Below are 60948 nucleotides of genomic sequence, written 5' to 3'. Positions count from 1 at the left end.
AGTCTAATTTCATATTTATGAGTCATTTTTTTGCCAAATTAGCTGCACTTACTCTGTTTGCCCTCACTTACTAATGGGAATTTTGACATCTGCCCTACACAAATACAACCCTAAAACTGTTTTATAAATCAGTTTTATTTTTGAATGAATTAAAAAAAATAAACAAACAATACATATTAAAATCATATCGGGCTGTGTTTTCACCGTCCTCTCAATAAATAGTATCTTCTGTACCGTAAGTGAGGCATCACTTCTCATGAAAGTGCACTTTGTCGGTAGATGACAAAAACCGGCGAATGCTGCTGCGCGATGCAGCGTATAGACTGCCGGAAATTTAAACAACGAAGAAGAAAAAGGCAGCTGCAAGTGGTTATGGGTAGTAGTGTCTTTTAACAGTGCTCCTCTCTGAAGCTAACCAGGAAAACAACTACACATCCATATGTGCATTTCCTGTAGTTGACCGTGGTTTGTTTTGAATCCGCAAAACGGGAAGGTAACGATGAAATGTGTTTGCTTTTTATTAATTTTAGTAGTTAAATCTCCCGATTGAGTGGGAATAATAGTTGTGTTGACATGACAAACGTCGCTCAAATGTTGTTTTCAGCCGTTAGCCAACATGTAACGTAATTTTCATACGTTCAACTGTTGTGTCAGTGTAACGATGGCCTGTTTACATTAGCCGCTTGCAACATACTGTAAATCTGAATTTGAACGCAATATGTGGCATCTAGCTGACGTTACAGCCAAAACTACCTACCTGACAGTTACCCTCATTGTTATAACGTTCAATTTTTGTTGACACGTTTTGGAGAAAGATTAATTCAACTGTATGGTCATTTTGGAAAGCTGCAGTTTGTGGTGCTGTTGAACTGTATTGCAATTAGACTGAGAGGTGTTTCTGTACAATACAATATTAGAATAAGCATGTGTTGTCATTCCACTGAACAACACGTTTTTGTTTATTTTATTTGTATAACAGAATATATAGTAAAATGTAGAAGAAAAAAACAGCAAGGCTGCAACTAACATTATGTTCGTAATTAGTTAATGTGCTTAAATTATTTTCTTAATTAATCATTTGGTTTGCAATACATCAGAAACTAGTGAAAATGTTTACAATCAGATAAAACAGAGTAAAGCAGGGAATCTTTACATATAAGAAGCAGGAAAGGGAAAATGTTGGCACTGACATTTTTGCTTAAAGGTCCCCTCCAGGCACGTATTAAGACATAAAAATACTCTGCTTGGAACAATAATAATGTGTCTCATATGCTTTTTCCACAATAGCACATCTAGGAAAGTATAATGACCATGTTAAAATCCTAAAAATGCCATCTAATCCTTAAAAATTCCAGAAACTAAACATATGCAAATATCTTTCATCAGAAGTAAAGTCAATTTTCAGTGTATGTGCACCATGCATGTATAAAGAGAACTGGATACAGTGTTGGTGGTGGGGCCCCATTCACCCATAGAGCATGCTCACTACAGATTTCTGCTAGCTGAGACAGCTAACTTCCAGTTTAACCCTCTGACTAACTTGAATGGGGATAAAACAATTCAATTGTGCGGCTCTTCTAGACTTTCAAAATGTGATCAGACTGAATGGATGCAATTCTGCTAGTGAAACGAGTCATTTCGCAGGGATTGTGACTCAAAAAATATCCATATAATGCTTTTTGGGCCCCTATCAGGCCCGGGAGTTGTCATTTCACAGTTTGGCCACTTTGTCGAATTGGCTTCGAAGACCAGCGCTGTTCCTGGGGGTTTGATGTGCACTGGAGGCTTCAAGTTTCCACATTACACTTGTATAAGTTGCATACTGGACCACGATTGGCTCCAAACTAGTGATGATGTCACAAATAATGCTCGTAGGCCCGTCCCTTACACTCAGATTTTCAGTGAGCACAAAGAAACTTTCTACTTTCAGCAGATAACTGTGAAAACATTCTTATCGTATCAAACTCTGCACATACATCATTCTGCACACTGAAGCTCAAACATCCAACTGTAGGAACAAGAAGAAAAATAGATTTTTGAGTGGACAGGGTCTTTTAAAAATAGTATTAAGGATAAATCAATTATCAAAGTAGTTGCAAATTCATTTTCAGCCGAACAATTAAGTGACGAATTGGTTCAACTGTCCAAAGTCTGAAAGGGGGTAAAATAACTGCAAAAAAAAGCTTTTAGGAAATGTTTGCTAAATTAGGATTGAATTTTAGATCAGAAGATCTCAGTGATTAACTCTACACTGGGCACTCAAAGTTCTTCACTTGAAAACTAACTTTTTGTTATTTGGAGGGAAGCTTGCTTAAATATTTTATTTTCATGTTTTTTTGGTGCAGCACAAGTTAATTGCAAGGACAATGTTTGAATAAGTTCCTGCATACTTAGACATACAGTCATGGCCAGATTGACCTGTTGAGAAGCCTCAGGTGGACAACTAGCTGTGTGATTGATAACACACATACATTTGAAAAATGCAACATAAAGAAGAGGTGAAATAATGAGGGTTTTAAAACTAGATTTTAAAAGACCACTGGTGTGTCCTCCACTCAGATGACAAGGTAACAGAGACATCCTGAGGCAGTTCAGCTTTTCAGGGACAGTATGATTATTAAAATGCCCTTGATGAGCTACTTTAAACAAGATGTTATTGAAAATATTAATTGGATGACCAGGGGGGAATTGTATAAAATTCAATATTGCGGCACCTCAGGCAAAACCTCCCCCTGTGACCTGAATAGTGTTAAATATTAATCTTTCTATAAATTGTTCAGTTTTCTATCACAACCTCTCCTCCATCTCTTCTTTTAGTTTCTTTTTAGTCAGTTAAGCCATCATGTTTGCCTGATTTCTCCATAGAGGCGTCATGGAGTTTCCAGAGGATTTCAACCAGCTCGAGCTTCTGAACACACATGGACACCTGATCCCCCGAGGAGCCAGCAGTCTGTGGACCGGAAGCAGGGATGAGGAGGAAGACATGGAGGAAGAGGAGGGGGACCACAGTGAGGAGTGGTATCTAGAAAAAGAAGAAACTCTCAAAGACAATCCAGCGGAGCTCATACTATGGGCAGCGGAAAACAATCGCGTGAGTATTTTTTTGTTCTGGCACCAACGTTTACCTGATTTGCCTCATTAGTGATCAGCATTGGTCTTGAAGAGCTTGAGATGGTTGCTACACAGACCATGCAGCTCATTATTTTTAAGTAGTAACTCTTTTCCAGTCTCTTTGGCCACATCGTTACGATCTTAGCTTTTGTCCTTGCTCGCTCTCTCTCCCGCTACAAAATATAATAAATAAACTATATGTTAAGTCCATATTTTGAAAATGTCTGGAGGGGATCTTTAATATTAATTAATGCATAAAAATAATAATCTACAAGCTAAAGCAGCAACTAACAACTGTTTTCATTGTTGTGATTATTTTCTTGATGAATGGCATAATTGCTTGAACTACACTATGACAGAAAATAGTGAAAAATGCCTCATAAAGCCGATGTTGTTGTGTTCAAATAGCTTGTTTATTCTGATCAACAATCATAAACAAAACATTTCTTATTTACTATCACATAAGACATAAAAAAACAAATTTGGTATTTTTTGCTTAAAAAATAGTTTAACAATGAATTATCAATATTATTGCCGCTAAATTCTCTGTTGATCAATTAATGATTAATTGATGAATTGCTTCAGCTCTCATGAGTCAAGTAATTCTCCATGCTAATATTTTCCTTTCAGCGATAATGACATGATGCTGCCCAGAAGTCCTCATGTTTGGAATATTATGAACTGAAAAAGCAGCACTGTAGATACTAAGCTGTGCCATATACTGTATGTTTCTAATGTAATTAGAAAGGAAGTCATATCAAGTATGCAATATGAAAGAATATCGTTATTAGTAACCGACCACCTCTCCCCAAAAATCCCAATTTACTCTGGTGGTAAAGAACCAGAGAAGCAAGATTGTCTCTTTATTTTTCATCAGTTCAACAGTTGTTTTTTTGCTGGTTTGCAATGAGCAGCCTCACTAGCAGCACTGTAGACTTCTAGTTTTTGTTTTTGTATATACACTGCTCATATAGCCAGTTATCATAAGAAATTATTTGATATCAGTGCAAAGCAATACTTTTTTCGATATCTTACTTTGAGTAATTAAGTTTATCTACACAGCCCTTTTTTTCATTTAACAAAAGAATCTAAACTTCTCAAATGTTAAATATTGTCTAAACACAAGCGGCCAAATTATTGCCTGAATAAAATACAGCTTTAATTTGGCAAAATTCTTAATTAAATTTAGGAATAATCTGATCAAGAATTCAATTATCAAAACTGCAAATCTTGACATTAGATGCCAGCTTTCAGTATGTGACAGTTTTTTTGGGGGTGTCTGTTTCCACAAACCCAAAAAACTTATTGAGGTAAAATGTCCAGTCCTGGTCATGCAGCGTCTCCAGGGCTACACTTTTCCAGTGGGTGCACTGGTGCTAAAATTGCGTTGGCTGGTGGCTTCATATGACATTTAAGACATATAATTATATATTATTTTTTTCTGCTGTCATTTTAATGACAGCACTAACAATTCTCTCCTGCTGCTGCTCCTCCTCAGCAGCAGCATATTGAAGGAACTGGCAGGATTATATTTCACTGTGATTGTGCCTTATATGATTACATGTGATTAATAAACTTGATAGATTGATTAACCACTACTTTTCAGTGGTTCTGTCTTTTCTCTCCATCCTTACCATTGCTTTTCTTGTTGAAGCTTTAAGCTGTCAGCTGCAGTGTCTGCCCCTGACTAGGCATTTATTAAAGTGAAAAATGCCTTTTTAACCCTTTTAGATCACATCGTTTTTCATATTGTGCACCTATTTAAGAATATATGCCAAAAAAACCCCAAAAAATCAGTTTCTTTGTATTCTTATATCAAAATCCAATCATGTTTTCTTCCTGCAAAACAATATATGACGTGTGCTTATATAGACTTGAACCACCCAGTTTCAACCAATAATATCATGACATCCACCCATCAATCAATCTTCAACTTTTAGCGGCACAGAGCTAAGATTCATGATGACACGCCCACTTTTCAACGTTCAAATCAAAATCCTCCCAACATTATGTTCCGCCTGTCTGTCCTGTTTCACTCAGAAAAATGTCTTAATACGGACATTAGATACTCTCAAAATGCTGTTTCATCTGGACTTTAAACTTTAAAGTTAAATTTGCACATCTACTCATTTCTGTGACAAATGTGATTATTTCATAATGAAGAGGTCAGTCATGAGCAGTGGTTTATTGATTTTTCATTTCCCCTGGGGGCAAATGCCTAACATTAGTTTCTTTTGGACTGGGAGGAAAGACACAAACATTGGGTAAACATGCAGAGGCATCACTTGTTCATTCATACAAATCCAGGACCTTATACCAATGCGAACAACTGAACCACTGTGCCAGGAAAACTTTTGATCTAATCATTTGTTTAAGTCTAATTATAGTGTCAGATTCTCCAGTGGAGGAGGCTGGTTTTTTTTTTTACTAAGAGGGAATATTTGTTAGGAGGTCCAGATTAGAGGAATGCAATTAGTCACCACTTGAGCAGCCGAAATGATTACAGCAATTAGGCCTTTCACCGTTAAGTGCCATGGCAGCTTTTAATTGTCAAAATGTCAAGAGAATTTAACAGGTCATTTAAAAACAATCGCAGTGACTATTTGGGCATGAGAGGTCAAACGTGAATATTTTAAGTATGCAGCACACGGAGTCCATAAGCTCTCCCTCCATGTGTAATTTGCATGATTTACACACTTTCTCATGCACAGTGCAACCAAAAGAGAAATTGAGATGCTACATTAAGAGCAACTAGATTATAGTTGTTTTTATGTTTTGTCCTTTATATAAAAAAAATAATAATATACGTGCCCTTGATTTAACAGTTTTGAAACCATAATATACAGGAAACAGCATTCTGCTGGTGTCATTGTGTTTGAAATTGCAGATCAGTCTGTTCCCCACATAGTGATGTCAGAGCACGTACTGTATTTGAAGAAAGGCTTCTACCTATTATGTCAGGTGTCATTGTAGGTCCTCTAAGCAATGTCATCCTCTGCAGCAGGATTTTCCTACTAAATCTGCTTTTCTCTGCCTGTGAAAACACTCATGGCTGCTACAAAATAAGCAAAGTTTTGACCAAAAAATGTAGAAACTTGGGGCATATACAGTATATTTACAGTTTTGTTGCCTATACATTTAAAAAATATGTATCTTTCTCAGTCAAAAAAAACAACTACACCGCCTTTTGGTTCTACCAGCAGTGGAACTGACACCTGTGTTATCGTAAGTTGTATCTTGACTGACGCAGCACGTTAAAGACGTGGTAGTATAGGAGGAGAAGGAGTTATCATCCCCAATCACAAGGATTTAACTCTCACCTCAGCCTTCATTCACTCGAGTAAACTGCATGCACTTATCAGTTATTATGATCAGAAACATGGATGCTACTGTGTGCCTGTTTTGGGTTTTTTTTTTTGTGTTATCAGTTTACCACATTTGATGAATAGCTGTTAGACCCTAATAAAGGTGTCTGTGAAAGACTGGCTGCTTTGAATGCTGATTAGCAATAAAGTACACAGTGTTGCTCCATTAAGTGGGCTTTATATTGAAGTATTTATGTCAGGACACTATTTATCAGATGTTGCTGAATGGAAAAATTGTAGATTTATGGCGGGGGAAAAAAGCAGTCAGTCACATGTCAAAAGCACACATTTTCTTTCTATCTTGCAATTAGTGCACATTCAACCTAGTGCAGGTTAACAAAGTGGTAACAATGATTATCTTTAGCAGATAGAAAATACGGTCAATACTAGAGAAAGTTATGAAAGATAGATTTCCTTTTAGTGGTCTTGACTACAGCTGTTTGTGGATTTTCATTTTTCAAAAGTGGTTAAAATGGAGCATGACTAAACCTGATTCAATCTTTAGTCTTCTTTCAGCAGATGTTTGGATATCCCTTTGAAAATTGGTTTCATGTTTTCAAATGTCAAAATGACAGCTCTCAAAGCTATTATTTAGAAAAGGCTTTAAGAGTTCAACGCATTCATCCATAAAAACAAGGAAATTACAGCACTGAGAAATATTTTTGAGGTGCTGTTTGGTCTATTTTATAAATGTTTCTTACTGCCCTTTGACATGGTCAAAAAACTTACTGGACCCTTCTGCAGTGCTTTTTGTTTTGTTTTTTTCACATTTATATCAAAAACCTTTGGCTTTAAATTGAAGTCACACAGCACAAACATCCTGTATTACATCTATTGTCTTTTCACAATAGGAGTGTTGATTTTATAAACAGCTAACAAAAAGCTCAAAAAGAAGGTCATGTAATGCAACTAAATCTAAATACAATTTGGACGTTTTTAAAGTAGATCAAGCCAGAAATAAAACAGCTGTCCCCGGCAGCAAAAGCCAACATTTACTTGTAAATACATGCGGAAATGATCTGAAGAATGGATTGAGGCAATACATTTCACTGAAGGAGAACAGCTGACAAAGAGCGAACTTATTTAATGCACCCTGAAACCTATCCAAGGCATTAATGCCATAAAAAACCATTCACCCTCTGGATAATTAAACAATGAAAGAAAACCTGCCTCAATCTAATTCGATCATGATGCATAATGTACATAATAACTGTGGTACTATGTCACAGTTTTCCACAGCACACAGAAAGTTAATTAAAAGAATTAATTGCATGGGAGCAAATTTTAAATGGTTCAAATGTAACTCAGTTATTTATCTCTATGCTATTAAGTGTTTAGTTTGTAATGTGACTACTACAGTTGTCTGTGTGTGTGCATGTGTTTATGTTCTCTGTCAATTAGTGCTTTGTGATTAATTCTGCGGCCTTTACTTTGCACTATCAAAACCCATGATTACAGGTATTTTCCCTCTTTGGTAAGATTCAAGCAGGATAACTTGAACTCATGGACATCATGTAATTGCAGTTTTTATATACTCTGTCTTCTAGTACAACTTTTGATACAGTAAGAATCTCTTTCACTGATGCTGACACACAACATAACTTAAAGGTACCTTGTGGGGATGAGTTTGTTTACATTCAACATCTGTAACCAAAATGCATTTTGTTTATCTTTAAAGACCCCTCCAGATATGCTTTAAGATATATAGTGTTAGTGTCTGGTTTGCGTTTCATTTTTCGCAAAAAAAAGTTTAATGACCCTGTTAAGATCCTTAACCCTTGTATTACGTTTACTTTTTTGACCCATGGTACTGTTCGGGTCAAATTGACCAGAGACAACAGCAACAGCAGCCTCTGCTGCCACAAGTGGTAATTACAAGACGCTGGTGCATCTAACTCTTGATATCCGAGGGTGAGGGTGCTGCACTATTCTAAAGGGAGGGAAACGCTATTTGAATAGTAACAGACTTTGACACAAAGCCGCGACAGAGAGGAAAGGAAACGTCCTCAAATGAGGTGAAATTACTTTACTTTTGGTTCTACTGTTGTTAGAAAACATCACAGAAAACATCTGATCCCGCAGCAGTTGTATGTTAAAATGTAATTGCTAACAGCTATTGTCGGTTGTTGATTATTAGAATAACTATAAAACATCTCTCTATGTATTTACACATGATAACAGTTAATGGACAACCACAGAGGTCCCCAAACAGAAGAGAGTTCAGTCTAATTTTCTCTCTAGAGAGGCAAAAAATAAACACTTAGAAGACTGTAACGGGATCAGAATCATCAGAATGACAGTCTTGGTCATAATTTTAATAGCAGCACTTTCCTGTGTAAAATGTTTTCCATGAGAATACAGTTTTATTTTCTGACTCCAGCATTTCTGTTGCTTTCTTTCAGCTGTCAACAATCCACAGGTTATTAACTGCTGATCCTCTGCTGGTGCACTGCTGTGATGAGGATGGTTACACTCCGCTGCACCGCGCAGCATACAGTGGCCACGTCGACGCAGTTTCTGTGTTGCTTGCCGCCGGCTCTAAGGTTAACCCCCGCACCATTGACGGCTGGACGCCGCTTCACAGCGCTTGCCGCTGGAGCCGCGTCACTGTGGTGAGTTTTCTCCTGCAGCATGGAGCTGAACTCAACGCTCAGACCAACGGAGGGCTCACACCACTACACCTGGCTGCTTCCCACACTAGCGCCTCAAAAATAGACTCTGCCCACACATTAGAGCTCCTCCTCTCTCAGCGGCATCTGAAGGCGGGGCTCCGCAGCAGCAGCGGGGAGACGGCCAGTGAGTTGGCCCGGCGTAGTGGCCCGCATTACTTCCTGTTTGAGATGGTAGAAGACTGTGTCAATGTGCTGCCCGTCTCATGAATGAAAACACACCTTTTTCTTGAAATCCTTGTAGGTACAGCTCCTCTTATACTACTGAAAGCACGTATATAAGAAAATTTAGTGAGAGTATGTCGTACGAAAAGAGGACATGACCTTGAACGTGATATAATTTTCCATTTATTACTGGAATTAGTATTAATATGTGAATCTGTTTCCACAGTCGCACATGATCAACTTCATGTCTGCATCTCCTCGACTGTCATTGTGTGATGTTCATGTTCGTGGCCTCCAGGAAAAGCATATTTTCTACTGAAGCATCGTACTAAATAAATACCATATCTTTGTAATAATGTTCTCTTTGCATCACTGAACCTTTTTGAAATTAAAATAGGGCTGCAACTCACAGTTATTTTCATTATCAATTAATCTGTCAATTGTTTTCTCGATTTGATCGATTAGTCGCTTGGACTAAAAAATGCCGATCACTGTTTCTCACAGCGCAAGATGACTTCCTCAAATGACTTGTTTTGTTTCAACAAACAGTTCACAACCCAAAGATATTCAGCTTTCTGTCATAGAGGACTGAAGAAAACTGAAAATATTAACATGCTGTAATGTTTTCAGGCAATTAGTGTCCACAACTCAGTTTTTAAAAGGCTCTCTCAATGCAGAACTCCAAAGAATTAAAAGGGGATAATTATTTGAGAGCTTTTGCTTTCATGGTTAAGTAGTTCAGTCTTTTGATTCGTATTCAGCCTAAACGTTCTGCTGTCATTGTGTGGGATCTTTCTTAAACTAAACCTGCCTGTGTTTTTTTTCACTGATTTTCCACTCAATCAATCAATCAATCAATCAATTTTTATTTATATAGCGCCAAATCACAACAAAAGTCATCTCAAGGCACTTTTCACATAGAGCAGGTCAAGACCGTACTCTTGTGAGATGAGAAAGCACAAAAAAAACTCCGGGGAAGAAGCAAAGTTAGTGACATGCATTGATGTTACATGAATGCATACAGATGGAGAGGAGGAGGGGGAGAGATGAGCTCAGTGCATCATGGGAAGTCCCCCAGTAGTCTAGGCCTATAGCAGCATAACTAAGGGCTGATCCAAGGCGAGCCTGGTCGGCCCTAACTATAAGCTTTATCAAAAAGGAAAGTTTTAAGCCTACTCTTAAACATAGAGAGGGTGTCTGCACCCCGGACCGAATCTGGAAGATGGTTCCACAGGAGAGGAGCCTGATAACTGAAGGCTCTGCCTCCCATTCTACTTTTAAAGACTGTAGGGACCACCAGTGAGCCTGCATTCTGGGAGCGCAGTGTTCTAGTGGGATAATACAGTACTATTAGCTCTTCAAGATATGATGTTGCCTGACCATTAAGGGCTTTGTAAGTTAGGAGAAGGACAGGAAGCCAATGTAGCGAAGCCAATGTAGCAAAGCCAATGTAGCGAAGCGAAAATGGGAGAAATGTGATCTCTTTTTCTAGTTTTAGTCAGTACATGTGCAGCTGCATTCTGGACCAGTTGGAGAGTCTTTAGAGACTTGTAAGGGCAGCCTGATAATAAGGAATTGCAATAATCCAGCCTAGAAGTAACAAATGCGTGGACTAGTATTTCTGCATCTTTTTGGGACAGGATGTGCCTGATTTTTGTAATATTACATAAGTGAAAAAAGGCAGTCCTTGAGATTTGATTTATGTCGGAGTTAAAAGACATATCCTGATCAAAGATAACTCCCAGATTCCTTACAGTGGTGCTGGAGGCCAGGGTAATGCCATCCAGAGTAGCTATATCATTAGATAATGTGTTTCTAAGGTGTTTAGGGCCAAGCACAATAACTTCAGTTTTATCTGAGTTTAGTAGTAGAAAATTGCAGGTTATCCAGGTCTTTATGTCGTTAAGGCATGCTTGGAGTTTGTTTAACTGATTGGTTTCATCAGCCTTCATTTATAAATATAATTGGGTATCATCTGCATAACAATGAAAATTTATGGAGTGTTTCCTAATAATATTACCTAAAGGAAGCATATACAAGGTGAATAGAATTGAACAGAACCTTGTGGAACTCCGTGTCTAACTTTTGCCTTCACGGAGGATTCATCATTAACATGTACAAAATGAAATCGGTCTGATAAATAGGACTTAAACCAGCTTAACGCAGTTCCTTTAATGCCCATTAAATGTTCCAGTCTCTGCAAAAGGATTTGATGGTCAATTGTGTCGAATGCGGCACTAAGATCTAACAGGTTAAGTATAGAGACAAATCCTTTGTCCGATGCAGTAAGGAGGTCATTTGTGACTTTCACCAGTGCTGTCTCTGTGCTGCACTCAACTGAGGTTTTCTTTGAATGTTCCTACACTGCAGCATGTGCCTACGCAAGTTTCACTATGATTTACTGTATATGGCATCTCATTTGTAACCTTTCACAATTGACTGTAAAATGATCCAATTTAGGTCATTGAGGCACTTATATATTGTATGCAGCAGCTAGAAACTTCAGGCAATCTTCTACAGAACCGAAGGGCTCATTGAGATAAAGTAAGGTGATTTTATTTTATTTTTTTCTTTTTGTCAGTTACTCCTTGACCCTGTGGCAGTTACAAAAAAAGATTTTCATAAAGTGAATGTCCTCAGATGAACAGCACAAGGTTTTTAATAGTTCAAAAATAACACACTTTCTTTCAAAACAAAAAACATTGTGTTTTCTTTCTTTCTGTGATTGAACCATTGAAGGTCATAATCCACAGTAAGTGGCTGCCTAAAATAGGATCTGACTGCTTTGAAATAGAAGCCCTGTATGTACCTTGACGTAGAGATGCCAAGAGGAAAATGTCACTTCAAAGTACAGCTTTGTTTTGCAAGTTGACCCCTCATTTTAAACATTAAAGGAACCCACAGTGCAGTCTACTGTCTATACTGACATGATGCCATATGCACACAGTTTCAAAAGTGTTTCATTGTATACAAGTAATTGTGAGCAAGCTTTGTGTGAAGGCAGCAGTGTTAAATAAAATAGCTGCTTTGCAAAAACAAAATCAGTCACGGATACTCGCTGAAAGTTGTCTCTGTTACATGAAGCTCACATTCAGGATGAGTTTAGAAAAGCATCACTTTGAGAATCTGTCTATGAAAGAAGCTAAATGAAGAATTTCTCAAATCATGTCACATCAGCTGTCAATTTCATACATGTTTTTCTTAATTATAGTGGTGTAGCTGAGGGCTTCAAATAGCTTTATAATAGACTGTCACTGTGATGTACTAATGCTGATTTAAATGTCAGCTTGTTTTTTTTTTCTTGATCAAACAAAAAGTAATCTCTTGGTTTTCCTGCTTCACAATGAAATTATTCTGACACAATTATTATTTTAAGACAATAACTTGATCATGTTTTGAATTAATTTTCTATTTATGGTAGAAAAACTTAATCTTGACTAATCATTTGGACAGAAAATAGTAAAAAATGCCCATCACAATTTCACATAGTGACGTCTTCCAATGTCTTGTTTGGTCCAACCAACAGTCCAAATCCAAAGGTATTAACTTTGCAGTGCTATCAAGCAGAGAAAATCATAACAAGTTTCAAGTTTGCAAATCTGAGAATACCAAATTTGGGTATGTTTGGTTAACAACTTTAAACCATTAGTTGATTATCAATCAAGAGTTGCAGATACATTTTTTTTCTTTTTTGTGATCAAGTTTTCATTTTATAATACTGGAGGTTAGATTGAATATAACAGCAAATCATCAGCCCCGTACACATCTGTAATACTGAACACAGATTATTCTAACATACAAACCTGATATTCTTGTCTCTCCATGTACATCATTCCATTCATCAACTGGGCAAGAATGGCTCTTCTTTGCTATCTATCTATCTATCTATCTATCTATCTATCTATCTATCTATCTATGCAGGCTATAGCAAGCATAGCCAATAACAATGTTTTTGTAGAGATGCAGTAGGGGCAGATAATATAGATATAACAAAAACAAAAAACAAGTTGTTCTCTGGTTTTGGTTTAATTTCTATGCCAATTGCCGATTTGAAGACGAAAACAAGAAAAGCACATTGATTTCCATTTTTTTTTATTGCATCGTATATTTTTTTATCCTGTTATCAAACGAGTTGAACACAGCTTTGGACAGAGGATACACTGACTGTACATAGATTGATGAAGATGAGTCTCTATAGTCACATTTGCCATCCGGGTGTTAACCAGTCAGAGCCAGCCCACTCCTCTAAGCCCACAACCCCAGAGCCTCAACCTGGTTATGACAATTTAATCTTTTCTTTTGCAGGCAAAATTGCTTTTTCCACTGTTTCCTGTATTGTAAAGTAAGACCTCTGCCACATTTCTTTGACTGACTTGTTTATGATTGAAGTGTATTCTGACAGTTCATATTGTAGGGCAATATCTACTCTATCCTCATGAGCAGCGTTCTGCCAAGTCATCTGCTTCCTCGTTTCCCTCCACACCCATGTGCGCTGTAACCCAAATAAAACCCACCTCACACCCTGGCTTGTGAATTCTATATAATGTATGATAAATCTCTGTCAATATATCAGGTCTGGACTTGGATTTGATTTTTCTTATTGCACTTAAAGCTGCTGCTGAATCACTGCTTATGACTGAATTGTCTGGTTTATTGTCCTCCACCCACCAAAGTGCCAATAATATTGCCAGAATCTCTGCTGTGAATACTGAAATCTGATCTGAAACTCTGTGTCCCCCTTTTACTTCTGAATTCAGGAATGGTTATTCCAAATGCCACTTTCCCACTCTCTGGATCCATCTGTATAAATCTGTAAATATGAACTCCTTTCTTGTTGCAGATGAGACTTAACTTCCTTGACTATATCTCCTGATTTCTTTCTTTTGTTATTATTCAGTATGTATACATCAACTCCAAGTTCTGAAATTAGCCGTGATGGTACAACTGAAAAACAGACTGGAGGGCACACATTAATATTAATATTAATAATACCAATCTCCTGCGCCTTAGATTTTAGCATATTTCCATGGTTTGTTTTGGCCTTTCCTGCTCTACTTCCATTTTAAGTGAGGGCGATTGAATTTCTGTCCAACCCTAATTAACCCTAGTTAACCTTAACCCTAACCGGGCTGGGTGGCATATGATGTCCAATAGGGCTGCTCCACGCTGTCGACTGGGTCGTGCGCGATGTCCGCTGGGTGGCAGCCCAGGACAACTGGATAGGTGGTTTCTGGAAACTGGATAGATGGTGTGCAATTTGATTGGGATTTTTAGGGCTCCTCATACTTCGCACCTTTGGTTCAAGTGTTACAAAGAGATGATGTCTAATAAAGAGAGAATCCATTGGGAAATCTGGAGTTTATGAGGGGGCTTCCACCTTAATACTAAAAATCTTTTTAGCGGCTGTTGGACCTAAAGTCTTCTTTAAGATTTGGTAACATAAATTAATGAGTCTTCATTTAAACATAGGTAAACTAGGAACACAAGTTCCGGTTACATCATATAGCACATGTGCAACTCCAGACCAGAAATACTTATGGGGCAGATTAGTTTTCTGTCGATCAACTAATCATTTCAGTTTTAATCTAGGGTCACTAAATGTAACATGACTGTCATGACATCATGACCCCCAGCGTTTGGGATCATCATGTCTTCCCTCTGTTGTTGGAAAGCACCTACAGCGTTCTGCTTAGTTTGGGCTTTTATTTTTCATACCAGCAGACAGAAACATCAGTTAATTGGTGTATTCATGGCAAGGCCACTTACTAAGTCTGTAAACCTATTAACTTGAATAACATTTTTATCACTCAGGGCAGCATTTACATTTAAATGACAACCCAACAGTTTGCTGTCCCTTCCTATTAGCAAGTACAGTCTGAACAGTTGAGTATTAGCCCTTCACTCACAGCAAGGCTATTGCTGTTCAAGGACATTCACTTGTACGAGGACAACACTTAAAGTAAACAATGCAAGCATTTTTTTGTACCAACACTTATACATATTATATTTATACATAGTCAAAAGGCATTGCAGCCTGTGCCCACATGAAAAAAATATTTATTGTGACTGCTGTAAAATCAAATAAATCCCAAATACTCATCGTGCAACTATACATGTATAACAACAACATCTGAAAACAAAAAGCTTTTTAATACAGGGGGGAAAACAAATGTCAGGCTGAAAAATCAATCCTTATTTACGCAATGATGTAGAAACACAATAGAGACAAATCTACCTGCAGGGAGTCTCTACGCTGTGGGGTAGTTTTACACACCCTCTCTCAAAGTTAATGCCAAACACAAATTTGGAGGAAATACCTGCTGTGTAGCACAAGCTACATTTATGAAATTTTATTTTATTGTACGTAAGAACATCAGAACATTAAACAACACTGAGTTAAAAGGCTGTGTGGGATAAATAATATAAATACAAGTTTAATTTTATGGTATGAAGGTTTTATGCAAACTCTCCATTTTAGGAAATGGAGAGTGTTAAATTGCTTCACTTTCAGTTAGCTCCTGATTGATATCACCCTAAACATGCACACATGTAAATAATAATCATTTCTGTATAGTTTTAATTACATGCAATACAACAAATACTGAGAGTAAAATTTTCACACTCATTAAAATTGTAGCCATTCTTTCAAGAAACTTCCTCTGGAAAACAACAACCACTTATAAACTTTAAACAAATATGTAACTTCTTTAAAATGTATGTGAAATAGGGAGTATTTACTGTGTGTACTGCATCAGAAAACTGCCTCTATTTCCCTATAATTAGTACTAAATTACACTGGCCATTCCAGGAAACCTCCTAGGACATCATTAAGAAATTACTGGACCTGCAAAATAAAGCTTCACAGTTTTTTAGCAATTTAGATTGTGTGTTATTTTGAAGGCTTGCAGTGTCTTTGCAATTTAAACAGAGCCTGTGGAGCCACCAAAGAGAACAAGCAACTGGTGAAGAAAGTTTTAGTAAGTCAAAGAGAGATATCATCTGGTTGGTTTGATTTGTGCCTTTGGCTTTCCAATTCCCTCAGAACTGGAAGGAGAGATCCAGCCTGCAGGCAGATGACCCTGAGTCATCCAGAGTAGATAATTGGTTTTTGGAAGGAAACTCATTTTAATTACAAAGTTTTGACTTAGCAGTTTATTCCCCCTTTCCATGTCATTTTTTTAACATCTAGAGAAATGGTTGCAGATAGTTTAAATTAGATGAGATATAGATTCAAAGATAGCAGCATCAGAAGAGTCAGAGGCTAAAGGCAATGAAGACAGAGGTAACTGCAAGTCTTAACCCCTTTTAGCCATCAGTACTTGGAGGAGATACACTCTTATTTGAATGTGATAACTGTAAAAAGTAGTTAAATTTATAGAGTTCACCTTGGTCTGCAATCCAGATGCACTGACAGAAGAACAAAGATAATCATTCTCTGATCAGCATATGCAACCTCCAAAGGATTTTTAAGCAATATTTCCTGTTTGTTGTAAATACTGGTAATTAACTGTAACCCTTGTTCTCAAGCCAATGAAAGGGCCCAAATGAAATGACAATATTGTTTCACGCTTGGTTCAAGGTGTGCCAGAGGCACACAGAGTAGAAGTCAGAGATTGATGAAAGTGCTTTAAATGCTTCTTCAAACTTGGGGAACTCTGTCTTTCTTCTTAAGCTCATGCAGAAAAAAAATGCTATTCAAATTAGCATGACTAATAGGTGTGACAACATGTCTGTAGGAGTCTTGGTACAAGCTGTATGTTTGAACTGTGTGTTTTGAAACAGTTTGATGTCTGCTCTGCTGGTGCTGGATTACAGTGGGTAACAGTCTGAGTTCTTCTTCCAGTCCATGATTTACTGAATGTGCATTGATGCTGTGAATGCAGCCATTAAGAGGCCTCAATGTTCTTCCCCAGATCATTAGGTGGTCGTTTACATGAGTCGATCTACCCCCCTCTTTCTGTAAAGAGAGAAAAAAGTAAGTGTCCTCAAATGACTGCTCTTGTTTTCTATCTTTTTAAGTATACACTTTGTGTCTTGGACCTCTAGAGGGATCTTCAAAGGGCTGTTTTAAGGTTAGGACTTGGTTTTAGGGTTATGCTTGGCATTGGGTTTAGGTTAAGCTCAAGGGTTGGGATCAGGCATGTAGTTGTGATGGCTGAGATTCGGGTCAGGGGCTAGAGAATGTATAATGAGGGTCCTTAAGTATTGAAGTACAAGTACAAACATGATAAGAGTAATAATAATCTTTGCTTAAACCTATATTAGGTGAATGTTTGACCACTTGGGGGCAGCACAGCAGATACAGGGCAACATTATTATTCATTAAGAATCATGTTTCTGGTGACCTGACACACACAAGTCCAATATTCACTCTTCTTTTAGCTCTGATTTTGGTCTCCACCAACTACTGAGGGATACATCTTACTCTTTAGCTGCTAAATTCTCCACTATGTTCACCAGCTATTCGCTAACTTTGTCTGCCATTTGCTGCCGGGTAGGTAGGGTACAGTGACTTTTTTGCAGAAAACGGCTGCCTGCAGCATTTGGAAACAACACTGATGAGAGCAGTGAGAGTGAACCAAAACAGCAAAGTTCTGACCATAAAACCAAAATGAGTTGACACATGCTAAAATGCTCCGTAGAGCTGGAGGGAACTGCAGAGTCGGGTGATAATTCTCTAAGCAACCCCCTTCCTATTACACATAGTAATAATTTCCATTGTTAATACAAAAATACTGATTAGTTCAGCTTAAACAAGGTTATGAAGAGCTACACAAATCGCAAACATGTAAAACATCGATCCAGTAAAAGCATAGTAAGCATGAAAGTACAGAAAACACAAATTAAATACCAAAATACATAAAAGTACATTAGAAAAAATAATCTACAGGTGATCTTAAAAAGTGAATTAGCCTAAAAGATGTTCAAAAGCTAAACTGCTAAAGCTAAACTGAGATCCTCATGCAAGCTTTTCCAATGCTTCAGGACTATGAATGACTCCAATGACCCCATGTAACCCTCCTCCATGTAGGGACAGCCAGCACAGCTGCTTCATGTGTATTTGATGAGGCAATGATGAGGTCTATTTATGTAATTATTTACTCTGTTGATGACATGCTTAACATTTAATCAGTGCAGCAGCTGGTGATTCTGTGCCAGAACACACCATCCAAATCCCCCAAACCATAACAAATTAAGTCTCAATTTAATATGAACTTTATCACATCCTTCATTTTGTCACCTGCAGGTCCAGGCACTTAAAGGACACCGCATCACACAGACTTGCAGGGAGATTTCAGATATTTGCATTAAAAGCAGAGAGAAGCAGCGACTTTATTTTATTCATTACCCCCACGCATACTCATATGAGCCTTAGTCACTCTTCAGCTTATTTTGTGTCACTCTATGCACATACAATTATCTGAGACAAGGATTTTTTTTTAAATTTAATTTTTAATCTCCGTGGGCTGCAATTCTGCTCAGGTCAATGAGTGCAGAAGAATGAAAGCATACATGTTCTCATTCTTAAGTGGTCTCTCTTGTTTTTCAGCTGATTAAAAAAAATCAAAACGATAATCATAATGTAACTCCATCATAGGGTACAGTACACACAACACAGACGTCATCACCCTGTTTACGTAAATGACATTGTGTCTACATTGTGTCTACATTACAATCCTCACTGAAGCCAGATAAGAATAAAATATATAATTCTGTCATCTTTTAGAATTAATATGTGAAAGGGTCCTACTTTCTCACACTGAAACAGAGTTGTTGTTTAATCCTGATGAATTTTCACATGTTTTGAGGGACAGGCTTAAAGTATGTCACATATAGTTTTCAGTCTCAATCTTTGAGGTAACTGTATAAACATTGGTAGGAAACACCTGACATTGATCACTTCAGCTTCCAGCTGGCAACGATGGAAGTCACTGAGGTTTTATTTTTCCTTTTTCATGTGGCTGGATTTGTTCACTGCTTTCCTTTCTTGATAAATGACTTTAGGTGACGTCAAATGCTGGTGTCCAACTGTATATGATTAAGCAAACAACAAACTTTTTGTTTACAAGATAAGGAAAATAGTCTTCATCTTTTTGTATCTCTTATATACAATTCACTGCCCTCCACAAAAACTGATATCCAAAATTACAATGTTCTCTCTGTTATAGGTAGTACAGATTTTAACCTGATAATCAGAGTTGTGAATGCTGCGAGACTCCAAGAAGAGCTTTAAAACTCAGAAACTCCCTGATAAGTAAGTAAGTATATGTATAGAGAATGTAAAGCAAAAATAGTTGCCAGTTTTGCATATTTATGTTAACAGGCAGTTGTTTCTAATGCATACTATCATGGCTTTTTTGCCTATTTTATAGTAATCTGTGGTCAACAAAATATTCCATCTCATAGTGTAACAGCATGTAAACTGGTAGATTCTATAAAACAAACTGGATTTTAGCCAAAACCTTTGTGAACTACAGTTGTCCAGTATAATTGTGAATCCCAGTTTCCCAAATAGTTTGGCTGAAACAGGGATTAAACATGAGCACTGGCTGATTTCACATCACGCTAACAATCAGAATCAGAGCCAGATTTTTTGCCAAGTAGGTTTTCACATATGAGGAATTTTCCTTGGTGTTGTGGTGCATCACAGTCAAAAATATACACACAATTAAGTAATCCTAAATAATGTGAGAAGAGCTGCTACAGGTTTAGATTTTAAAATGAAGAGAATGAGATGAAATATACAAAATATTGACCAGAAGTAAACAGTAGGCTATATGCAGGGTGCAATTAATAATAACATTAATGCAAGTTTATGTTAATGTAACACATCATGTTAGATCAAAGATCACAGATGTGCGAGAATGAGAATATGGGATTTTAAATTAATGTAATGTGTAATGTCCGTGGGTAGGATAGAGTCTGTGTCAGTGGGGTCCTGGGTCTTATTGATGAGGCCGGCTACAGACGGAAAGAAGCTCTCTCTTTAAGATGTTATAGGGCTAAAAACCTAAAATTTAATTAATAGGCCTGAAAAGTTTTTCTTTTTTTTCTTATTGTCAACAAATCACATGAAAAGAAAAAAAAACAGCAGAGTGGTTCCAACAACAAGTATTATTTGTGTAACAAAGCCTGGCAGAGCTCATTCCGCTGTGCTGTAGACCTCACTGTGGTCCAGAAACTAAAAAAAGACTTCAGTGAGCCACACTGTTGCACTGAGTGACATGTTCCTTCATTACCATGAATGTGGGCACTGCAATTTATTCTGAGTCAATCCTTCATACACCGTCCTGGTGCCATAAATACTCTATAGAGCACCAAATGTATATTAATCCGCAGTTGAAAATAGTCCCCAACAAAACCTCTATTTACCACTGAGGAAGTGATTTACTCAAAACTACAGAGCCCAGCTGTTACAAAAAATTACAAAGCCTTAATTAAATGTTAGATTAGTGAACTGTTTTTAAAGATTTGCATCTTCAGAAGGAACGAAAGGGAAAGTGGAAGGTTTTGAGAAACAGACGAACACTTTGTGTTTCAGTTTCTTCATGAGGTTTGTAGATAATTAGAAAACTTAAACTGAACTGGTTCAAACGGCAGTTCCTGATATGTAACAGTCAATAATTAGCAGAATAAAAGTCATTGTGTTCATTCAACTTCAAATATTTGAGATTGGATGGCTTTGGAAAATTTTAAATCCTATTTTCACAATAATAGTTTTTAATTTGTCCTGACAATAAAAACAAAAGTTGCTTTTATGTTATGTTTTCATTCATATTTAATTAAGTCCTGTCCTCTCTGTTTCAGCTACCTGGTTCTCTGTAGTTGCAGCAGAGCTAGTGGAGCAGCTTAGCCGTGCGGCTGTCGAAGTCATATCATGTTGGAAATTGTGCTTGTGTAAACTGCAGTGTGAGGTATGAAGAGAAGATTTTTATAAGGGGTCCAGAACTAAATAGTGTAAGTAAAACAGTAGCTACATGTTTGTGAGCTTTCTTTACTTAACATTAAATAATCAACAGTGCTGGCTAGCCCTGAGTTTAAAGTCTTTTTGCTAAGATTTTCTTGTTCAATATTGCTATTAAATGCAATATAGTATCATTCAAAGTGTAATTCAATTACATGTAGACAGATGTAGATAGAGGGCTAATTGTTATTGCTATTTTATGCGCAGTACTCGATTGTATATTCATTGTTTCATTACAGCATAAGAATGAGCAGCAAGCTTTGTAGTTGTCTTTACTTTGATTACGAGAAAACAGCAAATAGCTTCAGAGGTGATTTGATGAAGTTATTCTGGCACTAAGATGATGTTCGTAGAAGGAAAAGGCAGGTAGGAATACTGATTATCTCATTGGTAACTTCAGGGCATTTTCCTAATCAACATATGAACTGAATAGATATATTCCAGAGATTTAAGGTCAAACTGGTGCAGGGGTATTGAGAGCAGTGACGGCTGTGCCATATTCAGTCAGTTTCAGTAACCATCCCGATACAATTTACAGGGCAGGCTTCTAATGTGATTCATCACTATTTATTACATTTAGTATATTATGTCAAGATGGCACCTTAACATAGGCCTTATAGAGACTGCATAAACTAAAGTGTGTTGTGGAAAGTTCAGCCATGCACCTGCAGTGTCTTCCATGTGAGATGCCTGCTCTCTCTTGATTTTAGCACCATGTTTGTCATGGTGGATCATAGCATTATTATTAAAAGGTTGAGGACATGGGTTAGTATCTCCAGGACTGCCCACCAGTAGTTCCACTTATACTTTTGTAACAGAAAATTTGTCATGCCTGTTGATTGGGGCGGCTGTGGCTCAGGAGGTAGAGTGGGTTGTCCACTAATCGGGAGATGGGCAGGTCGATTCCCGGCTCCTCCAGTCCGCATGTTGAAGTATCCTTGGGCAAGATGCTGAACCCCAAATTACTCCTGAGGAGGATGTGAATGATTAGATGATTAGATTAGATTCCCCCTGATGGGCAGATTGGGACCTTGCATGGTAGCCCCTGCCATTAGTGTGCAAATGTGACTCATAGTGTAAAAAGCAGTTTGAGTGGTCAGAAGACTAGAAAGGTGCTACACAAGTACAGTCCATTTACCATGATGGCTTTACCTCCTCTCAAACATTGTCTATGTATGGGGTGCCACAGGGCTCTATTCTAGGACCAATTTTATTTTCTCTTTATTTACTCCCTTTGGGCCGCATTATCAAACAGCATAATATTTAATTTCATTGCTACACAGATGCAGCTGTACTTGTCCTGCAAATCATCTGAATCAGCTAAGTTATCTTACCTGCATACAGTAATTGCCTACTTGTGGTTAAGGATTGGATTGCAGTAAATTTTCTTCAGCTTAACTCTTCCACAATGGAAATCCTTATTATAGGTCCTGAGCACACTCATGGCCAAGTTCTGCCTGCTCTTGGCTCTCTAGCTCAGCATTTGGTACCCACTGTTAAAAACATTGTTATTTTAGACCAGAACCTCAGTCTTGAGTCCCATGTAAAAGGCTAGCTCACTAAAGTTTTTTCCACTTGAGAAATATATCTATAATTAGACCTTTTATTTCTTTTAATTATCTTCAAAGAGTGATTCATGTTTTTATCACTTCTCATCTGGATTATTGTATTGCAGTGTTTACATGCCTTGGCCAAAACATGATTGCATGGCTTCAGGGGGTCCAATATGCAGCCAGCAGACTTTTAACCAAAATCACGAAAGCATGATTATATCAGCATGATCATATCTTTTAGCTTCCCTTCACTGGCTGCCTGTCCGCTTTAGAATTGATTTTAAAATTTTACTCTTGACTTTTAAGGCCCTGCATGGTATGGCACTGAGCTACCTGGCTGAGTTTCTAAATCATTACTCACCAGCCCGTAGCTTGAGATCCTCTGATAAGACCCTGTTAACTATTCCCCTTCAAGGCTGAAGATCAAGCATGACAGGGTTTTTACTGTCAGGGCTCCAACCCTTTGGAATAGCTTATCTGAGGAACATAGATTAGAAAATTCATTGCCTTCTTTTAAATTGTCACTCAAAACTTACTTCTACTGTATGGCTGTTGCTTAATTATTTTATCTGTTACTTTTATGTGTTATTTTTATCCATTATTTTATCATCACTTTTAATTGTTTTAATTGTTAAAATTGTTGTTTTAATTGTTTTTTAAAGTTATTATTTTTACTTGAGCTGCAATGCTGCATGTCTTCTGACCTCACTGATATTTATTTACACTGCTAAAATCCTTCGTTTGTCTCTTTTTCACTTTACAGAAACTCAAACTATCAAATTGTGGGAAAGAATTAATTGAAGGTATATGAACAAAGCTGTGCGCCAGTCGCCAGACGTGATTGATCAAGGTAAAGTATATAAATGTTTGTCATCATATGTAAATGTGGACAAAAAAAAAATCACACCAAATCACCCAAATGTCTACTTATGAGACAAGTCAAAGGATCATGTATTAATATCAGTGAGTGTCTGCGCCGTGGCTTTAAACAGGAAACAGTAGAGTTCATAGACTACATGACAGCCAACAGAATTTTATATTTTCACAGACCTTATTAGTAACTTTAGGTGGGATAGTTTATACATCATCGACTCTCTCCAGTGATGATGAAAGGACACCTTCCCCCGTTAGCAGCGCTGCAGAGTGCAGATCCTGGAAGTGTCCTACCTGAATCACACCAATAGTTTGCCCTCGCTAGAAAAACTTTATCATTTACTACACTTGGTTTTAAATACAATGTGTGTTCCACTTCCTGATTTACAGCAAGGAACCTATAAAATGTAGGTTCCTTAATTTATGGTTGGTCGCTCGACACTTCAATTTATGCTTGGCGAAAGGTTTCAGTCGTCTCCATGGTAACCAGACACTATCCTCCAGTCGGCTTGTTTAGTTACATTATATCATCCCGACCGGGACTAATTAAACAAGGACGTTATACATCCATGGTTACAAGTTATCTAAAGTTACAGACCAAAATATCAATAAGGACGTTCAGGGAAACTACAATCTCCATGGCAACGTTAGTAACACTACCTAATCACATTGCGCGACAAAATACGACGGTGTCCGCGACATATCAAAATACTCCAGGTGCGTGTCAAGTGACACTTTTTTCTGTTGAAAATATGTCATGTCATTCTTATCAAAAGTGTCGAACGACCTGCCATAAATCAGCCTTAGTGGTCTTTCTCAAGCAACCACCTGTTTCTTCACTTGTCACAGTTGTAACGTGTCCCTTTTTATGGTTTGTGACACAGCGGGAATCTGACAGTCTGTTTACTTTCGAAGATGACATGAATTTCTATGCCGATCTACTTTCGAACCACAACAGAGACTGAAGCTGAACGCTAAACTCACCACAACAGGACAAACTTAAGACTGATTTTCATCCATAATTCATCTATTTTAGTGAGTAATGACTTAAAATAATCCATACAGTGATAATTAGCTGGACAGCTAACGTGAGTCTGTTTTCTTTTAGACTGCATGAAAATGGAAGGTAAAGGCGCAGGCTATTGCGGCAGATGCTTGACGTTCATTGCCCGGACCAGTAAGATGTTAACAATTTCGAGTCTGGTTGGTGTTGCTTTTGGTAAGTCACGACTCCATAACGCTACTGCTAGCTAAGGCTAGCTTCTTGCTCTGTAACGGTCTGAAACTTGGCAAAGTGAGCTAACTAATACAACTAATTTTTCTGTTTTGAAAACCATGTTTATGTTTGTGTATTTTACCAGGACAAAAATGAACTAGCTGATAGGTTTTATTAGTTTACCCCGCCAATTGATGTCTTAGTCCTAACTAAACTGCCCTAACTGCTTTTGCTACACTACAGATACTTCTTAAATAAACGGCTAACACCATCTGACATTTTACTACTGTACGGTAAAGGTAACGTCCACATATTCACAGCATAGAGAAATGCACTTTTGAGGCCATGTTACAGAAATTAAATGAAAATACCACATCTGTTGCTAGGACAACCGTGCAGTTACAAACTATCTGATATCACACCAGGCTAAACAGCACCATCCAGCGGACAGTTTAAATCATCGCACTTGCGCTCACGGGGAGACGTTAAATGACCCAAAACAAAATGGGTTTCATTATAAACTTTAATCAGTTATTTAGTTAATTAGTCAGTGTCAGAAGACTGGACTGTGTGTTTCCCTCAATCAACGCAATTCAACTGTTGCTCTCTCAGACATGAAACTTGCCATTTTGCCATTTTTCTAAATTTTAACTTTTTTGTTAGCACAGCATTTGTAAGTTGAACTTTTTGTGACTATTTATCAGTTACAGATTCAGCTGAAACCGTTGCTGTATATCCAGTAGAGCCGAAATGATTAGGTGATAAACGGAAAAGTTAGCACAACTATTTTTATAATTGATTAATCATTTAAGTCATTAAAATACCAATCATTACATTGTACCAACTCTTTAACTCTGTTGTCTTATATGATAGCAACACGTACTGTACTGTACACATAATGTATTGACAAATTATTTGCTCAGGGTAAAATGCATGTATGTATATTTCATATGTGCTCAGCTGATGTGAAAGTCTTGCTGTTAAAATCTTCTTTTATGTTTACTGCTAACCTGAGAGCAGTATACATTCGCTTATACTGTTACCATGAGGATGTTATTATGTGTGCCAAGATGTTATAGAGCCATATATAGAGTCATTTGTTCATCAGCGTTTTGTACCCACATGTTAGGCATTGATAAGGAGCCTTTGTATAATCTGTATATCTATATTTCTGATTAAATTTGTATGTGGGATTTTGATTTTTTAAATTTTATCTCTTGTAATGCGGACTTGCGGTCTGAAATATACTGAATTATATTGTAATGTAAGCATATCAGGATTCACAGTACACAAATTCAATACAATAACATAGGCCTATAACATATCTGCAGTCATGACAACAAAACAATAATGGATTATGGTTTATTTGACGTTACATATTGATTTAAGGGCCATATTTTAGCCTTAATATGACATTTAATTTTAATGGCTCAGTTGTTGGTTTGGCTTGACAGTGTTCAGTAACCCCATTACTTTGATATATGTTTGTTATGTTGTTATTTTATGTTTATGCTAAGGAAGGAAAGGAGATTAACTTGACTGTTGCATTCATATTTACTCAGCTGTGTTGAAGTTGTAATATTTGTATGTTTTTGCCTCACAGGAGTTGTTCTCGGCATGGTCCTGAAGACCTTCGTCCATCTGTCAAACCTCGACAAGATCTACATCGGCTTTCCGGGAGAAGTACTTATGCGTATGCTTCAGTTGGTTACCGTTCCTCTCATTGTAACAAGTGTGATAACGGGTGAGCCACATTTATATTTCTCATTTTCTTAACTCTTACAGGTTATGCATGTTATACACATAGTATTTAAAAGAACCATGCTGTATCTGGATAATCATTTGCATAGTTGACAACAATTTCACAATTATATATGTTTGAAAATAATCCTCAGTGAGGCTGTGAAGAAACTAAACTCATTGATCATTCTTTAAGTGTACAGTAACTGTGTTGCTGTAGTTATTACACTACGCTCCACTACTTTACAATGATGTAACACTCACACAGGAATATATTGATCCTCTGTCTTTAGTCTGCAGACTTCAGCATGTGTTGTTTTTTTTCACAGGAGTTTCTAGCCTAAGTCTTGGCACCTCCAGAATAATCACTATCCGTGCAGTAGTGTACTTTATCACAACCACTCTTCTGTCTGTGACTACAGGTGAGAAACGCTGTGCATCAAAACATGGTTTTTAAGAGACAACCTAATATGCTAGTATGTAGCTTAACATACAAAACTTCCCACTGAAAACTAAGTATTTTCTGTCAGTTATTTTTTTGCAAATTAACAACTATGTTTGAATGCAAATATAATGAGTAGGTACTTAACAATTAAACCATCTTAACACTTTTTTCTTCTTATAATTTGTAAAACTTGCATCACCCTCTCTGTAAAATATTCAAAAAATGAATCACTAAATACCTGCAAATTACTTAAAATTAATTAAAATTTCCAGGCAATTAGTACAATCACTTGTTTCATGCACATTTCTTCATACAACCACTTAATCAGGTCATACCATAACAGGTATGACCTGAAGCATTTTTTTATGCTTTAAGTCGGAATCAAAGACAAACATTTTCCCACTTGCCCCTAGTGGTATGTATCCATGATGATGAAAGTGACATGTCTTTCTTTTCTTCTTCTTTTCTTTGAAATATTTTCAGATTTATTCAGTGGGGTTTCAAAATATTTCAACAATTAACTGGTAGAAATTCAAATGCCAGACTCTATAATTATGCACGTTTTTGTTCCTCAAAGCACTTGGTTAACTTTTATGAAGTGCTACTGAAACAGCTCTATGAACTAACTGGTATCATTAGTTGTAGTTAAGTTATTTCTTTATCAATCTAGCATGACATTTTTTATTTGTGTTTTTATTGAGTTAAATGTATTAAGAGCAATTCCACAAAGAAAAATGTTTCCCCTCCTCTCTCTCATTTCTTTTTGCCTGTGAAGGAACCGCCTTCCCACCCAGAGCACTTTCAAACAAAACATAAAACTGGCACATAATCGGCCTAACCCACCATTGTAGAATCCCCGTCCCGATCTAAACGTCAAGATCCCAAATAAGAATTAACTAACATGTCATAGTCACTCTGTAGTGCATCTCAGAGCTCCTGCCCTGCGATAAAGATGCAAAAATGTCAACTCAAGCTCAGGGAACTGCAATGTGAACTTCATATTACTTCCCAATTATTTTTTTTCTGTTTCCTTTAGAGCTAATCGATCAATTGAGAGAGCAATCAGCAATGAAAACTCTTGTTACATTATTACAGCCCAACTTTTAACAACAACAGATGAAGTGTGACAGATGATACAACTCACTTTGATCCCTCAGACATATGTTGTCATTTCAGCCACAGCTAGAAATACAGAAGAAACAGAAGAAATATTGGAACTGTTTTTTAAAAACTCACATTTGCCTACTTTTTTAAAACCTTTTGGTTTTCCACAGAATCTGTTCAGTTTCACTTAAAACAAAGAGCTGATACATCACTTACATAATGACATATTAACCAGGCCACAGTGTAGCATCAGTGCTTAGCCGATATGAAACAGCTATAGACAGATGCTGTTTTTGCTTCTTATGTTGTTCAATCCTGGATGATGCGTTGTAGGATTAATATTGGTGCTGTTGATCAAGCCCGGGGTTGGTCATACTCCCATTGAGATAGATGATGACGATGATGAAACCTTCTCCACAGTCAATGCCTTGTTGGATCTAATCAGGTGAGAAGAAAGTATGTCTTCCCATAGCTCGTCATAAATCCCAACACTACTGATTTCACTGCATGTGTCAGTTTCCAGTTCAGCCAGTAACATTTCAGAAAATGCTGAAACGTTTAATCAGAGAATTCAAATCACTGCTTTTCCTTTAGAGCTGCATCCATCAGTGTTTTATTACACAGAAATAATGTATGTGAGGTGAAATTAGGCAAACATTACATTATATTCTGCATTATAATTGCATTTTTACTCATCAGTTCCACAGCGGTAGACGTGTTTAAATTTCTCTCACTCTCTATAGGAACATGGTGCCACAAAATCTGGTTCTGGCCAGCTTTCAACAGGTATGTTTTATTGCTCGGTTATGTAATATGCAGGTCATTTGCTCATGTGATGGAGACAATGTGATATTTCTGATTTTTTGTTTCTTAGTACAAGACTCAGAAGGTGGAGATTGAAGTTGAAGTAGTCGATCAAAATTCAAGCCTGGAAACGGTAAACAGTTTTTCCTTTTTCACCATCATTGTGTGCAGATGCTACAGGGAGTCGCAATCAGACCGTTGTTCTCACTGAGTCGGTCATCTTGTTTCAGAAAACCACCGAAGTGCGCCTGGTGGGCAATCAAATTGATGGATTCAATACTTTGGGAGTGATTGTCTGGTCTTTTATCTTTGGACTGGCCCTCAGGAAGATGGGCAACAGAGGGAAACTGTTTGTGGATATTCTAACTGCCATCAACGAAGCCACCATACACGTGGTCAGATTGATAATAGGGTGAGGTTAAATGTCACGTATGATGGAAGAAAATCCTAACTTCTGCATAGTCAATATGATATTAAAACATGTACATCCATGTTTTATTTATTTACAGAAAAACAGTAAATGTCTTGCAATGTGCACTGAATGAACTGTTAAAATGGGTTATTTTCTGTGTGTGACTGTTGTTACCAAAAATAGTAAAATTGGGGACAACATATTGCATCTTTCGCTCTTCTTCTGCCCTTGGTTCACATTTCTCTTCTTCCTAATGGGTTTCCTGTTGAATTATTATTACATATTGTTATTCAGGTTCTTTTTTTTTGTAACAATCATCTGTTCAATTGTTTCATCTGTCTAAAAGTTTTGTTATGTTTTCTTGTAAAGTTGTTTTCCATTAACAAAGTAATAGCAGTATTCCCTTCATCTTCCAGCTTCTTGCCGATAGGAGTGCTGTTCATGACTGCGAGTTATGTTGTTGAGGTTGGCGACGACTGGGAGACTGTCTTCAAAATGGGAAAGTTCACGGCGGTGGTTGTCTGTGGGTGTGTTCCCCTTTGCTCTATTTGCACTGTTACAGTTTACAGCATTGTGAGTGCAAACTCTATTTATTGCTGTCAGTAGTTTTGTTTGTATAATCAGTGTTGAGCTTGTAGTTTTTGCTCTTTTTCAGGCTCATTATCCACGGAGGACTAGTTTTACCACTGATCTATATCCTGTGTGTGAGGCGTAACCCCTTTTCTGTCATTAAGGGGGTTTCCCCCGCCTTAATTAGGGCCATACTCATCTCACGCAGGTAAGCAAATCACAACTTTGATCTTTATTTCAGTCTTCAGCATTATCGTATCACAGAGAGACGGCTAGATGGATAAATAGATATTTAATCTAATGGAGGATACACTGTGTCTCGAAGCTACGCGTTCTCACTGACTTTCCGATGTTGTGAGGACGTAAACAAGATTGACAAAAGAATCACTCGCTTCATGCTGCCTATTGGGATAAATATCAACATGGACGGAACGGCCCTTTATGAAATGGCTGCAGTAGTTTTCATCGGCCAACTCAACAACATCAATCTGAGATGGAGCCAGTTATTTACCATTGCGTAAGTCACTGTCATATTTTTTCATTGCTTCCTGTTCTACTTGGTAATTGAAAAATATGTCTAAGTGTCAACTTTGTGCTTAAAAAGCATTTGTGTTACAGTTCAATCATCAGAGTGGCACAATCACCCTAGTATGTGGTTGTTCATGTTCATCTGCTTTTCCTCTGCAGTATGACAGTCGCAGTGTCCAGTGTTGGTGAAGCAGGGATCCCAGCCACAGGAACAGTCACCACCCTCTTCATTTTGACAGTCATTGGGATACCTGCAAGGGACGCTTCCCTTTTGCTGGCTTTAGAATGGCTGCTGTAAGTTTAACCTGTGGTTTTGGCAGGCAGAGATTACTACACCTGCTTGTTTTGCTCCTGATATTAAACCACAGAGTGTAAAGAAGCAGATATCCTCTGCTTTCATAGATTACTGTGGTTTGTTTTCTTCCAGGGACCGCGGCAACACTGCCGTCAACGTCCTGGGAGACTGCCTTGGCGTGGCCATCGTTGAGCATCTGTCGAGAAAAGAACTGGACGAAATGGAGGAGCAGAATGTGACAAGGTGCAATTTTAGTTGATTTTGGTGTTTTTTGTTTATTTTTTAACAGCATTAAAAACAACATCAGTAAATATTGGATTCATCTTTCAGTCTTAATGAAGCATTTTTTCAGGACAAGATTTGTCTAGATCCAGTTCCTGATGGCTGACAAAAGTGTTTATTTCCACTTTGGGGAACAAGGACACATTGTTTCTATTAGCAGATAATGAGAGTATGTGAGCAGAGCAAACCAGTAGAAGGTTCTCCTGTTGCTCACAGTTACCCACATTCATTAACATGGAGATGAAAAAAATGTATCTATGTGTTATTCAGCGCCATGGTAATGGAGCCTTACACTGACAGTGAGGAGCTTCAGGTCCAGGTGGAGGTTCATGCCAGCAGCCAGGTCCCTACTCAAGCCCCAGGACAACACGGAAAGGCCACAGCTCCAAGACAGCAGCCGAAGCCCAAACATGTTTAGCCTCAGCTCAGCGTGAACCAGGTCTGAGCATCAACAACGTGAACAGGGTTGACATTGAAAATAATTCTCACCCACCAAGAATTGCACTGTCTCTATTTGATTTGTTATAATTTCATTCATTTGCTGTTGCATTTATCACATTTTTTGCTTTTTGATGTTGTCAGTGTGTTGTAAAATAAGTCAATTGGCAAGTATTTGTTAATTTGCTTTATTGGGAATCAAATTTATCCTGTTTTGTATTTTATGTAGATATAAAGTAATTGCGCACAGTTAGAAAAAAAATGTGTTATTTGACTTTGCTTCATTTAATTTTCATTTCATTCATTTGTGTTTTGATTTTGTCAGTGTACTTTTAAATAAGCTTTTAGTGTTGGTTTCTTAATTTGATTCATTAGGATTCAAATGTGTTTTATGTAAATATAATTGTAAGTAAGATAGAGACAGCAGCTCAAGTACGAGTGGCCTCAGCTCAGCATTAACAGGATCTGAACTGCTGGCTGAAAAATAATTCTCTGAAAAAATGTAGTTATTGCTTTTTCTTTGACATGTTATTTCATTGACTATTTTATGTAGATATGATTTTATTGTCCTGGTTATACTGTAGTTTGTTTCCAAATAAATATCTGAACAAAAAAGCATATAACTGTCCTTTAACTGCCCTGCATGTTTCCGTATGTTAGCAGTATGTGTGATATTATTTGTTCCATAATGCTGTGACACAGTCTGTCAGTTAGAGATTGAAATGAATCTTCTAGAGCTGCAACAATTAATCAATTGACAGAAAATTAATCAGCAACTATTTTGATAATTGAAAAATGGTTTTAGTAATTTTTAAAGCAAAATGCCAAATATTTGTTGGATCCAGCTTCTCAAATGTGATGATTTTATGGGTTTCTTTGTCTTGTTATGGTAAAGTTCATTTCCTTGGGGTTTTTTGGGGAAAAAAACAAGACATTTGAAGATCATCAACATAAACTCGGGCTGTGGAAATTTATTTAAAAAGATTTGTTTAAAAGCATCTGTGTCTTAGATTTATTTAGTTTTCATTCTTCTGGGTCCCCTGAGAATTGAAGACTCCCCACCCATGTGAGTTTAAAAACACACTTGCATGAATGTATTATAACTACTGTTCTCCAAGTTACTGTGTGATTCCTAAACTGGATAGCTGGACATTAACAAGTTTTTGTTTTGTTTTGTTTTTTTAAAGAAGAGAAGATGTGAGGTATGGCTAAACAGTTTTGAATTTGTAATGGTAAATTTTCAACAGTATTTCAATCTAAACATTACATCATCTGCTTTTAATGATAAATGCATTTTAAACCAATGAGAGAAGAGCTGATTCATGAAATTGAACAGTGTTTTGCTTCAGTGAAATATTTCTCCTTCAGAGCACAGAGCTGCACAGTTGGCAGGAACATAAAGCAGACTTATACTATATTTTACAGTATACATGATACACATATGTATTACTATAGACTCTTAAAATAGTTTAATAATAATTCATAAAGACTTGATTTAACAACAGTGACTGTTTCATTAAATGCCTATCAAACAAATGTAATCATGTCCTGTGCAGGTGGGGATCATGATGTTAGACATGCTGTTCACATACACATCTTACTCTGTTTCATACCATGCTGTTGTTCTCTGCATCAACACTGTAGTCTCATTTATGATCTCCCCCTTCTTGAGGCACAGGTGAAGGAAAATAGCCGGCAATGATGAGTAGAGTCAACCCTCATTGCTCTGTTCTTAAAGAGGATGAAGTGCCACTTAGTTTTAAGCAGCACGATGCTTCATCACACACTTTGGATTTGAAGGCCAACAAGTGTCATATCAGGGATCAAGAGTGTAACTTTATATTGGTGTGAGTGTTTGTGTGAAATGTGCCTCTGATTTTGGTCACAGTCACAGTAAAAGGAATATTTCACTGTTAAATATGTGCACTTTGCCTAATTTCCACCAGGCTGGAATATAAAGCAGGTAACTGTACCAGGCAGAGTTAGCTTGCTAATGAATGACCCATTTATGTGACCCGTCACTTGATAAAACACTGTTTTAAAATGGAGGATGTAAACTGGGAAGATTTTAAATTACATTTCACAAATATAACACAATATACAAAACTAACAAAATACACCAATAAGGCTTTGCTAAATGACAATATAACAACATGGGCTTTGCACCATTACTTCAATTGATACTGTGCTTATATTGGACACATATTGTTTATACGTACACTATAATTAAATTTACCACACAGAAAAGTTGGGGCCATATAATATTTCAGAAATACTGTACACAACACACACAGAGGGGGAGGAATAGTAGGGCCCAGGTGCTGAGATTAATCCTGCCATTGACTTCGACATATAAAACACTTAACTCCCGAGTCACAAGGAATGCCATTCACAGGAGGCCATGTCATTCTGATGCAGACTAAAAGACTAAAAGTGCCTTAACATTTTCCATCACCAATCCTTTATTTGTCACTTCAGCACCATGATCTGGCTTTATACTGTAAGGCTTCAACCCAATCATGACCCACAGTTTCAATTTCAGTCATTCATTGCCATTTAATGGTTTATGTGACACATCATATGCAATGACCTCATAATATCCATCCATCAGTTTCTATACCATCTTATCTTTCATGCCATGCAAGCATAAGTTCATGTTCTGGACATATTCTGGATTATTGTCTCGGTCCATAGTGTCACTCAGACAGAAGGGAAATTGTGTGTTTGCACATGTATCAGCCTTTTCACCAACCATCACATACAGAGCTGTAGTGACTATAGTTAAACTGAGTCACTAGCTCAAATGTTTGACTGAAATGGTTCTTAAGAAATGCTTGATTGACTGTTGAAACAGACGCAGGCTCCTGGCTTCATGATGTAGCAGTAAAGAGGAACAGTGAGTGGAACACCTCCTGAACACCAGGAAATGCAATCAGCTACACTGAAATTTATGGAATGACTATAAATCTCATCTGATGCAGATTTGGGGGTTTCATTTTGTGGGATCACTAATTCAAGATAAAGGCAAAGCGCATTTCCAGAAAGAAATGCTTCTTTCAACTGGGGATACAAAAATATTTGAGTTTTCAGTTTCTGTTTTAAGAGAACAGCATTAATGCATTCACACTTCCTTGTAGACTTCTGCAAAAATGTATGCTCCTGTCCTCCCATAAGAGGAAAACTCTAGCACATGTGTTGCATAAAGGTCATATTTGGATGCAGATGCAGTCACAAATAATTAAAAAAAATGTTGCAAGATGATGCAAGAGCACAGGAGGACGACTAGCTGCACGGCAAAAGCTCTTTTTCAAAAGCTTTGATGACTGTAACATATTACACCTGTTACCCTCTGTGTGTGTATGTGTGTGTACTTGCATGCTTGTCTTGATCAGTGCTTTTTTGTTTGAGTTTTAGATTTTACAGTATTCCTACTCATGCATGATCCTGTAATATTAATAATGTAATATTTGCATAAAGGTCCAAGTATTTGTCATATTGTGTGACTTATTTTTCAAATTTGTGCCGTGTTGGGGTTCAGTAAATTGATGCCCTTGGGTCTGATGTTTTGTGCTCGACCTGTGTGACAAGATATCTGGAAGAAAGCACTGGATTCTGTCCTAGAATTAATCTGCTTTTCACTTCATACACTGGTTTATTTCATCTTATCACAACATCCCACACCTTCTACTCAAATGTGGGGGCCACATCTGGGGGGACAGGAAGCATGGACCTAGTTCAAGAAAAGCAATACAATACTGAACATTAGTTAGACTAGTCGTGTATAATGTGTTTGTGATAATGACATAGCAGATACATTTCCCTGAATAAAAGTGTGCTCAGTGACACAAAAACAATGTGCCAGAGCTGGGCCTTTGATTTAGAGGAATATTTTTAATTTAGTAATTATGTGAATACTGCAGGTAACATAATTGGCTGGCAGATGATTAAGCAAGAGAGAGAATGAAATCTGTGGTTTGCATGCAAATTAAACCCTGTTTTAACAGTAAGAAGAGGACAAAGACGGACCTCAGGAGGAAAAGAGAGCAGTGATGTGGCTGCATTGTGGGTTCATTCGGCTATCACTAGAACAATGCTAGTGGAAAGAGAAGTCATGTCTTTGGAGTAAAGGCTTTGTTGTTGTGCCATGAGGCTCTTTTTCTTTAGATGAGGTCCTCTGAGGTAAAAAATTTGAATGCAAAATGTCAACATCTGCGCCATGAACCAGATCAGCATAACAAAACTGTAAAAATGCAGTGATTTGAATATACACAGATGTTGTGGAGGTTCTGCTCCCTGCACCCTGCAAAATATTTGTCCAGATGTAGCTTGAAAGATCATTCTTGACCTTGTATATAATAGAAAAAAATAACTGAAGATACATTTATTAGCCTGTTGTGGGGCTTTCAACTGCATCTTATCTCACCTGCATGCCAAATGAGCAAATTCCATACTCTGATAAAGATCATAAGATTGTTTAAAGCTCTGGAAACACTATCAGAGATTAGATTGTTTTTTGAAAAAATACCGCTCTGTTGCAGGGCTGGATTTTTAGTTATTACTACAAATGCTGATGAGATTTTTAATGAGGTTTTCTTACTTGAGGAACAGAACACTCTCTATAGATTAACATCTATATTCTGTGTGTTTGAAGATGTGAACATAAATAAAGATATCAAAATGGGTGCGTCCCATTCACCTGCTGGCCAAGACGTCCACAGTTCGAATCCGGCTACAGACCTTTGTTGCATGTCTCCCCTCATTTCCTGTCTCTTCACTGTCCCTATTGCATTGCTTACTGAAGTTTTGTAACAATTTCTTCTGTGGTGAAACTACATTCTTTGGGGATACCATGTTTGCAAAAAGTAAAAGAACTTGTACAAAGAATTGTATTTTCAATTTAAACCCTTTAAGCAAACATGAAGTGCCAACAAAAATGAAAATTTAAACGTCTACAGTTCTTTGATAAGTAGGCAACTCCATGTTCTGGTTTGCATTTCAACATCATAACTAACACAGCAAGGGACTGTGTTCCTAAGAGAAGATAAGGTGTACTTTATCATCCCCTTAGGGAAAATTTTAATGGGCTCACTGCATCACAAAGCATTTATCTCCAGACACACTGAACATCCTTGGCAAACATCCTTACAATCATTCAAAATTCACATACAACTAGAGTATTGCACATGCCAGTGTAGACCCTACTGTAAAATATAAAGTGTTCTGTGACCACCAACCAACACAGCACTTAAGCTGCTGCTATTTAAATTCTTAATGGGAGATGGAACAAATTAGTTTTTATAACGGTTCAGTCTGCGTTTTGGAACTCTAAACTGTCGGCCAGAAGGTAAACAGAAGGTATTCAGAGTGAAGGATGTGAGATGGATCGTTATTTTGCACAGACTTCTCGTATATAAACCACAGAGAATAGTTTTCTTTCATCCCTTGACCTTTTTAGCATTCTGCACAAGACAAATAGGCTTAGAGTTTTGTCGAACTGACAGGTTACCATATCATGCTTGAATACCATACCTGATTAAACTCTCTAAAACTGAATAATAAAACAAAACCACATGTCTCTTGTCTATAGAGTCTAAGCCCTATTTAAGGTACAGCCTCTGCTGTTGGTTTTCATTGACTGGCATGCCAGTCAATGTGCACATTTATAACAACAGACCTGGTTATTGGGAATGTCATGAGCGATCATTGGACTGTGGTCACCTATTGATTTTGGATCGAATAAAATCTCTTCATTTACACCTGTACACAAACTATAGACTTTATGTACCACTAAACTCACATGATCAAATGCAAAGTGTAGTTTATTGTTGTGATAATGTTTTATGATGATGATGCTTGTGCATTAAGCAGAGGCTGCATGATGAACACATCTAGTGTCTGTAAGTTTAAAAAGAAGTGAAGATTAACTCAGTGCACACTGAGTCATGACAGTTCATTAACTTAAAAAAACATATACTGATGTATGTTTGAGGGATGATAAATAAAAATTTGGCTTTACTGTAATGAATATTTTTGATAAAAGATTATAGGCTTCAGCCTGATTTCATTTCATGAAATGATATCTGGTCTTTCTAAATGGGCAAATGAATATCCTCAGAAACGGTGTTATTACGGTGTTATTGGTGGTGTTATTTTTAAAAAAAAACAAGACACAATGTTAGTCTAAGAGCATTGATGCACCTCAGTCCCTGTTTACACAGACGGCTCACTCCTCCAGACTGTGAGTCACAGAGCTGTGACTCAGTCAGCCAATATGAAGACTGCAGACAGGTTCAGATACTGCCTCACATGGCATAAGACAGCAAGTAGTGCTTTTTCAGTGACTTTGATATCAGTGTGAGAAAGTGTTATCAAGAGTGCATGTGATGATCGCATGTTCAATAAGCGTTCTTGATAACGTGGAACATTTTCATGAACCTGATGAAAGGTTTTAAAACGTTACACAGCTACAAAGTGAAGGGAGTGCTGTTTCCAGTAATAGCTGGGTTTACCTAAAAACACTGTTCTCTGTGTACAGTTTGCACTGCAAACCTAACCCTTTTATTGCATCTCTTTATTTAGGGGTATGAAATTTTTGTCCAAACAGCCTCCTAAACCTAACTTTTTACAGAATCCATGTCAGGATTTATAAAATATAGAAATGTATTTTTCACAATTTACCTTAATTGCATGCATTACAAATGCAACCAGCAGATTATGTTAATTTTGGTTGACCACAATCTCTCTCAAGGGAAGCAGGGTGATGCTGAAAAAGAAATTACAGTAAACAGAATGGCTAATTAACGCTGCTTTGGGGCTATTTAATAGTGTATGACTGTGTATGTGTGTTTGCGTCTAGGGGCCTGTCTGTTCTAACTGATATGCAGTAATCATCTCAGAAGCCCTTATCGCATACATTCATTGTGTTTTTGTTCCAGCTGGATGTGTTGGAAAGGAGGTAGAACAAATGCACAAGCTGGTTGTTAAAACACATGACTACACCATAACCAAGGAATGCAGCAATATAATGATATCTCATAGAGGGAAGGATGGAGGAAAGCAAACACTTGTTCTGTGGTGTACATATTTTGCCTGTCATGTAATCTATCTTCTTATTTATAGCGAGAGAAACCCTAAAGTTCTGTTTGACACAATAAACAGTTTTCTCTCTTTGGGCACTCCAAATTTGCCAATTTTTTCCAACAGTGACTGCAATAACTTTTTTAAATATTTTATAGATAAGGTTGTAAATGTTAAGGCAAACATCTCACCCTCGTCCAGCCCACTTATTAGTGGTTCCTCTAACCTTTTGTCTTGACTCTATAGATGATGTTACAGCCTTGTTAGGAAAAATGAAACTCTTCAAACCCACTAGATGTGCTACCAACCTCTTTGTTCTTAAAGGTTTTTAAATTAATGTTTAGTTAATATTATAAATCACTCTCTAATCAGGATGTATCCTCTGCTATTTTAAGCAGACTATTGTCCAACCTTTGTTGAAGAAACCAAACCTGGACCCCTCCCTCCCAGACAACTACAGGCCTATTTCTAAACTCCATTTCTTCTCCAAAATTTTAGAAAAGGTTGTTGAAAAGCAACTTGTTTAAACACTGGATTTCTATAGTGTGTTTGACAAATTTCAATCTGGTTTTCGTAAATTACACTCCACTGAAATGGCTCTCTTTAAGCTTTCAAATAATATCCTAATGGCTGCAGATGCATTGATTGTGGTTTTATTGGACCTTAGCGCATCATTCGATACTGTTGTCCACCACATATTAATCCACAGGCTAACCAGGCTACACCTGGTGGGCATTTCTGGGACTGCATTGGAGTGGTTTTCCTCCCATCTTACTGATAGGACTTTCAGTCTTTGTAAGTGAACTTGGCATCCCCCAGGGATCATTCCTGGGGCCTGTTTTATTCTCCATATACATGCTTCCACTAGGACAGGTTATCGGTAGTTTAAGCATCTCCTATCATTTGTACGCTGATGACATCCAGTTGTACTTTTCCTTTAAACGTGATGAGCTTGATAGACTGTCTGTATTGAACAACTGTTTAAAAGTAATTAGGCAAATCATTTCCTGCAGTTAAATGCAGATAAAACTGAAGCCTTGATTATTGCTCCTGATAACCTTCAGCCAGTGATCAGGCAGAACCTTGGTGTCCTGTCCCCATCTTCTTGGTCTAGTCTGCGTAATCTTGGTGTGATTTATGACCAATCCATGAGTTTTGATGCCTATATTAGGACTCTGACTAGATTATGTCTCTTTCATTTAAGAAACAGCCAAACTCAGGTTTGTTGTGTCAAGAGTTGATTTAGAGATACATATACATGCTTTTATCTCTTCACGTCCAGACTACTGTAATTCTCTTTTTTTACCTGCCGTAATAAATCTTCCTTGGACTGCTTACAAACTGTCCAAAATGCTGCTGCTAGGCTTTTGACATGATCAAATAGATGGTCACCATTACACCTTTCTTAACCTCTCTACATTAGCTTCCTGTTAATTTTAGAATACATTTTAAAATCTTGGTGCTCACTTATAGAGCCCTACATGGCCAGTCTCCACATTGTATTGTGGACCTTCTGCACCCTCACACCGAGCTCTTAGGTGCTTTAACCATTTCTAAGTGTTCCTCGGACACTTTGAGACCCAAGATTGTGCATTCCAGTTGGCAGAACCTAAGCTTTGGAATCGTCTCCCTAAAAGTCTGAGGTCTCTGGACTCTGCAGACTCTTTTGAAAAGCAGTTAAAAAACATCTGTTCAGACAGGCATTTAGGTAGCATGTGGTAGCATGTGTGTTTTAAATTGTGTTTTATGGCTGTTTTTCTGTTTTCTTTGGTGTTTATCTTTGATTCATTTATTTACTGTTTTTTTGTGCCTGTGAAGTCCTTGTGACTGATGTCTGTGAAAGGTGATATATAGAGTTTATTAATAAGCCCACTTCTGGTGTTCAGCTTGAATGTTTGCTGGAGGTGATGAGAATGTATTCAGAGGCTGCAGGATTGTCAGTCAGTGAAGCAAAGCTGCTCTGAGGCTCCCTACACCAGAGACATGAAAGACGTGAAAACATGAAAAGCCTTGCTGGCAAGGACAGCCCTGGTGGTTAAATTAAAGACCTAAACCAATTAAATTAAATTACACCACTAAAGCATACACAGCATACCTTTTGGGACTGGTCAAACATTAAAGTCATATCTATTGTAACAGATAAGCTTATAATCAGTGTCACCAATTAGTTCAAAACATTGTGGTAGATTTCTTTTAAAAAAAAAAAAAAAAAACGTTGTAGATTTTGACACGACACAGTACACAATTAATGTTTTGTTTTCCAGCTTGAAGTAAAATCATTAAAGTGAGTCTGATTGTCCTGTGGGAACAAGCTGGCAGTAATAGACAGTAATTAAGTCTGGAGAGAAGATGATGAAAATGTCTAGTTAATCAACTACTAAGGTTCAGATAACAAGATAAACCCTACAGTGTAAACATACAAATCATTTGATATGAAGATGAAGAAAAATGGTCTGTGAAACAAAACTTTTTTGATCTGTTTGAAAAATATTGTATAAATATTGTTTATGACCTAAACTGTTGAGGGGACCACTACAGAGCATGATGTAATATGTATATATTTTTAATATTTTATATCAATGTGGTAATGTGTTTCTTTGAATCTCTGGCCATTTCATCCTATCTTAATTATGTTGATGTCCAGTGGATTGTCTATATAATGAACAAGGTGTAATCCATTAGTTTTTAAAGGATATGACGGCGATTTTCTATATTTTTCTTATTGTCAAAACCAACAATTAATTTTTCTACTTACAAGTATTGTGCATGTATCCACAGACTGATATATCTTATTCCTCCGTGCTGTAAACCTCTGTTTTTGTCCAAAAAATATCAAAAACACATCAGTAAGTCACACGGTTGCACTGGGTGACATGTTACTTCACCCCAAAGACTATGGTCACAGTAGTTTGTTTAGAAACTGCTGCAAAGACTGATAACAGCAGCCACATTTTCAGTCTCCAGAGAGTAGTTCTGTGTACAGCAGACCCCACTGTGCATGCGTTTAGAGAGCTACATATCACAACCTCTTGACTTTATACTAAACTTTAAATTAGTAAATTTAGAATGTACAGTGTAATACAGAATCAAGAGGTTGTGATACTCGAGCCTGATGAAAAAACTAACTGTAAAACAGGAGTTTTAAACCACTAATATGCCCAATTAAATAAAAGCTTTTATCGATTTTCTCTTTGTTCTTCCTAAAAGCGTCTGCAAAAAAATTTTGTTTTCATTTCATTTGTGTATAACTCTGAATCTATTATTTTTCATGGCTTCATATATATTTTATTCCAAACACTCTAACAGCCAAATAATGTGCTTTATCATGCACTTTCAGTCCATTAATCGGTTTTTCTTTACGAGCTTACTCTGCTCAGGATCACGGGTCCTGGAGCCAGTCCCAGCATGCATCAGGTGAGAAACAGAGGGATACCTTGAACCGATCGTCAAGTCTATCACAAGGCCAAACCAAATCCATATCACACAAACAAACACATTCCCACTCTAAAAAGTCTACAAAGAAAGTAAATTTATAATAAAAATGCCAAGCTACACGGAGCAGAAAAGGAATTATGCACTCAATGTGCATAATTAGTGCCAAATTCTCTCTTTCTGTTACAATCCTTCAACTGCAGCTGAACAGGAAAACACTTTGTCAAGATGCCAAGAGGGAATTTCTTTACTAAAAGTACTGTAACTGTGGAAGATATCCACTTTATTTGATTAAGTCAGATGGCTGAAGCCTCATATAAGCTTCAGATAAATTTCTAAATACATTTTTGCCCAAAACAAGGTTTGTGGATTTTGTCCCCCGTCACTTACATTGTAAGCACATATGGAAAGGATCTTTAATGGCCAGCATTAGCAGGAGAAGTTATTAGAACAAGCAAAACATGTCAATGTTAATACGGGCACCAGACTATTGCTAGCAAAATTGTGACCTTATCCTTTGACATGGTCAATATGCTCTTGATGTCATACTGACACAGGACAATTAGCTCAAAACACAGCCACACTTGTTCTATTTCAACTTCAAAGAAATGTCTGACTGAGAGTGCATACTGGTACATTTCTCTCCAATTTGCTGTAAAACACTGTATGAAGTTCACGTATAACATGACTGGAACATTAAATTGATAGTATATGCGTATTGGGCGGCTGTGGCTCAGGAGGTAGAGCGGGTCGTCCACTAATCAGAAGATCAGCAGTTTGATTCCTGGCTCGTCCAGTCCACATGTCAATGTGTCCTTGGGCAAGACACTTAACCCTGAATTGCTCCTGATGGCTGTGCCATCAGTGTGTGGATGTGTATGAATGATTAGATTTCCACTGATGGGCAGGTTGGGACCTTGCATGGTAGCCCCTGTACCATTCAGCGTATGAATGTGTGTGAATGGGTGAATGTGATTCGTAATGTAAAAGCGCTTTGAGTGGTCGGAAGACTAGAAAGGCGCTATACAAGTACAGTCCATTTACCATATGCAGCAAGATCACCTTTGGGAGTTAAGAACAGACAATATCTAGACCACATATATGACCTCACAAATGAACTGTCTGAGTATATTTCCCATGTGTATACACGTATATGTCTGCCTGCTGACCATCAGGTAAATAAGCACTTTCATTCTGTGAGGACTTAAATGAAAGCCAGAGTCACTGGTTCCTTGACCCTAAATAGAGAGTTATCCTTTATTTTATTTGGATCCCCAGTAGCTGCTGCACCCTGGATACTATGACATGATATTATGGTACATATGTAATGGTAAATATGTGTGTATTTATATTGCAGATTTGTCCTGAGAGTGTTGTGAAGCCCTTTAAAATGCCTCACATTCACCCACACTCACACACAGTGGTGGAAGAAGTGCTCAGATCCTTACAACAATGTACAAATACTCCATTACAAGTAAAAGCCCTGCATGAAAAATTATAGTTAAGTAAAAAGTAAAACTACTACATAAGTATTAGCGATAAAATTTTGCTTTACAAAAGAAATGTAAAACATAGATACAGATATATATATGCACAAGTACATAGATACACACACACGTACATATATATAAACATATACATATGCATGCGTATATATATGCATACATACATAAACATATACATACATATACACACACACATACATATTAAACAGGATAAATATCAGTTAAGACATAGTAAAGGAGTAAAAGACAAATTCTAGAGAAGGGATAAAATCATAGGGGTAAAACAAAATCAAATAATGGTAAGGTCATAGATGTAGGTTTTGAGTTGCTTCTTAAAACTGTCAACAGAGGTGGCCTGTCTGATATGAAGAGGGAGCATGTTCCAAATCCTCGGTGCATAACAATTGAAGGCAGCGTTGCCATACCTCTTGCTGTTCGTCAGTGGCACCTTTAGCAGACCAGCACCATGCGATCTGAGGGAGCAATTTGAAACATACTCTGACAGGCAATCTGACAGGTAAGAGGGTGCTAGCCCATTCAGAGCTTTAAAAACAAGTAAAAGAATTTTAAAATCTATCCTCAATGTTACTGGGAGCCAGTGCAAAGTTGCTAACACAGGAGTAATGTGAACCCTTTTACTGGTTTTTGTTAGAATTCTTTTAGAGTTTTTTAGTGGTAATAGTTTTTTTTGGCAAACCAGTATACAGTGCGTTGCAATAATCTAACCGTGAGAGTACAAAGGCATAAGTCAGTTTTTTTGCATCCTCGAGGGAGAGGTATGGTCTGACTCTTGCAATGTTTCTAAGGTGATAAAAGGCTGTTTTAGTAACATTGCTGATATGATTGTCAAAATTGAGGTCAGGATCAAGAATGACACCCAGGTTTTTCACTATTGGTTTTACCTGTAGGGCCAGATTTCCAAGTCTATTTATTAGGTCATCTCTTTGAGCGTCCATGCCAATGATAAGGACTTCAGTTTTGTCTTCATTTCATTTGAGAAAGTTGCCATTCATCCACTGCACAATACTGGAGAAGCAGTTTAGTAGAGGGTGTAGGGCATCCTTATTGTCAGGTGCTACAGATAAATACAGCTGGGTGTCGTCAGCATAGCAGTGAAAATGAATCCTGCGGTTACGAATAATTTCACCAAGTGGAATCATGTAAAGAAAAAATAACAACGGACCAAGGATCGAGCCCTGAGGAACACCATAGAGAATGCTTCGCTTCTCGGAAGCATAGTCACAAAGACTAACAAAGTAGTTTCTGTCTGTGAGGTAGGTATTAAACCAGATCAGTGTGGTTCCTGAGAGACCAATCCAGCTTTCGAGTTTGTTCAGAAGTATCTCATGATCAATGGTGTCGAATGCAGCGGTCAAATCGAGGAGAACAAGGACAGAAACGTTCTTTTCATCTGCGCTCATTCTAAGATCATTTATGACTTTAGTGAGAGTAGTCTCGGTACTATGTTTACCTCTGAAACCAGCCTGAAATTTTTCATAAATATCATTGTTATGTAAGAAAGCCTCTGACTGTATCAACACTGCCCTTTCCAGGAATTTACCTAGAAAGGGCAGGTTGGATATGGGCCTGTAGTTACTCAGAACAGAGGAATTCAGAGTGTGTTTTTTGAGCAGAGGCCTAACTAGAGCAGTCTTTAGTGGATCCAGGAAGATAACTGACTCTAAGGAACAGTTTACAATACCTAGAACATCAAGACATCGAGTGGCATCGAGTGAGCAGGTGGAGGATTTCAGTTGAGAGATGATATTCCAGAGTGTTTTGAATACACCCCCGTTGTTTTCACAGGTTATTTGTTGGTCTGTCCCTCCCACCGCAGGAAATAATGGATTAATCCTGGAAAGTTATTGATGTAGCACTTCTCTCCTTATGAAAGTAACACGGAGATTATTCGACCAATGAGAATTTAGTCAGACGAGAGCATATCGACCAACTAATCGACCAGTCGACCAGGAGACTACAGCTCTATCTAACAGAGACAACAGTTTCAATATTAAAGGCATGATTACAGACTGGGGTAACAGGCACGGCACCTGTGACAGTAGGCACTCCATTAGCAGCCTTATCACAAAAAACATTGTCATACCCAAAATTAGTGGGCCAGGACCTGAAGTGGAGAGAGGAATGGGTGAAAGAGTTACTGTTGGCGGAGGACAGCAGGGGGTGGTGGCGCAGGAGGCGGTGGGATGGGATGAGACAGGAGAGGAAGAGGGGTTCGGAGTGGGTGTGTGTTGTGTACATAGTAATGCACGTGGAGCAGACTGGATAGCATGCTGTAGGTTTGCCGACAGCATTTGAGTACCCTGCCTGTTGGGATGAATCCTATCTCTTTTGAAGAGCGAGTCACGATCCCAGAACAAAATTGTCAATAAAAGCCAAGTTTTGAGCACTACATGCTGAGTGTAGCCAGGTGTTCAGGCTGAGAATGTGGCTAAAGCGCTCAGCTCCGCACCCGAAAGAGGAAATAGGCCCGCTGATAAAAACAGACTTCCCAGTGTCCTTTAAAACGTTAAAAAGGAGATTAAAGTCGTTTTTAGTGCGCTTAGACTCCCGACAGGAAGTGCGGTTCGTCCCTACATGCAGGACTATTCGTGTAATGGAAGTTGGGAGTGAGGGCAGCAAGTACAGTAATTTGTCCAGAATCACGGGAACTGTGGCACCAGGGAAACAGTGAGTAATAGCGTTGATGAAACGGATGTCTCTGGTTATGGAGTCACCGATGATTAATGTAGTGGGGGGAATGAGAGGACGAAGAGGTGAAGTGTGCAATCTACCTGGACTGGGCAGCGGGCACTCCTCCTACGATGACAGCTGTTCAGATGGGAGAGTCTGTGCAGGTGGGCAGGAGCGAGGAGACTCAGCCCGAGGAAGATTTCCCTAGCATCTGATGACGGCCTCCTACAGCATCCTACAGCGCCTATTCCCGCTTGTTCGGAGGAATGGCCACCCACTTCGACTGCAGGGCTCTCCGGGCGGGCTGTGCCGGTGTGCACCGAAGGCAGCCAAGGAAGGGTGGCAGCAGAGGCCGAGATCAGCTGTGACATGGGAGAGGAGAGCAAGTGGGCCGCCGGGGCGATAAGGCTGGAGGATTGCATATGGGAGATGTGCTTTGCCTGGGCGGCGGCAATGGAGATAAAGCTGTCAATCAGCTGATCCTTTTTTTGAAGTTCTGTCTTTAGGTGGTAGATATCCTCTTTCAACTGTGAGTACTGATGATTGCAGCCCACACACACAGCCATTATGGCTGAATTTACTGTAGAAATCAGGTCCTTAAAACCGCTTAAGATCTGCATCCGTTGATTGAAAAACCTTATCCAGTTAGAATGTAGGATTAATACGACCAATATCTAAAAGAGTATTGAATAGATATGGCATAAAACTGGTTAAAAACTGGCTAAAAGGCGATTTCTGACACAGCTTCTGGCGGGACACAACTTCTGGCGGGAAAACACCGACGTCATATATGACATCATTAGATTATTAATACTGAAGCATCAGTGTGTGAGCAGCATGTTACCGTTTTAGCTGCTGGATGTGGAGCTAGTCTGAACTACTTTATATACAGTTAGCTAGTTTAGTCCAGTGGTTCCCAACCAAGGGGTTGGGCCCCTCCGAAGGGTCACCAGATAAACCTGAGGGGTCGTGAGATGATTAATGGGAGAGAGAAGAAGAAAAAGTTCTGATACACAAATCTGTTTTCAGTTTTTGGACTTTTTCTCTAATCTTTTGTTTTTGCTGAAATATTGGATCATTTGAACATTTATTGAAATGAAACCATGTGAGAAGTTTAGAGGGAAAAATCACTATTTGGTGGAGCTGTTAACTCATAGACATGTGAAATGTGACCCCGACTACACACTGCTTTTTGTAAGACGTCAAAAGCCAAAATGGTTGATTTCTTCTTTAATAATGTGTTGTATTTTAAAAGCTTGTTATATTATCAATTGTGTCAAATCTTTATCTGAAAAGTAACTAAAGCTGTCAAATAAATGTAGTGGAGTAGAAAGTACAATATTTCCCTCTGAAATGTAGAGAGAGGAAGTATAAAGAAGTATCAAATGGAAATACTCAAAGAATGTACAAGTACCTCAAAAGTACAGTACTTGAGTAAATGTACTTAATTACTTTCCACCACTGCTCACACATATATTATACACACCAACGAACACCCACCACACACTGACATGCTTATTTGGAGGTTTCTTGCTCTTCGGACAGTTGGGAGATGAATCAAACCACCAAACCTGAGATTATTGCAGAAAATATCAGATGAGTTGAAACCCTTTTACACAATCCACATCTCAGTCATCTCAAATCTTGGACATAACTCACACTGCTCTGCACAATATTCATCCCATCTACATGCCCTCCTGTGATTGGTTTAGACTTCATGAGGAGAATCAAAAAGGAATAATGGCTTTTACCTTTCAGTGTGCTGCATGAAAAGTATTGTATTAAGGTTTTGTGCAGCCACAGAGTCCAGCTCTTAGTAGGTAAATGTCAAACTACACTTTCTTCACTTTTATAAATTTCTAACGGTTTGATTGTGATGAAATGATGGTTCATTTAGTCACTTTATCACCATCTTCTGGACAAAAAGAAACATCGCAACATGTCTCGCATTTTCTAAAATATTAACATACTTCTTAAGAATGCAAACATATCACTGCAATATAGATATTCCTATGACTGAGTATTATTTGACAATATTCACTCAGTATTTCTATATATAAACAACTCCCCCTCAAACTCTTTTCAAAGCAAAGCTCTAACATTTAATCAAGAGAAAGACTGAAATCTCTTGAATGCCAAAGTCCTTCAGATCTAATTATTTTGCCACCTACAAAGCTTTTACCTTTAACTGGTGCAAATATCCCATCACAGCACTGACAGTTACTACAGTTTGATCATTAACACACTCAGCGACAGTCACCTTTAACACAAACACATTTTCTGATAACATAAATTCTGAATATTTCAATAATGAATTACAAACTGCTACAGCAACATGGAGATTGTTAATTGCTGCAGATGACAGAGGATCTTGCTGTTAATATAGGAGTCCCTGACTGACTTTGGAGACGAGGAGTCACATGAGCAGAAGACAGTAGAGACAAAAGGATGAAGAAATTACCTCGTGCTGCTTTCTTAGATATCTATAGTTGAGTCATACTGTCAGTACATGCACCTGCTTAACAGTTTTATAGCCAGGAGAGAGACAGGCATCTTCATTAACTACATCGTCCTTCTACTTATTTCTGAGAACAGTTTATGGTTTATGAACCAACACTTCCATCTAGTGTGTTTAACAGTGAATTACATGCAGTGGACACAGTTGTAAAAACTGAGCCTCTGGCCATTATCTCCAACACATTTTCTGATAACATAAATTCTAAATATTTAACTAATAATTTACAAATTGCTGCAATGTTTTCACCAGAAGGAATCATTTCACTTTTTGGCAAAATGTTGCATTGAAATAAATAACCACAACACCAAACATAGAGCTTTAAATTTTTATAAGACTTATAAAAAAGAAAAAACATAACACAATAACCAAGGCATGTCATACATTGTGTTTTTTCTTTGTTTCTCTGAGGAGTATTTACAAACAGGCTTATGTACAGATAGCAATAACTCAGAAATGGAAAAAAGCTACATATAGTCTAGCACAAACGACCAGTTAGCATAATGATAATATATTTGTTATGTACAGTGTAACTGGCAAGGCTAGAGCAAGAAAGAACATAAGGATTCTGCAAAAGGTTTAAATTAACTTCAAGTATCTGTCTTGAGGTTTCATGGAGGTTTTAGTCCTATGGACACAGATTTCCAGCATCGCTGAAAAGAAACCAAAAATCTGGTTGAGCTGCAAACTGTGTAGTGTGGCTGGGAAAGGACAGAAAGGACAGAAAGGACAGGAGGAGCTCTAGCCGTTGGAAAAGACAACACAGACAATGCAACAAACATGGCGACACAGAACAATCACTTCTCTGATAAATGCCCACTTTTTAAGAGACTTCTAACACCACCGACGGGAATCTCTTTTCCACATATAAAGTGATATCCAGCTTATTGGCCTATAGCACCTTTTTACTGCTTTGAATAACAAATGTGCAACAGGCAAAAAAAAAAAAAACAAAACAACAACAAACAATAAGAAACATAAATATACTGTTCCTCAGGGGGGGGAAATGGTAGCTGCTGACATATTTTCTGTACCTGTTTTTGGGAAAGAGGACACAAGTCCAACAGGTTTCAGAACAGTTCTAATGTTTCTGGGCTTTGTAGTTTGACTAAACATCTTAGGTATACAAAAGTAACATCTCAACATTCTGACGCCATTTAATTGTCTCTCACATGAAACCCACAACTCCCGCTGCGGAGTTTGTCAAAAAAAATCATCTTCATCGTAATGTTGTGTTCCATTTCAGTACAGAAAAACTTAATACTAACCGCAAAAGTAGTAACTGATTCATTACCTAGTACCTTACCTGTAAATTAAGGATCTACATATAATGAAACCAAGGTAAGAATTGCACAGCTGCATGAAGGAAGTAGCTTGTTACAACAGAGATCTGGCTATTCTTCTAGGTTAGCTGTTAGATAGGCCTACTCTAATTATAAAGCCACTATTAAGAAAAGTGTGGCCCAAGCACAGGCCACTTGTCCTATTAACGTCTCCAAGTGCATAAAACACTAATGCTACTTCACGACGTTCATATAACAACACTGTAGGGCTCGTTCGCCTCCCTTGTTTACATTTCAGTCTAGTGTATCCGTTTTGGAAGGAGAAAAAAAAAAAAAGTCCATATACAACACGACACAGGCTGCAGCCAGCGTCGTGGTCTCTGAAGTCCCCAAAGGCATGTCTCAAACGGCACCCGTCCAAGCGCACTGCTTTCGACAAGACTCGCACTGTAACCCTCAAACCAGGAGCACCATAAAGACTCTAGTGTAATTTTAAGACCTTAAAGTAAAGCAGCAAAAAAAGTGACTTGAATTTATGTTCTTGTGTGGCTAAAAATAAAAATGCCATCACTCATCAAATTAGATGTTGAAAACAAACCACGCTACCAGAATGGTGGAGTGAAATTTAGGACCGTCCTCTCAAAATTAGTGCATTTCCTGGGCAGCAGGGTACCATTTGAGAATCTGCTCTGATCAGCTGCACCACACCAGACATCTACTAGGCTCTACCCTCCTTTCCCCCTGCCCCCCCCGACTGCTTCTCCTCTCAGCAGACAGTGAGGGGCTGCGGCTCGCTTTCACGCCGCTGGTTTTTCTTCAGCAGCTGAATGCGGTTGTGGCAGTAGAACTTGATGGCTCGCCAGTCACGGTGGTTGCTGACCAGTAAGGGGCACTGCTGCAGGCAGCGCTCACAGTCAGCCTTTGCGGGGACACGGAGCTCGGTGATGTTTTGGGTCAGGTGCTCCTCGACTGCCGCGCGCTCCGCCTCTGACCACGGACGCTTCAGGACGCCACGCTTTCCTGAGAAGACAGGAGGAGGGAATGGAGTCAGTTTTTTCCTGCTTATTAACAAATTCACCAACCATAGTTGCACAAACGTCATTGTTTTCACAAGAAACAAAAATTCTGTATTTTAAGAATGCTCACTGAACTATAATCCAGCCTTTAGGAAAACACAAATTTAAGCTCCATCATACCATCTCAGACATTTTATCCTTTCAAATAAATATCATCTGCATCTTTAAAACTGTGAAAGTAACAGTAAAAATGTAACTAATGTAAAGAAACGTCTTCACTGGCAGTCAAAACCTTTTGATACCAGGTGTTTGACCAATCAGGGGGATGAAGGCAAAAAAGTCCACACACAGACTCTGCACATTGTTTTTTGTTCCCATAATAATTAGAATTGTTTTATTTTGTTGCTTTGACAATACTGTGTGTCTGCTACACAGTCTGGATGACTTTTGATAATGTAAACCACAGTACTCAAAGCTACTTGTTTTTGTGCTTTTCTGATTAGAGCTGAAACAATTAGTTTAATCGGCAACAATTTATTCAGTTAAGTAATTTTCAAAGCGAGAATGCAAAAAACTCACTGGCCTCCGCTGTTTAAATGTGAATATGTCAGAGTTTTAATAGTCTTCTATGATAGTAAATTGAATACCTCTGAGGTTTGGACTGTTACTCAAAGACGTCACCTTGGGCATTGGGATAATGTCATTTATTCATCATTTATAGCTGTAATGATTAATAGATTTAGTGAGAAATTAACTGGCAGTTAAATGGATGATGAAAGCAACAATTGGTTGCAGCCCTGTTTCAGATTCCAGTTTATTACAGGCTGACATTGTTTTGCCACAAATGGTGCTGTCAAATGTACGGTGGCCCTTAAGGACAAAACACGTAAAACACGTAAAGGAAATTGTCTCTAAATCTAAAAATGCTACAAATTGTGAATCACATACAAATTTAAAAACTCAAACATTGAGGAAAAAAATCAATTACACGTCCCTCACTTACATTTAAAATTAATTTGACATTGAAATCAGTTCATCAAAAATGTCATTTACTATATAATTTAAAATCAGTCTGATCCCCACATAAAGCATTCCTCCACTCTGACACTGATTCTACACAACTTTAACGTAAGATATTGACCATTTGCACCTTGCAAGACATCACTTGTTACTTTCCAATGGGGAATCCTGTACTTGCAAATATTATTTTATTTCTGTTGAATGTGTTCTTAACAGTGTTTTCTTTCATTTGACCTTTGAAACGTTCCTGCTGAAATAAAAACCCACTGATACACCTTGAGCTTCATCTTCAAATACTGACTCAGAGCCTGTCTGGTGATCCAAACAGCTTGAACAGTCTATGCTATAATGTTTTTTTCTCTTCTGGTTTTCTTGTTTTTTTTTCACATTTCACATAATAATTCGTGACTTGCTCTTGTATTCATTGATTTTTTTATTACTCTATTATTTGTTATTTAGTTGCTTCATTATCTTGACTTTTGTTTGTTAGGTTTTATTGCAACAGTTTTTTATTCTTTCCTGCACAATTTTCCTCATTTTTTTTTTTACTTCTCTGCTTTTAATTTAACTGTTTACGTTCACTTTCACTTGAAACCCAAACAAACCTGATTTGGGCTGACCTGAGCCTCTCTTGCGGTTGACAAGTGGAGGTGGGGGCGGCGGAGGGGGTGGCTGGGTGTTCTTGAGCTTCTTGGGTCGTCCCACACGCCCGTTGTTCTTGCCCTTCCTGACATACAGCAGGGTGGGTGTTGGTGTCGGTGTCGGGGCGGGAGCGGGGGTGGGCGTCTCGGGCTTCTCCTTCATCTGTTCACCTTCGGACTCTCCCTCTGAGTACGAGTCTGCAGAGTTTCCTGACATAACTGGAGAGGAGGAGGGAAAGGAAAGGTTGCAGGAAGACAGGAGGGAGGAAAGAAAAAAGAAGAACTTTATTAGTCTAATGTCTCACTAGTCTATATGTTCCCATTTCCAACACTTCCCATTCACACACAGACATCCACATAAACTGGAAGGATGCTGGTAATCCTTTTCCAGCCAGGGTATGTCCGGCACCATAAAGGGAGGGATGAAACAGCTTGACTTGGACAACAGAACAAGTCACCAGTCGCACTCATTAGTTCAGCCATCCATCCATCTCACCATCCAGTTCCAAGCAGATGTGGTTCAGGCTCATTCCTCTGAACAGCACTCCGTCTCTCTCTCCACACAGCACAACCCGGCCCACTCTGCCCATCAGGCCTGGGTCTTGGCCAATTCCGGCACAGTTCTGCGTCACATGGTATTCTCTCTCCAGGAAGTGCTCCAGCCTCTCAACAGCGCTGCCTCCCAGCTGCCCGGGCTCCTCTCCCTCTCCAAGAAGCAGCAACTGGGTCAGAATTGCTACCTGGCGCCGAACCCTGGTCTGTGTCAGGGCTCGAGGGTTGCGGGTACCGCTGGAGCGGGCCAAGCTGCGGAGGAGGTCGGTGCCTCGCAGTGGTGTGGCAGGAGAGTGGTAGGGCCTGGCGAAGACATACGGGTTTGTGGGGTCAACTCCCACATCTTGCCGTGTCTGCAGGAGGAGCTCCAGGCAGGGCTCGCAGTGAGGGGGGAGAATGAGGGGCTGGATGCGTCCACGTTTACCCTGGACCCCTACTCGAGGGAGGTGGGGAAGCACCAGGCGCTCAAAGGGGGACAGGGAAGCCTCCAGTGGGGTGAGAGCCGGAGGGGCACCAGGCGGGACGGGCACAGGGCACTGGGGAGTGATGCGAGCTCGGTATTCAGCGATGGACAGCTTGGAGACCTCACACTCACGTCGTCGATTGTACAGGATGAGGAGCGCCAGGCTGGAGTGACAGAGAAGGCGCCAGGCTTCAGCTGACTGTAGCTGCCGAGATAGGGACAAGAAGGCTGAGTGCTGCAGCCGACGGAGGTACAGAACCAGAGAGGACAAGGACGAGAGGAGGGGCAGCATGTGGTGACGCCCTGAACCACTGGAAGAAGAGAGAAAGTGAGATATTAGTTCAAATACTCATTTAAATAGTATTAGTTTCTGATTCAGTTTTTGGGTAGTTTGTTGCAATACCCTTTAGTCTAAAAGCACCACATTTTTAATATACCAGCTATTATGTGATTTGTGTGCACAAATTAGTAATCTGGTCCTTTGAGTTAGTAACTAATCTCTGAATTCATATAGTGTGAGCACAGGTTATCTTTTTTTTTTATTGTGTCCTTGTATTAATTCATTTCTAAAAGCTAATAATGCTCATTATGCCGGCAAAACTGAAATTACAGGTTGTTGTGGCTGGTACAGTCAGTTAGGGAGGGAGAGATTGTTATTTGGCTAGTACCTGTATTTTGACAGAGAGATAAACTACAGAGTTTCTTCTCTTTAAATAAAAAGTGTTAAGTTATGTATACATTCCGTTTGTCATCGTCCCATCAACACTCTTTCTCATACAGTTTTGATGCTACTTGCTGGGTGTTTTTCAGCAGTGTGTTGGTCAACTTTGAAAAATAAAGTTGTAAGGTAGTAAAGAATCTGGCCTGACAAACATGAATATACAGTGCTTTTGCTTTTGACTGTGAGCACAATGTTCTGTTATCTTTGGAATCCTTAAACATTTTATGGAGTAACTGTTAATTGCAATCAAGAGAACAAACTGAGTAATTGGAGGGAACAAATTTGTGCCAAGAATACCTGCAGAGGTTCAGACACAATCTTACAAATTTGCTCACAGAGCAAGATAAGACAACATCAATTTACCTCAGCAGGTCCTTTTCCTTATCCTCTGTCCCACTTTCATCTTCCACCTCCATCACTCCATTCTCCTCCTCCTCCTCCTCCTCTTCCTCTTCATCCTCCTCATCTTCCTCTTCTTTTGGTGGGTCCATCTCTTTGGCCGACTTGCTGCTGAAGGACTGAGGGCACACCACCTCTACATCCTCCTCTTCTTTGGGCCTCTTTACCTCCACTACCTCTACATCTTCTTCATCTTCATCCTCCTCATCCTCTTCCTCCTGTCTGTCTTTCTTTAGCCTCCTCACTCCCCCCTTCCTGGACGGGGGCACAGCCACAGGGGGTGGGCTCCTCTTTAAGACAGACACTGGCACTGCGTTCTGTCCTCGCGGAGGAGTCAGCACAGGTGGGGTGGAGTTTCTTCCAGAGGAGGCAGGGGATTGGTTGGCCGCTGTGAGAGTAGGTGGAGACATGGAGAGGTCCTGGACACCACTCTGTGGAAGTTCTGAGCTGCGGCTCTGTGTCGCAGCCTGTGACGACTTTGAATGCTGCTGAGTGTGAACTGCAGCGGAGTTTGTGCTCTGTGCATGCAGGCGGGGCATCTGTGTGTAGCGCTCCACTAGGGCGGAGCACACGTCTGGTTGGTGGGCATGATGTTTGTCTAAATGGCGGCCCAAGGAGCGGAAGTGACGTCCACAGTACTCGCAGGTTTGGCGCATGGAGTCTATGGACACTCCTCCTCTGGGGACATTTGTGTTGACGTTGCTTGTGCTGTTGGGGCCCAGCGGAGCTGGAGTTTTGAACACAGGCTTAGCTGAAGAAGAGGAGGAAGGCGAGCAGGGAGGAGACGACTGTGGTGAAGGGTGGGATGAGGGAAGTGGACGGTTGTGATGAGGAACACTGCCGGAGGAGAGTGGTGGCTGACGCCCGGGTGGGGTCCGATGGGGGGTCTTTTTCTTTGAAGGAGTGCCGCGCCGTTTCTTGCGCCGACGTGGTGCGCGTCCCCGGGGGCTGGAGTTGTCCTCATCCCCTGCGTCTGAGTCACTGGCATCAGAGTGGGAGATGGGGGAGGAGGAGGGGGAGAGAGACCATGAGGGGGTGACGTACTCCTGATGCTGTTGTTGCTGTTGTTGCCGCTGCTGCTGGGTTGTGAGAGAGAGGGGCTCGTCCTCCTGGAAGATAGAGACAGTGACAGAGAGGGGAAAAGAGATCATGTCACCTGCTGTCCCTAAGACATTTTTTTGCAGTCTTATCACAATGATTACAAAACAATAGTGTGTAGGTTTAAGTTGTGTTGAAGGTTTGGCACTTAACTTTGGCACAAAAACTTAATAAATTACTTTTTTATATATATTGGCTTTTCTGTTCCTTTCTCAAAGTTGCACTTCATTACTTTGCTTTCCTGTATATGGTTTGTTGCAGCTAAGTTTGTGATAATTCTGCAAAAATGACCCTGAGGCTCAGAATCTGGAGAGAAAAACCTTCTAGCTGCCAAGATGTGCTTTTCTTAAAACAGTGGTCACTAGCACACTGCTTATTCACTGTAAACCACTGGTCTTATGACATTACAACACATAATAAAACAATTATCTAGAGCAGGGAGAAGAGGACCTGATGATAATGATGTTGCTTCCAACATAAGTGATGTCCACCCACATCCAGACAGGTGGCATCTTGCAGGCACAGCAGTGCCACATCAACATTTGTTCATCATGTTCTGTTTCTAATGTACAGAGATGTTAGGCAGCAACATTTTTAGGAAAAGCACTCCCTAGTAAATATTTATGCAAAATACTGTACGTATTGTGATTTGAAATTAAAGGCCCTCTTACAGTGGATTTTTTGCCAGTATTACAAGGTGTAAGAATTTTGTTTTCTTAAATATTAACACAATATATGTACAACTCAATATCGCATTTAATTAAAGAATTGATCAAAAGACGTGCTTAGTTTTTTATGCTTATTAAAGACAATTATTTATAAAGGTTAAATTACTAAAGTAACCAGTTGCTACTTAGAAGATGTCATTAAGGAACATAAGTTACAGTAAAAAGTAACCTGGGTGTTAAATTTGGCAATTGGTGGACAATGTGTAGTAACAACAGAACTGCACACTTTAAATTGATGTTTTGTCGGTGTAACTGTGTGCTTTTAGGAAACAGGTGGCATTTGTCTTTTACCTTTTTGATACTGCTGTTATTCTCAGTGTCAGAGTTACACTCGTGTTGCGCTGGAGATACAGTACCACGGAAACCCTGTAAAACACAGAGCAGTCACATTAAAACAGCCGGCACACTGCTCATTAACGTTTGCCATCACAATCAGCCTCAGCTGTCATTCAGAAAGGAGGACACCCCTCCACAGTTGGTCGCTGGCACTGAGGTTGATTAAGACTCCAAATCCTCACTACAAGCCAAACAAAGGGACTGAACAGAAATATGCCTTCAAACACTGTTAACTTCTTGTGAGCAATAAACAAGGTTAATCAAATGGATCACTATGTACAGCACAAATCAACCAGTAATAAAAACTGCTTTTCTTGGAGCCAAGAAAGATGTACTTCAGACTTCATCTTGGAAAATTTTAAGACATTAAAATTTGGCTCTGAAAGAACCGCGAGCATCCGTGGTCCCAGTTGAACCACTGATGTCAATTTCTCAGTTTTCATCAATTTAATTTCCCTAAATGGATCCTGGTATCATCATTTTGTTGAGTAAATTGATCCAATCTAATGAGATCCATTAAAGGAACAGATGTCATGTAATAACCATGGTTACTGTTGCTAAAGCACTATAGGTAGAGAGAAAACTGGAGCTCAGCCATCACCATGGTAACCCCATGCCTTGCTTAGCTTTGTGTGTGTGTGTATGTAGAAAGAATGTGTACATGTGTGAATCTCTACATCTGTGTGCGTGACAGACTGTATGTATGTATGTATGTATGTATGTGTGTGTGTGTGTGTGTGTGTGTGTGTGTGTGTGTGTGTGTGTGTGTGTGTGTGTGTGTGTGTGTGTGTGTGTGTGTGTGAGAAGCTGCTCATCAGTGTGTAAATACACATATGGTTGCCTCTCTGAAGTCAACAGAGATATGCACAATGTATGAGTGTATATATATATACTTGTGAGGACCAAGTGTACAAGTAAAGTTCTGTGCCTTAATCTAGTGAAATGGTTGGTTTTGGATTAGAAATTAAGTTTGGAGATTATGGTTAGGCAGTTGAAAATAAAAACTACTAAGAGGAACAAGTATGAGTGGCTCCACCCAATCAAAACATTATGTCCTGTGGCTGCATAGTGTTCTGGGGCCTCATTTTTACTTGTTGTATTTGCACAAAATGGGGCCTGAAAGAGGCGTACGCCACTTCCCATGAAAACGTTGAGATTTATAAAAGCAAACTTGACGGGAGAATGTGCGCACCTGTATGGAAACACTGACCCACGCGTACAAACATTTTCGAGACAGGGGATATTAGCGACACAGATGGTGAGGTGGTGAATTGAAGCCAGATTGTATAATGATTCCTCTCTCACACATTTCATTTCATTTCATATCACATGTTAATTATAGATCCACTTTATTATAAACTTTCAAGCCAGTAGTGTTACTTCCACATGTGCTAATGAGCCATAACTTTTCCATAAGCACCTTTCAACTTTAAAAAGATATAAGCCAACTCAAATATCACATCAAATTCTGCTTAATATTTCATCAGCGCATTTCACCATCCCCACCCCCGGAGGGCAGAGGAGAGAGCTGGACCGTATGCTACTTACACTTGTGGTCAGTTGTGGAGCAGCACCGCAGCTGCTGAAATGCCAGGATGATGCCAGGATGTGGAAGGATTCTGGAAAGTCTGGCATACTTTTCCCCAATATTAAGTGTGAATATACTGATTCCTTTTCACCTCAACCATGTTAACTAACTGATGAAAATATCATCATCGGTAGTAGAAATCCAAGATTATATCAAATAGCTTTAAAGAATTACAGAACAGAGTGCTAACAGATTTAAAATAATACCTTCTAATGCTGTGCATATATCACCAAGTTTGATTTTAGTTTTCATATATTTTTTGTTTGTAAAATCGCTGCAGTGAACACAAGGCTGTTGCTGAAGACACCACGGTGGCACACTCTGCCTTCTCCTGTCACCTCACCCAGCACATTTTCACCACCTGCACTCATATATGGACTGTGTAAATTAGAGAAACACCTGTATGCTGGATTTTGGACTAATTATAAATGAATAGTGTTTATTGTGTTTTAGATATTGAGTGTGTGGTCTCATCGGCCATGTGTCTATATGCAGCAGATGCTTAACAAAATACCAAGCGGTGAGGTTCGGCGTCCCTGAGCCTCCACTAGTCCATACATGTGCAGCAATGTGCCTCTTGGCACCTCCATGTCTGACCACTTTGTTTAATTTCAGGAATTGTTTTGTTTGTTGCACCGACAGCATTAACAGCTGCTGCAGCCGTCAGCCTCTCAAACTTTCTTCTTTTACTGTTGCCGTTCTCCACACAAACAACATATACATCAGTATTCATGAGGGCTTCTGCATTGACTATTTAAGGTTAATTGTGGGAGTGTAAGGGTTGGGATATGAAGTTCGTCCACGTGCACACATTTTCAAGTTGATTGTGATGTATAAAAGGATAATATATGTGCATTTGTGCGTGCACACAGTTTTATAAATCAGATTTTTTTTTTTTTGGTGCACGCCATTTTCAGCTTTTGTGCACACGTACACTTTTGGTTTGGATCCTATGCACTGTTTTATAAATGAGGCCCCTGGTCTATTGAGGCTTCTGTTGGTGGAAAGACTCATGTCTTTTCCTCTGTTACAACTAATTTCTCCCTGAATGACAGCTGAGCATGAATGCGAAATGGTGAGTCCAGCATGAAGCCCTTGCTGTTTAATTCAGCACCAAATTTCAATGTTTCTTGCTGAACATCTTCTCTCCAACTGAATTACACTGTAGCTGTACTGGCAGTATCAAAAACTAAATGCACATCATCAAATAGCTGGTTTAACAGGATTTGGGGGTTAGTGGTGAGGGAATGAATGTCATTGTAATCATAATTATCTTAACAGAAACTGTGTGGTGTACACATGTGTCTTTGCATGCTCTTGCAGGCACTGACCAGGTTCTCTCCCCACTCTGTCAGGCTGTAGTCCACAGTGATCTCCTCTCCCTTGGTGATGTCTCGGATGGCGATTACAACCAGTCGCACCTGGCTGCCACAGTGGACCTCTCTGATGCGACAGTTAGGGGAAGGAGGGAAGGAGCTGGCTGTCGGGGCTGGAGCAGAGGCTGTTGGGGCAGCCGGAGCTGTGGACGCAGGGGTCAGAGACGGGGCCTGAGCTGAAGTCGCTGTGGCCGGGGCAGGAGCCGGGACTGGTGTTGGGGTTGGGGCAGAGGAGGCAGCTGGAGCTGGAGCTGGTGTAGAGGCTGAGCAGGAGCTGGTCTTGGATGCATTGGAGACTTTGTCGTGAGCCTGCTCCGATAGACTGCTGGGAGGTGAGGGGGGAAGGGGAATGGAAGTACAATTCACTACCTTCATCAGAAAACATGTGCTGTAGGTATATTTCTGTTCTGTTCCCATGCCATTAATTTTTTTTTCTTGGTTGGACTGAAAAGATATGTTGTCACTCTATTGTGTATTTTTCAATATTGAAACAGTCAATTAAAATCAACAGTACTTTCTATAATTGATTGTCGTTTATCAAGCAAAAATGCCAAACATATATTAATTTGAGGGTTTTGTACTGTTGGTGGTGCTTCATCTTGGGCTCTGGGAAAAAGATTTTTTCAATTCTTTTGTCATTTTATCAAGTAAAACTATTTATCAGTTATCAAGAAAAATCATTGCCAAATTAAACAATGATGACAACAATCATTAATTGCAGTATTTTCCTATTCTAATGAATCCATTTCTCTGTGAGAACATCTGTAGAAGGGTCACATGTTCTAAAATCCAGCTTTGATCCTGCATCCAGTCCATGATTTAGCCGTGTGTGCTCTAACTGGTATTTTTCAATCATACATGAACAGTTGTGATAGAATTGTAATAATAATGTTTTCTCATTGTATTTACATTCTTCTAGCCACAGGGTCCTGTGTTTTGCTGTGGGGATCCACAGCAGCTGAATGAGTACGA

The 60948-nt window shown here is 38.8% G+C and overlaps 3 protein-coding genes and 1 long non-coding RNA gene across 7 annotated transcripts in view; 2 read left to right on the top strand and 2 right to left on the bottom strand.

Moving 5' to 3' along the window:
- The first annotated feature begins 373 nt into the window (after positions 1-373).
- Positions 374-9721, top strand: ankrd49 (ankyrin repeat domain 49). Of its 2 annotated transcripts, none has more exons than XM_044347121.1 (3): positions 374-506; positions 2866-3091; positions 8879-9721. In XM_044347121.1, exons 2-3 carry the CDS (start codon positions 2873-2875, stop codon positions 9353-9355), a joined length of 696 nt encoding a protein of 231 aa, XP_044203056.1. In that variant the 5' UTR covers positions 374-506; positions 2866-2872; the 3' UTR covers positions 9356-9721. The 2 variants fall into 2 exon arrangements, with proteins under 2 accessions (XP_044203056.1, XP_044203055.1); XM_044347120.1 differs by having other exon boundaries at positions 376-493.
- Positions 9722-21022: 11301 nt separating this feature from the next.
- On the bottom strand, positions 21023-24370 carry LOC122979546. Its single transcript, XR_006402873.1, has 4 exons — positions 23879-24370; positions 23190-23305; positions 22631-22768; positions 21023-22243 (listed from the first exon to the last, which is right to left on the bottom strand). It is a non-coding gene; the product is annotated as an uncharacterized LOC122979546 (long non-coding RNA).
- Positions 24371-24628: 258 nt separating this feature from the next.
- On the top strand, positions 24629-32143 carry LOC122979545 (excitatory amino acid transporter 3-like). Its single transcript, XM_044347068.1, has 14 exons — positions 24629-24736; positions 24810-24920; positions 26521-26661; positions 26987-27079; positions 28540-28651; positions 28950-28992; positions 29081-29143; positions 29241-29422; positions 29839-29949; positions 30078-30200; positions 30318-30509; positions 30680-30814; positions 30948-31058; positions 31368-32143. Exons 2-14 carry the CDS (start codon positions 24815-24817, stop codon positions 31513-31515), a joined length of 1560 nt encoding a protein of 519 aa, XP_044203003.1. The 5' UTR covers positions 24629-24736; positions 24810-24814; the 3' UTR covers positions 31516-32143.
- Positions 32144-49069: 16926 nt separating this feature from the next.
- Positions 49070-60948, bottom strand: part of si:dkey-117m1.4 (serine/arginine repetitive matrix protein 1) — a 21267-nt gene continuing 9388 nt past the window's right edge. The window contains exons 4-9 of one of the 3 annotated variants that reach the window (XM_044346902.1): positions 59932-60301; positions 56968-57042; positions 54815-55959; positions 53212-54041; positions 52680-52934; positions 49070-51058 (exon numbers count right to left, since the gene is read on the bottom strand). In XM_044346902.1, the coding sequence (XP_044202837.1) occupies positions 50805-51058; positions 52680-52934; positions 53212-54041; positions 54815-55959; positions 56968-57042; positions 59932-60301 (2929 nt within the window). In that variant the 3' untranslated portion in view covers positions 49070-50804. The remainder of the gene's footprint in view (positions 51059-52679; positions 52935-53211; positions 54042-54814; positions 55960-56967; positions 57043-59931; positions 60302-60948) is intronic. The other 2 variants (XM_044346904.1, XM_044346903.1) reach the window with 2 other exon arrangements.

The sequence above is a fragment of the Thunnus albacares genome, chromosome 3 (assembly GCF_914725855.1).
Source record: "Thunnus albacares chromosome 3, fThuAlb1.1, whole genome shotgun sequence".
Classification (NCBI taxonomy): domain Eukaryota; kingdom Metazoa; phylum Chordata; class Actinopteri; order Scombriformes; family Scombridae; genus Thunnus; species Thunnus albacares.
Note: the sequence above shows the minus strand (reverse complement) of the source record. Positions and strands in the feature narration are given on the sequence as shown.

What these genes read in the sequence shown, in the direction of transcription:
- ankrd49 (XM_044347121.1), top strand. Translation starts at nt 2,873, where the DNA reads ATGGAGTTTCCAGAGGATTTCAACCAGCTCGAGCTTCTGAACACACAT. An exon ending in GGGCAGCGGAAAACAATCGC is followed by an intron (nt 3,092 to 8,878) that starts GTGAGTATTTTT and finishes GCTTTCTTTCAG; the next exon opens with CTGTCAACAATCCACAGGTT.
- LOC122979545 (XM_044347068.1), top strand. Translation starts at nt 24,815, where the DNA reads ATGAAAATGGAAGGTAAAGGCGCAGGCTATTGCGGCAGATGCTTGACG. An exon ending in AGCCAGTTATTTACCATTGC is followed by an intron (nt 30,510 to 30,679) that starts GTAAGTCACTGT and finishes TTTCCTCTGCAG; the next exon opens with TATGACAGTCGCAGTGTCCA. An exon ending in CTGGCTTTAGAATGGCTGCT is followed by an intron (nt 30,815 to 30,947) that starts GTAAGTTTAACC and finishes GTTTTCTTCCAG; the next exon opens with GGACCGCGGCAACACTGCCG.